Source organism: Canis aureus, chromosome 15 (assembly GCF_053574225.1).
Source record: "Canis aureus isolate CA01 chromosome 15, VMU_Caureus_v.1.0, whole genome shotgun sequence".
Lineage (NCBI taxonomy): Eukaryota > Metazoa > Chordata > Mammalia > Carnivora > Canidae > Canis > Canis aureus.
The window spans coordinates 56,228,109-56,300,197 of record NC_135625.1 but is presented as its reverse complement, the minus strand read 5'-3'; the positions used below and the strand labels follow the sequence as shown (position 1 = coordinate 56,300,197).

General features: G+C 38.4%; 1 long non-coding RNA gene across 1 annotated transcript; it reads right to left on the bottom strand.

Annotated features, from left to right (window-relative positions):
* Nucleotides 1-36,347: 36,347 nt before the first annotated feature.
* Nucleotides 36,348-54,532, bottom strand: LOC144284050 (uncharacterized). Its single transcript, XR_013352520.1, has 3 exons — nucleotides 54,368-54,532; nucleotides 37,922-37,939; nucleotides 36,348-37,122 (listed from the first exon to the last, which is right to left on the bottom strand). It is a non-coding gene; the product is annotated as an uncharacterized LOC144284050 (long non-coding RNA).
* Nucleotides 54,533-72,089: the final 17,557 nt, after the last annotated feature.

The following is a 72,089-nucleotide window of genomic DNA, read 5'->3' as shown; positions in this document are numbered from 1 at the left end:
AAGGGCTGTGTAGGGATGTTTCAATCCAAACCAATATTTATTGAGCCTTTACACATACCAATTACTGTACCAGTTTCTGAATAATAATTTAATGCTCACAGAAAGCACTAGGGAAAGATCTGGATGAGGTGAAGAAGCAGCAGACAGTCTAATGGGGATAAAAGCTCATGATCAAGATGTCTTTTCCGGATCTTTTCTTCTGGATGGTGACAAAGGATGGTGATGATCATAACGTTCCTATCATAAAGGCTGCACTGTAGGATGCAGGGAGGGACGAGTGCAATAATGAATAACAGGTTTGAAAATGCCAAAGTACTGAATCTATAAAGATGGAAATGTCAAGACATAAATATATCCCAACAGTGAGAAGGACAGATTATGTACCCGGCTTTATCATTCTCTAGAGTCTTGCTACTCAGAATGTGGTCCTCGAACCATCAGCACTGGCATCCCCTAGGAGCTTGCTAAAAGTGCAAAATCTTCAACTTCATTCCTGATCTAATTCTTCAAATTAGAATTTGCATTTTAACAAGTTCCCTTGGTGATTCATAATCATGTTAAGGTTTGAGAATTATTGCTCTAGAACATAGATTTCCAACTGCTCAACCATAACAGGTGGAATTAGAGGTAGGGTTACAACCAGGATGCTAGGAATTACAGATAAGCCTATATCCTATTGTGTCTATGCAGCAGTCTGTTGAGCTGCCTACTGGTGGGAGTGTGTAGGGCTAGTGAAACTCATTTCCTCCTTGATTCTTTAGCAAAACAGGGAGGTGGCTGTAAAAGAGGACTGCAGAAAAACAGAACTGCAAGGCTATGACTGTATGCTCCAGGGGACATTAGTGCCTGAGTGGTGAGAGGTTGTTGAGAGAGCCACAAAGTCTTAAGTCCTATTAAAGAGGGAATTCTGTTTTATAGAGAAATCAGTAATATGTTCTTAGACCATATGCATGAGTTTAATGAGGCAGGCTGGCCTCTGCCGCAGCCAGAACCTTTAGGGACCAGCAAGACTAGAGCCATAGGATTAGTAAATGTTTCTAACCCGGGATTAGGAAAGCACTGGAAAAGGAAGGTTTCTGAACTGCCCTATGGTGGACATTACAATTTGGGCAATAAAAGTCCAGTCATTAGGACTCAGGCCAAGACAATTTGTAAGTGTGTTACTAAGTACAATATCAGCCTGGACGATGAGATGAGGGGATAGTGTGGAGAGGGGTACTCAAACTCACCTCAGTTTCCAAGAGGCCCACAAGACTTAGTCAAGGATTCAATCTCAGCCTGCAGGAAGCCACCCTAAGCTCAGGGCAGCCAGCAGGGAGCAGAGAAACCTACCCTTAGGGAGCCAACAAATGATAAGCTCTCTGTCATGTGCGGTGGAGTAGGTGATATTCCCATAGCTGAAGAGAGAAGTATTGCCCCAAACCATTGAAAAGCAAGCTCCAACTTTCCAACTTCTACTAAGCCATGCCCTTCTCAGAGAAATGTTTGGGAGAATCTACCTTGTGGGACACTGAGCATTCATAGCTGAGAGCAAGTACATAACTTCTTTGCTTCCTTTTGGAGAATTTCCTGGAGTGCACTGTATGGACAGTCATTCCATTTCTATCACTGAGCTTGCCTGTACCTCTTTCTCTACCCCTCCTTACCTTGCCCACCTCTACCTCCCCACCAGATTAGAAATAAAATCAGTTTGGGCATTTTTTCCCTGGATATGAATATGGAAAAGTTAGAAGACAATATAACATGGCAGTTTAACCAGGGAACTGGGGGGTGGGAGGGGAGAGAGGTGGTTAGGGGTAGGTATCAGTTAAACTGGTAGGGGTATTATTTTGCTGTTTGCCATTTACCTCTTTGGGGACTCCTCCCCTCCAAGAGACATGTCTACATATGTGTAGCTATATTACTTTAAATGGATTTATTAAAAATCACGGATTTATTGAAGATCCTGCTGGGCAACTTTGTTTGAGATAACTTCATCTTTCTCATCTTTAAGTCAATATTTATTACAGAAGATCACAATTAGAAAATAGAAGAGTAGAAAAGAAAAATATCCTTAGATTATCAGTTTTTCATTACCTATTTCAAAGGGGAATGGTAACTTGACTATTCTATATATCAGTTGGCAGTCCATTTGTGGGAAAAATGTCCTTGTGCAGTAACCAAAAAGGCTCCACAGGGACAAGTTTGCTTGAGAGCTCTGAATGCCGGAAGCCCTGAGTTGGGGACCTGAATGAGACAGCCTTCAGAGACCTTCTAATTCTATTACACTTCCTTGGCATTCACTTGGATTTCATCCTTCAAAATGGACAGACACCTTAATATTGTCTAAAATTCCCAGAATCCTTGGAGAAGCAGAGTAAAAATCACTACCTTGTGTGTCCAGTAGAGGGCTAAGTGGCATCCGGATGAAAGTAATTGAAGCTGCATTGGATCTTTTCCTGAATCTTCTACACTCTGAGTCTTAATTACACTTGTCTTTTCTTTTATTTCATGACAACCCATGGAAGGACAACTAAATTATGCTAGACTGATAGGTAGAGAGTGACAGCACTGCGTCATAGTCAATTCATTTTCTTAACTGAAACAATCACCGATCCCTGCGACACCAGTTGGATTGAAATATGGAAGATTTGATTTGTTCTTGGAAGGTACTGAAATAGCTAAGCCTGACATATCTGAGAGAATTATTCCTGTCATTGTAAAAACAGATTCAGATAAACTGGGTAGTGATCTGCTTCATTATTTGGCCACTGTTTATCATGATAGCAGAACAGTTGATTTAGATGTGCTATAAAAACAAAACAAAGCCTGGATATATCTGCCATGGAGATGTGTTATTTCTACAAGTTTATAAATAATGGATTGACTTCCTGGCAAAAGTCTCTATAGGCCAACTATTTCACCAGTTTACAAACCATTCCACCACAGAGAAAGAGAGAGAGATGTTTTCCCAAGCAATGTTGACATGCATATATATAAATGAATAAACAACTACCTAAATAAATAAATGTGTGTTTTATTTTGCAAGATCCCATGGAAAAATATAAAGTGTATATTATGCTATTTTGACAGAAAGTATTGGCAAGTGTCTAGCCACTTAAGTTCATTTCCCACTAGTTTTTCAACGCATTTTACACCTACCTAGCATTCTGGGCTCTATACATAAATAAGAACAACAGTCAGAACAGAACATGCTGTCTACCCAACAAGTGCACTGACTGGTAACTGTAACTTGCAATCATCCTTTTAATGCTTCTATCCGGAAAAATATGTGTAGTCAGGGTCACCTACAGGGCAACAATGAATTATTAGCCCCCAACCAGAAACAAAATCAGGATGTGCTGTCCAGTGTAAACATTTACAATGATATAAAACTCATCTTAAATCTACTTTATCAATTCTATTATTTTAATTATAACTGTTAATTCATCAAATGCAAGCACTTATATTTCAGTTTTATTATAAAATTATCAGTAGTATAAAAGAACTTGAAGGTGCAAGTAGTGAAATAAAAGGAAGTCATTTAGAGGCATCTAAAGGTTCAATTAGACTGTCATATTTATACCCCCTTATTCTCTCTTTTTTATTTTGCTGAGAAAGCATTAGTAAAGCCAATTTGCATTTGTATGAGACTATGGTTTTTGAAGTGCTTTAAATACATTAAATTGCTAATATTTTAAATATACATAAAAGCAAACATCTATACAATGCCCTATTTTCAGCAAAAAAGTAAGAAACCAGATAAAAAATTTTAAAACTCATGTAGATCTACTCATAAGTGTCAATGGCCAAGGAGGTGGAATAAAGGGCAAAAGTTTTCCAACATCTAGAAAGACAGTAGAAGTCTTGCTAGCCAATTCATACACCAAATAACAAAACTGCATGATTTACTGATAGATGATAGATCAGCAGATTGATAAATCAATCAATTGATTGATCAGTAGATAGAATGACCTCAACAAGAATCAGCACAAGGCATTTCACAGCCCATCAAAGATTGATCTGATAATGACTGACATCATTATAAAATTGTCCTATGGCATGCATTTTTGGGCTGCTCTAAGACAAGGATCCTGCGTACCTATTTAGAGTCTATCAGATTTTAAGAGTGATCTGATATAAAGTACAAATGTGTAAATAGGGCCGGTGTTTCCCAATAAGTACAATGCATGCTCTTGGAGGTTCCCCAAATGGCTTACATAACGTAGAGGCATTAAATAGCATCACTCCACACAGCCAAAATTAGTTCCACTTTGATCAGTATGATTAGGTCAAGGAGCAAATCTCATTGTAGTGCTGTTGTGTCATCCAAAACTCATAGCATGAGGCAAACTACCTTTAGTAAACAAACAAATAAAAAGCAAAACAAAACAACAACAAAACAGTATGGAGACTTGTGTTTAACAGGCATCTGAAAACACTTGTACTTCTTCCCGGGTTGCAAACAGAGAGGTCTAGGTCATGCGAATTCACCAAGGGTTCTCCAAAAGTGTACGTTTTCCTCTGCTTGGACTTAAAATAAACCGCTATCCAGGTGGCTCAGTCAGCTAGGCATCCGACTTTTGATTTGGGCTCAAGTCACAATCTCAGGGCTGTGAGATTGAGCCTTGCATTGGGCTCAGAGCTGGGAGTGGCATCTCCTTAAGATTCTCTCTCTCCTTCTCCCTTTGCCCCTCCTCAGCTCTAAAAAATAAATTAAAATAAAATAAATAAAATAAAATAAAATAAAATAAAATAAAATAAAATAAAATAAAATAAAATAAAGTACCATCTCTAGGAGGCTTCCACACTGACATACATTCAGAATTGTGTGATATAAGGAATATTCTTTGCTTTCAGGTACTCATACTTCTCTGGTCAGGTTGCTTATCACACCAGAAACACTCTCGTTTTGCTGTGCCATCACAGCTGATGGTGAAAATAAATTCAAAGAATATTTAAGTTTCATGGGGCTTTCTTTTCTTTCAGATTTCTACCTTCAACCAGGCCTGATATCACAGAGGGAGATATCCAGCATACCGCAAAGGTAGGTTTCCTCTCATTTCTGTCAACTAGAAATTGATCTGGATGCCATCACATAGATGTGACAATGACATATCACCTAACCAGAGAGAATGGTATCCCCTGCACTTTAGACTTATTTATAATTTATAATTAAAATGAAATATGATACTAATAATATATTTATTAATTAAAAGAGGCTAATAAATATTTTTCAAAGGACATATGACAAAGACAATTACCGGGTGAATTTTGTACACCTGCCTGGTCAACTTCCTGAAGTGCGTCAGTGGTTCCTGGCTAACCTCGCCTGGGAAACCTTGGCCCACCAGAACCCTGCCCCTCCGTGTGTCCACCTGCTGAGGTGCCAGATTGAAAGAAGCCCAGTAGTCTCATCCATGCTGCCCTCTTCCTGAATAATTACTGAATGACTTTCCTAATATGCTGTGACTTCCTGTCCTGTGGGAAAAAAATCAGAAAAATCCCCTCATCTTTTATACATGCCGGGAGGTAGGGGGTAGGTCTGGTTGCAGGTTCAAAAATATAACTGAAAGCATCTCCACGGTGTATTCACGAGGGATCCAGGACAAAATGAAGCCCCGGCTTCTTAGGCTTTAAAAATCCTCGTTATGGACTACCTCCTATTTTAAATGTTTAGCTGAGAAGGCTATACTATTTTCAGGAAACTTGCTTGTACTAACAGCCTTGCATTTGTCATTTAAATAGGACCCTCCATCATTTTCCCTTAGTTTGTTAGTGGCTGTCACATATAAAATTACTACAAATAAAAGAAAGAGGTGGAATATAAATGTTCAGAGGCAACACGGCATGGCAAGCAGAGGAGAGAAAGGAGGTTACCCAACACTTAGGTGGTTCCCCAGGGGACAAGGAATGTAGGGCAAGTCACACCAGGAGCCTAGTGACTCTTCAGCCCAGACATCTATGTCTATATGTATGTATATTTTTTTTTCTTGGAGGTGTAATCTTTTAGAATCTTTTTGATTCACTATGTGGTACAGGCCTCTGCTGCGAGTAACTTGAAATACCTCTTTTTTTGCTGCATGAAGCTAAGGCTACCTTCATTCCTGAGAAATCTTCCTCAGCTTCCAGCCTCTTTCACCACAGGGAAATTGAACTTCAGCAAAGTGGGGAGGACAAGCCAGGGGGTAGGGGGAGTGTCCCAGGGGAAGAGGGAAAGAACACACTCTAGTTCCATAAATACATTCGTTCCTCTCAGAATTGCACTTAAACAGCTGTCAGTAAAGACAGTGGAGAAAGAGTAAAGAATTTTAATCAGAGGAGCGGTATGATCTCATTTGCTTTGGGGAGGGTCCAGCTCTCTGCATCAGTATTTGGGTGATGAACTGGAAGGTGCTAAGCATACAAGTGAAAAAGGCATAAGACAGAGAGATAGAGAGGACAAAGTACAAGGGGAATATACTGGGGAGGTATTTAGACAGTACTTAGAAATTTGAGAAAGATTAGAAGAAAAAAGTGTCCTGGTGACTCTCAGGCTTCAGAAACCACTTATATTGCAGAGTCATTACTTCTAATTTTTGACTGCAAGTCTAATGAGGTGTCTGTTGCTTTATGTAATGCCTGTTCTGACATCTAATTTCAAGGCCTTGGATGAATCACATAGCCCTTCTTGGTCATCAGATAAAAACAGCAGGAATCTTAAATTATTTCCCCTACTCCAGACCCGATTTCCCAAGCCATCCTCTCTCTCCCAACTAAAGCAAGGTAGGATTACTTTACTCATTCCAGAGGGATTAGATAATCCCGTAACTGCGAGCTCTCTGCTTCTGGAGATGAGAATGAGAAGAATGCATTTTTGGGACAGTCTTAGGAGTGTAGGCATGGGATGCAATGTAGCCATAAGATAATGGGCATGTGGATGCAAAAATCTCTCTCATTTTTAATTTTTAAAAATATTTTGTTTATTTATTTGTGAGAGAGACAGAGAGAGAGGCAGAGACACAGGCAGAGGGAGAAGCAGGCTCCCTGCAGGGAGCCTGACGTGGGATTCAATCCCAGGACCCCGGGATCACGCCCTGAGCCAAAGGCAGATGCTCAACCACTGAGCCACTGAGGTGCCCCAAATCTCTCTAGTTTTAACTCGCTATGAACCAACTGATTTCACACAACGTGGAAATTAAAATGTATGTGTACAATATACATTATCAAGAATCTTTTATCAGATTTTCTAACATGACAGAGTCAGGCTGCTGAAGGATTATGTGACCAGTGTCACTATAACACTTGTGCACAAGTTAGTGGATAGGAGGGGACCATAGGAACCTAAACCTGGGCTCTGAGTCAGCCTCAGTTCTGATTAGCTGGGTAACCAAGGTCAAGTCATTTCCCCTCCAAGATGTAGTTTTATTATTTATGAAATAAAGAATTTGGACTCCAAAGTCCTTTCTAGGTTGGATATTCTGTACCTCAGGGAGTTTCTATAAAATGTGTCTCGTGCTTAAATTTTCATCAACTCTAGCCAATGGGAACCACTGACTCATTCAACGGATAGTGATTTACTTAACATTTGTTAGGTCAACAGAAATAATGTGGTTTAAGAATGGAACTTACATTTATTTTCCTTCTTCTTGCCAATCTAGCAAACATCAGAGACAAGGAAAAGCTTTGCTTCATAGTGAAACAGCATGTTTTAACAGATGCCACGATTCACAACACACATCATAGGGAAAGCCTTGCCAAGCAGGGAAAAGTAAAACCCTTATTTTTTCCCATTTGGAATTAAGAGTGTTTTCCATTGCATTCTATGCCCACGGCTTTAGACTTTCAACCAGGTGTTGGAAAGCTGATGAAAGAGAGCACACAGCATTTGATGACACTACACTATCCCTCTGGAGCTACTGCAGAAGGAGAGTTCAGAGTAGAGCCCTCTAGTGGACAAACGCTCTGATTGCAGGTTTCTTTTACCAGGAGAGAGCCAGATCTAACCCCTTTGGGGATTTTGAGAGAGAGCTACCGTTTCAAATGATTGTATCTTTCATATAGGACAATAAAGAGAGGAGAATAAAGTGATGGAGAGTTCCATCTTGGATGTTGGCTTTGGGATTTCTCATCTGTGATACAACATAAAGAGCACATGACTTGGAGTTGAAGAGCCTCAAATCTGAGTCCTAGCCCATCACGTCGTTCTGTAAGTTTAGGAACTCTCTGAGAGTCCCACGTTTCCATCAATTATGTGACGGTCACCTTCCATGCTGGGTTGTTGTGTTAATTAAATGAGGTCGCACATCCATGCGTGCTTTATAAAATGTAAAGTATTGACTTCTATTATTAGTAAAATTTTACAAAAATGTATGGTCTCTTGAATGCCTAAATCACTATTAATACGAAAATACATCTCTGAATAATAGGTAAATCTGTGTATATTTGAATTTTTACAAAGCCTCTTTCATGTTTAACCCTTCATCAATCAACTCTCACGCTTAGGAGGCATGAATTGAAGAGTGAGAAGTCTGCCCAGTTCCTGGGCTTCTGTAGAAACAAAAATTACAATAGTTAACAAAATCAAATAGCTTAAGAAAGGAAATAACCACCTCTAGGAAACCCACTTTAAATATGAAGGTATAAAGTAAATTGAAAGTATGGGAAAATAGGCCCTTTTAGCATTAGCACCATTGGAGATGGAATTCCTTCTCAAAGAGCTTATCTACAAATTAGTCAACTTCTCTGCCGCAAAAGTCCTTAACATATCAGTGACTATTTAGGGATGATTGAATTATGCATCACTTTATTTTCTTCTTTTTATTATTCTATATTAAAGATATATCACAAACGGATCTCTATCAAGACAGAGCATTATCTCAAATCACTTAAAAAGTAATAGGTAGTTATACTCTATGTTGGCAAATTGAATTTAAATTAAAAAATGTAAAAAAATTAATTAATTTCTAAAAAAGTAATGGACAATTTTGTGAGAAGTGAGGAAATGGGGTGGAAATCGACAGAGATGTTTATCATTGTATTTATTCTTTTCAAAAGATTATTTACTTGAGAGAGAGTGAGTGGGGGGAGGAGCAGAGAGAGGGAGAGAGAGAATCTTAAGCAGTTTCTGTGCTGAGCGGGGGACCCCCATGTGGGGCTCAACCCCAGTACCCTGACATCATAATCTGAGCCAAAACCAAGAGTCGGTCAATTAACCGACTGAGCCACCCAAGTGCCCCAAGATGTTGGTCATTTTAACAACCTCACTTAAGGTATAAACCTGCCCTCCATTCCCCCATTACTCCCTGCAAGAAGCACGAGTACCCTGCTGCATGCAGACAGTAGCCAACTATACGTGCAAAGCAGTCCTCTGTTTCCTGAGATGTGTTCATATATCACCTCTGTCTACACAGGACATCTGGCCCTCCCCACCTCTCCCTATCACATGTTTTTGAGATTAAGAACTTTTGCAATGAAAAGAATAGTCAGTAATTAGTAAATCGGGTATTTTTTTCTGTTTGAAACTGGTCTATTAATATTCCACTGTAACCAAACACAGTAATTGATCCTTCCTGGTCAGCACTACCGAGTCAGAGAAGAAGACCATGTGCTAGATTAGCAAGGGAAAAGACTGAGGAGGGATGCCAAAAGCAAAGTGCATTTGGGTAGGAGGAGCTGAGGAAACTGGTCAGCCAGGTCCCTCCAGAGCCTGTGTCTTTGCTTCAAGGTTCTGACAGTCACTGAAGCCTCGAAACCTTGGGAAACTAGAGAGACCATAGAATGGCTTCACTTTGAGCCACAGGAGAGTTCTAACTTCCCAGAGACATTGGACTGTTGAAGCCCCTTCCGGAAGGGGCCAAATCCTGGCCCTTCCTCTACTCTCTTACAACACCCTGCATCTTTCCTTCACAGGACTGACTACAGTTTAAGTATAAATTTATTTGGTTATTCATTTAATACAGGTGTCCCCATTAGACAATAAACACTGTTCAGGGAAAGTTTTTTTTGTGTGTTTGCAACTATATAGCTAACTGCTAAATACTAAGTAAATGCTCAATTACTGTTTGTTGAATGAATAAATGAAGGATCCAAATAATAAGACCATCCTTGTACTTCTCCAGGGGAACCCTTCTGCATGGCTTTGCTATTTCTCTCCTGTGCTGCTGGCTTCCTATGTGACTAGGGAGCCGAGTAATAATCAAGAGTTCACTGAAAGAGGAATTAAAATGTACCAAATTTATACATGATCATGCAAAATTCAGAAGCACTCCATGGGCACACCCTAAAAACTGCTAGCCTGGTTAGTGTTTCCAAACCCTTCCATAAAGGCAGTCCCAGACCAGGCAAGTATGCACAAAACCTCACAAGTTTGAGTTATAAACATTCAGGTTCAGATTTATTGTAAATTATCTCACTCGATTGCTTACTCTGTTATGTTTTATAATTGGTTTCCTGAATTTTGTGAATTACAAGAGACAATGTAGAGAAGAAGAGAGAAGGCATTTGTATTTCTTTTTATTGGATATCCTTAATTATGGATCTAAAGCCACTCTGTAAATAAAAAGATGAAATTACTTGCAGGAGTGAATTTGCACTGCTCTACTCACAGTTTTGTTGGCTCCCTTAAAAGCACAGAACAGGATAGAACAGTTGTAAAAGCATACTCTGTGAACTTGAAGGTAGTTGTGTCACTAGAGAGAGGTCTGCTTTAACCATTCTTTATAGCACTAACCAACTAACCTGCTCAGCACACACAAACCTCACTCACAATGAGAACCATAAAGCAACAAGACTTGTAAAACTGGATGCTCCCTCTTAATTTGCTCCCTGCCTCCCCAAACATGTAAGCTTCTCTCTTGATTGTCCCTCCAAGTGTGGCTTTGGCAATCAAAGCAGTAGCAGGCCTGGGGACCACTGTACTTAGGAGATAAAGGGAAAGATAAAGAATGGAGAGATGATTGTAAAAAATTCATTTAACCTCTTGGAAGGCTAGAAAATATGATTTCTCTCGGAAGATATCAAAATGAATCTTTGAAATTTGCTAATCCATTCCAAAGAGTGAATTTTGATGGTGTTCTTATCAGAGAACTGTGGCCATAAGCAATCGCTCTTTTGGTTTAGTTGGTTTTCATAGCCCTCTCCTGTTTTTTTCAAGAATGATTTCCCTTGTCAAGGGTTTTTGGTCTTAGAAACCAACAGAGGCAATGCTTAGAAGAAAATTGAAGTCGCGGATATACCTACCACCTGTCTTTTAGAAAGAACCCAAGGAAGAGAGTTTCACTTTGGAAGACAGTTTGGTGGTTTCTTACAAAACTAAATGTACTTTTGTCACACGATGCAGCAATCATTTACCCAATCATTTACCCAATAAAGTCAACAACTTAGGTCCATACGAAAACCTGCACATAGCTGTTTATAGCAGCTCTCTCCATTGGTACCAAAACTTAGAAACAACTAAGATGTCCTTTGGTCAGTGAATGGATAAAGAAACTGGGGTTCTGCCACATAATGGAATATTATTCAGCACTAAAAAGAAATGAGCCATCAAGCCATGAGAAAGCATGCAGGACCTTTAAATCCGTATTACTCAGTGAAAGAGACCAATCTGAAAAGGCTGCATGCTGTATGATTCTAACTATATGACATTCTTGAAATGGCAAAACTATGGAGACAGTAAGAAAATCAGTGGCTGCCCAAGGTTGGGAAGGAGGAAAGGGGGGATAAATAGGTGAACACAGAATTTTGAGGACAGTAAAACTAATCTGTGTGATATTATAAGCAGTGGATACATATGCTTATATGTACATTTGTCCAAACCCATAGAATATACAATACCAAGAGTTAACTGTAGTGTAATCTATGGACTTTGGGTGATTATGATGTGTTGACCTAGGCTTATCAGTGGAAACTATGGTGGGGAATGCAGATAGTAGGGGAGTCCATGCATGCAATGGGACAGAGAGTATATGGAAAATCTCTGTGTCTCCCTCTCAATTTTTCTACAAAACTAAAAATGTTTTTAAAAATGTAAAGGCTTTTTAAAAATAATTTAAAAAAAAGAAAATGTTTACCCTCAAATAGTTTCTTTATCCAGAATGCTTATCACAGGTCATTGCTTTATTCCCTCCCCCACACCCCATCATGGTCAGCAGAGCAATCTGCAGCAGGGAAAGTGAGCTTGGGTTCTCTCTGAAGAAATTGAGGTGGGCCTTGGGCAGAGCTCCTGGTTCACTCTGCTTACTTCCTAAGGAAGCACTGTAATCTCTGTTTCTTTGAAACATTTTATTTCCTCTCTCACTTCTTGTCTTTATACCCACTGCCAAGAACTAAAGGGATCAATACTATTCAGTAGGTCATAAGGTTGAAATATTATGATGACAAGTTTCTTTATGATGAGAATCCCCTTCTCACTAAAATCTTTATATCTTGGGGTGGGGGAGAAATGACCCCTTCTTATTAGTGACAAAGAAAACTGAGACTAAATGTTGTACTGTATACATGTTAGGCACTTGTCACTGAGTATCAGAGTGCTATGATGTGGCTGGAACTGGTTGGTCAGCAGTAGATATCTGAACCAAGCTGGACCAATTAAGTGCTCATCCTCAGAAATTTGGAATGGGTAATGAGAGATACCCAGTTGGTCTCTGGGATGTGATGGATGGTGAGGATAGAACTTTTTTAATGGTAGCACTCTAGAAGGGAGGACCCCAAACTTCTGTGGAGGCCCAAGGAGCACCCCTTGTTCCCACCCGTCCTGAAGAACAGCTCTTCATTTCTTCTTGGGATCCATGAGATACCACAAATTCTTGATTTTATCTATAGGCTACTGCACTTCATTTCTGTAATAAATAATAACTTACTTGATGTGCCCTCTTCTAAAAACTTATTAGGGTGGCACAAGGAGAAGAAATTACTTAGTTTTCTTTCTGACTTACTAACCACTGTTGCTGGTGTTGTTGAAGAGTTTAGGGATGTTCAATGCTCCTCACAGTTCACTCTAAAGAACACTTCCTGCTCTCTGTCCAATCTCATTCACCTTTTCCCCAAGATAGGAAGTGTTTCCTCATCTGATGTAGAATCTGAGACCATAACTGAGTTTTGTTTTTTGTTTTTTTTTTAATAATGGGCTGGGGTGTTACATCTTAAGAGACATGGAACTTTGTATGTTCTCTCAATTACTAGGCCCATTAACATTGGGTTTCTCATGCCCCCTTTTGGTCTGTCTACATGCTTGCCTTGGCCAGAACCAGACATGGTCTTTTCTCTCTCTGATCCTGCATTTCTGCTCTTGTTTAGATTGGCAAAGCAAGCTGTAAAGATCATGACCACAACACTGGCTGGGTACTTGGGTTAGCATTTTGCTATTCAGATCAGCCATTTTTATTTTTTAAATTTATTTTATTTTTAAAGATTTATTTATTTATGAGAGGAGGTGGGAGGAGTAGAGGAAAAGAATCTTCAAGCAGCCTCCCCAGTGAGCACAGAACCCAATGTAGGGCTCAATCCTACAACCCTGAGATCATAACCAGAGCTGAAATCAAACCTGACCTGATCAGTCATTTTAAATATGGAGAAGCTAAGAGGAACTCCTTCTTAGGTTTCCATACCAACCCACTTAAAGAATGTTCCAGCATCTTCTAACAGAGAAGTGATGCATTGAGTTAGGATACTGGGCATTTGGTCATTTATTTAAAAACAAAAAAAGTGGTGCTTTTGACCTGATTTGTACCTACGTCAGAACTTCTTAATTCAAAACTAAATAGAAATTGTGGTAGGAAGTCGAATATTAGGCACTAAAACTCATCTTAACCACCTTTGGATCATAATTCAATCTTGGAGAGCTGTATACAGGTTTTCAATTTGGGCTACTAACCAGCTCCTCCTGGGAAGTCTTTAAAGGTCCCAGCACTCTCAGTAAGCACCCATGTCAAATGAAATCAGAGTATCTCTGAGTATGAATCAGACATCAGTAAATGTGGAGTGAAGTTGGAGAACCACTGCTATGTCTCCTATCTTGTGAATGACCGCTAGGCCTCTCCTTTTCTTCTTGTTGACAGCACAGATCTCCTGATCAAGTAGTGGCACAAAGCCCATCAGAAGCAAGGAAGTTCAAGAGAATGGAGAGAAAAAACGTTGGGCTAGTGGGTGGTAGCAATATGGGCAGAAGTCTTGTACAAGATAATTTATTATAAAAGAGTAGAACAGACTGCTTGATTGAAATTGCACTGATCTTACAAGACATGTACCAGGAAAAAAGGTAAGTCATGAAATTAGGTGAAAAAGCTAACTGACACATATAGGATGAGAGAGAGGTGACTAATCCTGAATAATCAAGAAAATTGAGAAAATTGAGGTATCTGCTCAGGCTGTGATAAAATAGCATAGACTGGGCAGCTCAAACAACAGAAATGTGTTTTCTTACAGTTCTACAGACTGGAAGTCCAACATTATGATGCCAACGTGGTCATGGTCAGCTTCTGGCAAGAGCTCTTGATATGTGCTCAAATGGCCTTTCTTCCCTGTGTGTGTGCACAGGAGGGAACTCTAGTCTCTTCCTCTTCTTATAAGGAAGCCACCTGCCCAATGGGACTAGGGCCCCGCCCCTGTGCTCTCACTTAACATTTACCAACTCCTCACAGGCCCCATCTACAACCTATGGATGGAGACTGGGCGGCGGCAGGGGGAGGAAGGGACAAAATTCCTTCCAAAACAAGGGGTTGTGGTGGAATCTAGGCAAGCTATAAGTCAATGATGATTACTAAAATCTGATTGTATCTCAAAGTACATAAAAACAATACTGATTACTTATCAAAGTCTACCAGGTGGCAGGGGTTGCACACCTAACACAAGACCCTTATTATAGCTTGTATCATTAAGTGAACAGATAGAGACAAGCAGAACAGTACAGAGAAAGATTCTGGAAGCTCATAATAACTGAGAAAAGGGGTTTCCCATTCCCGGTAAGAGCTGCTTGTATCCAAATCAACTTACCACAGTATCAGCATCCCACACCCCCCATGTCCTGAACTCAGTTTCTCAGAAAGTCACCAGGTACCTGCAGCTGGATCTCAGATACTTCCTTGCAGCTATTGTTCAAACCCTAATATCTATTTGAAACCTAAGCTCATATTTGCACTATTAAAAGGTAGCCAAGGAGGCAGGATGTCTCCCCTGGAACAAGCCCATCTATATAGCCTGCAGCTTCTCCCAGCTGCCTGTAGGCATCTCTGTGATAGGGGACAGTTCCTCTTACTAAACTTTGGCTGGTCAGCTTCTCAAGAACAACATTTTCCATGTAAAGCCAGTTTCCTAACTCAGTGCTTCTCAAATTTGTATAGGCATACAGAACACTTGGAAGATTTTGTTAAAAGGCAGATACTGAGTCATTTGCATTGGGGAGGATCTGAGTTTCTACATTTCTACCAAGCTCCAGGTGATGACAATGCTGCTGAAAGAGGAACCATATTGGAGTGATGAGTTTGTTTTGAGCAACATACTTTGAGGTGTGATGGTATTCCCATTTCCCATCTCTCCATGTTGATATTGCTGATCCTGACATCGATCTCCCTTCTGAAGTTTTCCTGTGTGTACTTGTGTTCATCATTTTGTGTATTAGAAAAGTAAGGCTCAAAGAAGCCATGGAATCACAGAGAAGGATCCTGGGGGCAGTTAAGGTTTAGGTTGGTTGTGCTTTTTTTTAAAAGTAACAATGTCTCTCTTCTCTCTTTACAAATTCTTTGATTTTATTCTGAAGGATTATAACTCTGTATGATCATGCAAGCTAACTCTGGGAAAATATTTAGAGGGATCCTGGATTTTGCTAAGAATCACAACTCACCAGTCAATACCCTGTGTTTCCTATACCCAAGTAGCTATAATTTAGGGGGGTGGCAACTAGTGCCAACTTCAGAAGCAGCTTGGAAGGCACCAGCCTGGCACTGTTCTAACTTGTAATGCTCTTCTTTCTTCTTATTTTCATAAATCCCTTGGCACCCAGTGTATAAAACAATGGATAGAAAGAAATTAATAAATGGACAGATAATATATGAGATTGCCATATGTTAGATCTAAAGTTGAATAACATAGTTTTCCTCTACGAAAACCAGGGGAAAGATGGATTGGATAGAGAGAGAGGTAGGTAGGCAGGCAGATAGATAGGTAAATAAATGGACAAATAGATAATACAAATATATATGCATACATATGCATCTATATATACATAGATGCAAATATGTTTGCTTTTCAGTATTACATATATAGTTAAATATCAATTAACATAAAATGGACATTAAAAAGTATATGTGTATATATATATATCTATATATACACATAGAGATATATACACATATTATATATATATATATTTATATATCTCACAGGCAATAAGCATAAAGAAGCATTTTCATCCCTCATGCATGTCCTTAGAATGCACTAATCAGAAGCACTTCGGGATGCCTGGGTAGCTCAGCGGTAGAGCATCTGCCTTTGGCTCAGGGTATGATCCCGGGGTCCTGGGATCGAGTCTCACATCGGGCTCCCTGTGAGGAGTTTGCTTCTCCCTCTATGTCTCTGCCTCTTCTCCATGTCTCTCATGAATAAATAAATAAAATATTAAAAAAAAGAAGCTCTTCAAAATGATACCAAAATCACATGATTCCAAAAAAAAAAAAAAAGAGAAACTCCTGAACTGGTCTGAATCCTACCCATTAAAATAATTTAACCTGGGTTTCCAAGTGATACTAGAACCAGGTTCACTTCACTGAACTTATTTGCATATTCATCTGAATGCAAAGCACAAGATTAAAGTGAATTACTGTTTAGCTTTCTTTCCTGAGTTCACTGCAGGACCCACCTCTCACTGACAAGCATGCTGAAGCCCCTGGGGAAGCATTTACAAAATGAGCTTACAAATTTGTTTATGTGTGGAAGCCTCGTCACCCAAACAATAAAAGTCACCATGATCATGCCACTAAAGCAACTCCTTCCATTAATCAGGCCCTTCCACTCATTTCCCCCACTACCATGTGTCGTACAGTTTTAATTTCAAACTGTATCATTATCCTATTTAACATTTTAGAAGTTATTTCACATGCAGAGCAAGATATCAAATATTCATTAAGTACCTCTTATCCGCCTAGCTCTATGTCAGGCACTGGATAGACATAGATAAAAGTTTCCATGGTTTGCTTTATTATTATAAGAATAAAACATTGCACATATTAAAATTTCAAATAATATAGAAGAATATTAAGTTGACTCAGTTCACTCCATTTTCAGTATCCCTTCTACTTTAACCACTTTTAATTATTTCTTCCGTTTTCTCCCAGAAAGTGTATGTTTGTATGTGTGTGGCTGAGCATATGCAGTACACGCTTAAGCTATATACACAGCTTTCTATATTTCCCGAGTAAATTTAATCCTTCCAAAACGAAAAATATAACTTCTCCTTTCGTGGTGTTATCCTCAAAATAGAATATAACATTGACTCTTGAGTATACTAAGTGTCTGGTACTGTACTTGGTAACTGGCCAGCCTGTGATATTATATTCCCACTAATCCACTCTAGCTTGGAAAGTTAACCTTGTGTATGACCCTTCTCCCCTACGCCTACTACATTACACAGCATCTGGTCAAATTCCAATAAAAACATATTGAATCAACTTCTTTCTGAGACATTAGGCCCCTCTTGAAAAGGATCATTCTGTAATTTGTTTTATACTTTGTTGTTTTACTAGGTTTGTTTAAAGGAAAAGCAATTGTTCTTGCCATTTGCAATGACATGGATGGAACTAGAGGGCATTATGCTAACCAAATTTCATATGGAAAGACAGATTTCATATGATTTCACTGCAGAATTTAAGAAGCAAAGACAAATTTCATGTGATTTTACTCATATGCAGAATTTAAGAAGCAAAACAGATGGACATAGTGGAAGAGAAGGAAAAATAAGAGGAAATCAGAGAGGGAAACAAACCACAAGAGACTGAACTATAGGAAGCAAACTGAGGGTTGCAAGAGGGGAGAGGGGTAAGGGATGGGGGGACTGGGTGATGGGATGCCCTTAAGGAGGGAATGTGCTGTAATGAGCACTGGGTGTTACATGCAACTGATGAATCACTAAATTCTACCTCTGAAACTAATAATATGCTTTATGTTAATTAAATTGAATTTGAATTTTTTTAAAAAATTTTAGGAATTAAAGGAAAGGCTAATAATAAATAAAATAAATAAAGGAAAGGCCATTGTTAGAACTAGACTAGGTCTAACCACTGATTTTAATATTGGACCTGAAATGCGAGTAATATTTCTAAAATCCCATTTATACCTCATATATTCCTCAATTTATTTATTGGAAAATAGCTGCAGAATATGCTCCATACCCAGAGAGCCATGATCATGGAATAATGCTTGCTTTAAGAAAGCAAACAAAGGAAAGGAGGGCCAGAGCTTGGAGCAGAGTTCTTGAAGCAGGGCTGGGCAGGAAGCAGACACACTTAGAAAACTTGGAAAGTGAGAGCATGAGCACAGAAAGCAAGGGGCGAGAAAACCCAGAGGCAGCCACTTGGGAATCAAGGGCCACCTGGCAGGTCACTTAAGTGCACCCAGGAGAGAGGCTGCTGCTTGAGTGGGATTCAGATGTGAAGAGAAAGAAGGCTATTTGGAAGTTACTTTAGAGAATGTGTATCTCTTTTCTATGGTTGATGGTATTAAAATTATTGCACCCTGACATTATCCCATAGTAGATGCAGAAGAGTTTTAAGATCATAACACTCATGTTATTGCTAACAATCAGAGGACAGAATAAACCTGGAAAATGTTTGTAACTAACTCTATTTGTCCCTAGTGTATATTGCACTAAATAGATGTTTCTAAAGCCACTTAAAATAATTCATTCTCTCTGTGGTTACCACCACCGACTTGCTATATATTTAACTGCATTCATTTTGGTTTTTTAATTTGTAGGGCTTACTCTAGTGTATGCTTTCGATTTGATTTAATTTCAAAAATGTAAATTATTTCTAAGTTTCAAAAGTCAACATTATTTAACAAGGTATTTTCAGAAAGATTTTGCTTTTATATCTGTTCCCCTTTTTGAGTGTAATGTTTTATTATATACATGCACAGATGCATATGCACATGGCTGTGTAGTAAATATAATCTTCTCAACCTTGGTTTTTTCACTTAAGAAGACATCATGGAGATCATTCCCTATCAGCTGATAGAAAGTGTCCTCATTCCTTTTTATGGTAGCACAATATTCCACTGCGTGACTGGACTATTTGATTTCAGCCAGAACTCTATTAATCTATATCTACAATGTCTCTAAATTTTTTGGTTAAATCATCATTTTTAGTGGGTAAATCATATGGATGTAACACAGGCAGTTTAGCTAACACTGTATTTTCAAACATTATTTCCAATATTTTGCCATTACAAAAAAAAAATACTCTGGCAATAGTCTGTTGGCACAATCTAGAAACAAGATCTTAATTATTTTCTTAGAACAAACTTCTAGAAGTGGAATTTCTGGGGAAAAATCTTGGCACTTATTTAATATTTTACCTCCATTGATTTGAGTCCTATTGACTAGTGACCACTATCGAAAAAACAGCACTGGGTTTTGTACCTGTAATATGGAGTTCAGTTCAGTCTATCAAACTTACTGAACAAATAAAAGCTTTGATTGAAGGTATCATATAAATGAATTTTATCCTCATAAATCCCTTCTATTTAAGTAGGTACTAGAGTATAAGCTGAATATTTACTTTGGGTTTTATGGATAAGTCTTTTTTTTATTTTATAAACTCCCTATTGCACATGGCACAAAGGTAGAAAACCTTGAAACTATTGCCAGGTTCCTTAGAAACCTGAAGTTTGACTTTGCTGAAAAAAAGGAACGTGTTCTACACTATTCTCATTAAGAAGCCACCAATAGGGATAAAGTTAAATGACTCTGAGTCAAGAATAAATTTAAGAAGATAAGAGAGCTGGGATTGCCTTCTTTCCTCTAAACAGTTGTAGACCTTGAATAACTTCCTCTGGACTGGTATCTCCAGAAAACTACATAGCATAGAGGAATTAACTCTGGAGGATTCCATGGAAGTCCATTTGTACAGAAAGCCATGGAGAAAATAGAAATGACAAGCCAATGCTTTGATTCTGAACAGGGAAGCAAATAATGAACCTAGCATATATCTAGAGAGCTACATACCCAGTGACAGATTATGAACATATCAACCAGTGCCAGTAAGGACAGCTGGTAAAAAGATAAAAGAGCTACTCGTTACCGAAAACAGATTCAACAAAATAGTTTCCTGACCAACAGAAATGACTGGTCCTCGGGATCCCAGAAAATGACCTAAGGAACCATCATACAGAAGGTTAAGATAAGGAAATGATGGTACTAGGGATCCCATCTGAGCTTTATAGCATGTGGAATTTAAAAGATAAGAGATGGGAGGGGTCCAGAAGACAGACACCCTAAGAAAACAGGCTGTGTTGAGCTTCACTGAGTGGAGAGGGTAATTCTGGTAGATGGAGACTCTGGAGTTAAAGATTCTATGCAATAAGTACGTTCAGTTATGTTACAGGACCTGACGCATAATGTCAATGACTTGAGGCTAACTAGAGGATAGGGAGCAAGGGGTAAGACGGGCACAACAAAGTGCTCTCCCGCTTCCAGACAGCTGTGGCCACTCTGGCTCATCTATGGTTGCCACTAAGGAATCTGGGCCCAGTATCACCATATCATCTGATTTTTCAAGAAAAGTTGGAAAAATTTTTGTGTGAAAAAGATCAGATTATTCTGTTGGCAACAATTTTTTTTTAATTTTTAAAATTGTATATAGGCCAATCAAAACATGTCCGCAGGCTCCCGGTTTGTTATCTTTACAATTTGTCCTCAGGCTCCTGGGCCTGAGGAAGCTGCTTACTCCTACTGGGTCTTACCATCCCCTTCTCCCTAGAGGAATGAAAGATGTGACCATGAGAGAGCAGTGACCATCACAAGGCAAAGCAATCTATTTTTTAGGGGTAAAAAATTCATTTACCTTGAATTGCACAAGCCTTGCCACCTCCTAAGTTAATGATGTTAGCTCAAAATATACTTCAAGTTTCTTTTACTTTTTAAAAAATGTAAAGCTAAAATAGGACTATAATTTGCCAAATTTCAAACCGGTTCATAATGGCGCAATTCAAGCTTTTTGCATCATGCTAATGAAAATGGCATACTGACTGGGCATTTCACGCATTCAAAGATGCTGATGCAGCCGTCTAAAAATAAATGAAAAGGAAAGACCCAACCCCCCCCCAATAATCAGTTGATTAATCTTCCCACTGAGATGACCAGATATTTTGGTGCCTTGTAGATAGAGACAAGACACCACTTGCAAGGTCAGTCCAGTGAGTTTTGAGAGCGCAGATTGGAGTTGATATTTTATAGCTCCCAGTGTAGTGTTAAATGCATTTCTATCTCTTTTCGGAGGCAATAGTTGCTTTTAATCTGAGAAAACTTTTTCTTCTATAGGAAAAATCACTCTGCCTCTTACCACCCTATTTCCACAAATGCAGTTGTTTGTTTTTTTCTTACAGTTAGGGAATTTCTAGCTGGAAAACACATTGGAGGTCGTCCTGGTCAAATCTCTCATTCGGTAGGAAATTCATGCTACAGAGCCCTCCAAAAAATGAGCAGCTGGTCTCTGCTGAAACAACTGGTGAATTCTAACCAATCCCCAAGAATTGTGGCTAGGATGGAGAATGGTAAACACGTGACTTGGAATCCTTCCCTCATCCTTCCCCCATCTCAGGTCTGCACATAAGACAAGGAAAAATCTTTGCTGTTAAATCTCACTTATCGTGCTCTGCTCTCTCCTTAGTAATCCTCAGCACCAACAAACACCCAACAGGCTGGCGTCCCAAGCACCATTCGTGACTCACAAGTATCTGATTATTTAAAGCAGTGAAATATCACATTTGGCAGCTCTCCTGAGAGGCAGCTGCTGTGTTTAGCTAGTGTGTGAGCAGTTGGTGGGTCCTGCCCACTGGCAGGCCAAGTCAAAAATAGTTAGTGCCCACGTCAACAGTCAAAACTGCAAGGTTTAACTGAAATCCCAGAATTTGTGGGGCTAACTTGGCCAAAATTAGGAGTAGAAACCTGTATGAAATTCAGGCACATAACCTTCCTAGTTTGGTGGCCTTTCTGTCCTCTGAAGGAAGAACAAATCACTGTTTTTACAGAATTGGTCTGAATTGTTTGAATCTGTGACGATGATACAATCCCATAATAAATCAGGTGAATTTATTAGGGACAAATAGTTTCAAAGTCAAAGTCATAAATTATTTCAATATTTTCATAGAAAAAATAGATTTGCTGTGGAAATTAGGTGCATTTTTAAATATTTAATTAAATGTGGTATGGGATCTCAAATAGTAAGGGTGCCTGTGGCTTCTATAGCTCTTTAAGTAATGTTCTGGAAGCTAGCTATCCTTATTTTCCCTGTATGGGTCCATAACACAGCTCTTAATCCTTGGCCAGTTACATATTATTAAAATATCTTCCAATTAATGTCAACTTTTCACTTTCTTTCCTGGTAAATTTACATCAAAAAGAAGTGCTTAATTTGGGATGCCTGGGTGGCTCAGTGGTTGAGCATTTGTCATTGGCTCAGGGTGTGATCCTGGGGTCCTGGGATCGAGTCCTGCCTTGCACTCTCTGCAAGGGGCCTGCTTCTTCCTCCAACTATGTCTCTGCCTCTCTCTTTGTGTCTCTCATGAATAAATAAATAAAATCTTTTTTAAAAGTATTTAATTTGATGCAGTTTCATTAATCTTTCCTTGTACATTTTGCTTATATGTATTTTAAGAAATATTTCCCATCAAAAAGTTTTAAAAAAATCATCTATATTTTTTCCTACAAGGTTTACAGGGTTTTTTTTTTCCTTTGAGAAATAAGTCAAAATAGTTTTATGTGTATGGTGTGAGGTAAGATTCAAATTTTATCTTTTCTCAACATGATAAATTGTTAGCGTTTATTTTCCACTGATTTAGAATGCTACCTCTATTGCAAATCAAACTGTCACAAATGTAGGTTCTGTTTCTAGGATCTTGAGCCTTTATTCATGAGTCATATGTGTTACCAAGCATAAACACCACTGCAAACGCTGCAATTACAGAGTAAGTTAACACATACTGAGCAGATTTCCACACCAGGTTCTTCTTAGGAAAGTTCTGGCCATTGAACTTCCCCTTAAACATTTGGAAACAGTATGTCAAGTTTCTCAAAATTATCTGCTGGTATTTTTACTAAATTTGCATTGAATCTCTAGCTTAACTTGCAGAGAATAGGTATCTCATGATGTGAAATTTTCTGATTAATTAATTGGATTCATTCATTTATTCATTTATTCAGTTCTTCCTTAATGTCTTTCAAAAAGTGTTATAGTTTTCTGTATAAAAGTCTTATGCAATATTTGTTAGATTTAATCTTATGCACCCATACAATTTTGTGCTATTATGAAGACGGCCATTTTCGGATTACATTTTTGTTTGTAGGTGGTGTACAGAAATTCAGTTAACTTTTGTATGGCATATAGCCAGGCATGTTGTTAAAATCACTTATTAATTATAATAAATTTGAAGACATTTTGGATGTGTCTATCTGGGCAACTAGCTTCTGCATATAATGGCAATTTTTTCTTCCTTCTTTATATCTTTTATTATTTTTCTTTTGTATTATTTTGGTTATACTTAATACACATAAAATAGAAAATAATATTGAATAGAGGCAGTTTTGTTGGTCATTCTTGTCTTCTTAATTTTAGAGAGAGTGCTTCTCTACTAATAATGATGTTTTAAAAAATTTTAATACATGGCTTTTTTCAGGTTAAGAAAGTTTTCTTCTATTCCTAATTTGAGAAATATTTATAATAAATGAGTGTTGAATTTTATCAATTTTTTCCAGCTTTTGAAAAAATCATATACTTGTTGAATTTTATCAATTTTTTCCAGTTTTTGGAAAAATCATATACTTGTTTCTCTTTTGATCTGTTGGTGTAGTGAATTTAATTTATAGAATGTATAAGAAAATAAAATACTCCTATTTCTGGGGAAATAACACTAGTTATTAAGGATATATGATCTTGTTATACATAGTTTGATTTAGTGTGCCAATGTTTTGCTGAAGATTTATATACACCCATATTCCTAAGTAAGAGGGCCTATTATTTTCTCTTCTCATGATGTTCTTGTGTGGTTTTAGAAACAAGATTATTTTAGCTTCCTAAAGTGTGTTGAGAGAATATTCTTTTATTTTTTCTATTATTTGGCAGGGTTTTTTTTTTTTTTTTTTTTTTTGTCAAGTATTAGAACTATCCCTTGAAAGTTTAGTAGAATTCTTTTGTGATATACTCTGCAACTAGTTTTTTTCTTTGTGGGAAAATTAAGATTACTCGGTTTATTTAATAGTTATAGAAATTTTCATGCTTTCTATTTCTTCTATAGTCAGTTTAGGTAAAATATATGTTTCTAAGAATTTGTATATTTCATTAGCTTTTAAACCTATTCACATAAGCCAAAACTTGGGATTTTCTTATTACTTTTTGATACAGATATTTTCTATATCTGTAATTATAACACTTTCCTATATTTAATATTAGATATTTTTGTCTTCTTTAATTTTGATTGGTCTCATAAGATATATCTTCTAGTAATTTTTTCAAAAAACAACTTTTGGTTTTGTCATTCTCACTTCTTTATCTTTGATTTCTTTTTTATTAATTATGTTTCTAATGTTTCTAATGTAATTTTAGTCTTTTTCATATATTCTCTTGAATATATTATGCTTTTATATTCTCTTCTTAAGATGAATAATTATCTCACTAATTTTAATTTCTTTCACAGTAGTAAAAAAAGCTAAAAGCATTTGCAACAAATATTTTCATATTATATTTCTATAGTTTCAGAATCTCAAAATTTATAAGTACTTTAAAAGGATAGTTATTAGGACCACCACTAGATATTATTATTTAACAAATGAATAAGGGAGCACATATATTACTAAATCACAGATTTTTAAAAAATACTTTGATAATTTTATTTTTAGGCAATTGGTTTTCTTCATACTTTTATGTGTTTTATTTTATGCATTACAAGTCACTATTATATGAAGAAAACTATGGGTCTGATCAGATTTCCATAAAGAAAAAAAAGTTAAAAAAAATTTTTTTAAAGCTCTTTGGTGAAGCTTAATGCAGGATTCTCAGGTTTAGCTTCCTCACCTTGCCAGGGGCTGACTTCTAATGCCTTTATAGGTGTTTCCCTTCGTGTAACCACACTTTACCTCCCTGCTTGCTTTCTTTTTTACAAATTACTTCCCTTTTCAGCTCACTGGATTTTATTTTTGTTAGTTTAATTTTTCTTTTAGATTTTTTTCTTAATTTGTAGCAAATTTCATAATGAATTAAATATTATACTTTGGGAAGTTTATCAAATATCTCACTATATTTTAGTAAACGGATCCCTCAGACTATGTAGCCCAGGATCCTACTAAAAATGGGAGTCTTATCCAAGATTTCCTAACTCTTACCTAACCTAACTTGGGAAAAAGATCTATCATCATTCATTAAAAATTCTGACCTTCACGTTTATGTTCAAGAAGGATTGTATCCTTTGAAGAACAGTTTTCCTCAGAGAGACATCATACCTCTTACACATATAGCCCTGAAGCATTCTTTCCTAATTGCAAAATTCAACATTTCATGTGGAAAACTAGTCCTTGGGTTTTAAACATCCACTGCTGCCACCTGTTTTGATAGGGACATACATTCTTCTCTTTGGTAATATGCAGTGTGCATGAGCATCACAGACAATTCTGGAGGAGGGCTCCACCCTCCATCAGGGTTCAGGGGCCATCATCCTTCCATGCACCTGCAGCCCTCATAGTCAAAGCTTCAGCCCTCACAAAGCTTCCTAGTGTCAGCTCCCAGGCTGAAACTGCCATCTCTCAATCCCAATTTTCCCTTAGAATTCATCCAATGACCAGGAATCAGAATTCCCTCTTTTTTTTCCCATAAATCCTATAGTAGTCATACTAATTAATTATGCTTACTGTATCTTTTTTTTTTTTTTTTTTTTGGATGCTTACTGTATCTTTTAAGTTTCTGAATCTCAGTGTAATTTTGTTTAGACTCCTACCTAAAAGTGTAAACGCAAGAAAGCTAGGTACTAGTAGAGGCATAAGTCTCTTAAACTATATCATCTCATATATATTTGTGTGTGTGTGTGTGTGTGTATACACACATACATACACACATGGACAATGGATTCTACATACATATGTGAAGGCCACCACCTCTTTCATTGATTTATACCAAGGCTGTTCTCTGAATACTATTGAGGCTAATGAGGATGGCAATACTTGAGCCACTATTTTTCTTTGCTTCCAAGTAATTCTGCATTTGGCTGCTCTAACTTGTATTTCATCACTCACTAAACCTTTCTCAGCATTTGCTATTATGTGCTACTTAGGCTTTCCAAATCTCATAAGCAAAACATTTTCTTGTTTTAACTTACATTTCCATGACTGGTGATATTGAGTACTTTATCTTGACTGAGTTATTTTAATATGAACTTGTTCTCCTTTCAAAATATACCTTATTTTTCCAATTTAGGCCAGATTATGCTCCTGCAATAATTATGTTTTCATAGTCTTTTTGGATGAACTCTAGGAAGTGATAAATTTCCAAGGTGATCAGATCTAATTCCTTTTTTTTTTAAATTTATTTATGATAGAGAGAGAGAGAGAGAGGCAGAGACATAGGCAGAGGGAGAAGCAGGCTCCATGCACCGGGAGCCCGATGTGGGATTCGAATCCGGGTCCCCAGGATCGCGCCCTGGGCCAAAGGCAAGCACCAAACCACTGCGCCACCCAGGGATCCCCAGATCTAATTCCTATTGCCTCACTGCTCAAATTCTTTTATTGTTTCTGACTCACTTGTTTTAATTATCTAGGGATTAAACTAAATAAACTGAATGATTTGAAGTACCTAAATAATGGCATCAGCTCTTTCAGGGGTTGACTGCAGCCTTAGGATATTTTTATAAGACTTCAAAACAATCATTTGATTTGGTTGTAGCGTCAAACATTTATAGATATTTGGAGGAAAGGTCCTTGAGGAGAGTCAATTTTAGCCCTATTATTTTGTAAATCTGGCAACTCATATCCAGAAATGTAGGCTGATTTACCAATATTACAGAGGAAGTTACTGGTAAATCTTGGTTTACAACCCAGATGTCCCAGATCTTTTTCTACTTTTAATGACCATTTTGCCACCGTACATATTTTTCCAAGTTGGAAAAAAAAATTATGACAAATAATACATTTCATATATTCAGATAGATATTGATATATTGACTCCAGGAAATATCAATTTTTCTCTGATCAAGGATATCAGCCTTTGAGGTGGGAAGAATCTATTTAATACACATTCAGGGATCCCTGGGTGGCGCAGCGGTTTGGCACCTGCCTTTGGCCCAGGGCGCGATCCTGGAGACCCGGAATCGAATCCCACGTCGGGCTCCCAGTGCATGGAGCCTGCTTCTCTCTCTCTCTGCCTGTGTCTCTGCCTCTCTCTCTCTCTGTGACTATCATAAATAAATAAAAATTTAAAAAAATACACATTCACCTTGGTTTTTGCTTGATAATTTTAAACTGTTAAAAACAAGTAGACTATCACCGGTTTAGGAAGTGTGTCAGATAGGCAGCTATGGATTGGGCTTGATATAATGATGTTTCTAGTATCTTTTTTAAATAAACACATTTCAGGGCTGGTTCAAGGAAAAAATAGCTTGACTGCAGTTAGTGACTTAATGAGTGAGTTTTTCCTGCACAGCATCACACTAAATATGGAACTTTGCTACTATATCACATGCCCCAAACCCAACCCACACAAATAATTTGGGAATATAGATCAAAAAACAAAAAAACAAAACAAAAAACCAAGTCTATTGCAGCTTCAAATTTCTACATAGGAGGAGATTATAAACAGCAATCCAGTTGGAAGAAGAGGTGGGTTGGGGACATAGTTTGAAGATGTTTTTGTGTACAAGTTCACTGTTTTGGCTTAGCTTGTGGGATTTTTTTTTTGTTTGCTTTTGCTTTTGTTTTGTTTTGTTTTGCAGGACCAGGAAGACATTTGAGTCTAAGAAATTTCTTTACCCAAAAGAACTTTCTGGTCAACCTGATAGCAAATGTGTCTGCTGGTCCTTTTTGAGACACAGCATCCAGTACACATCACACTATGCCTTTATTTCTCTTCCATCTTTCTCTTCTCTCTGCCCCCTCACCTTTCTTCTCACTGCATGAAGAGAAAAAAATCTTTTCCACTCACATATATGGCCTTCTTTCTGATGCCTTGGCACCAAAATGCCCTCTGCAAAAATTTAAATAAAATTCCAGCCAAGGACAGTTCCCTCTATAAGAGTAGTTCTAATGCCAGCTGTTGAAGTAAATAATATCTCTTGACCATATTATACAATAAGCAAAGAGTCAGCTACGAGGGTTTAATGGAGATGTAGAGTTTACCATAGTACTTAACAACCACTAACCTCTGAATAGTCTCTAAACCAAAGCACTAAACGATCTTTAAACTCTGCTTATCTTTCTCTACTTGCCTAAATTCATTCCATTCCTGATCAAGTACTTCTCTCTCTATGAATAAAGTGAACATTCTCTTGCTAGTTCTACCAGATTCTTATCTTGTTCTCATTTTTGAAAATTTAAATTCTATTAGCCAACATACAGTGCATCCTTAGTTTCAGATGTAGTGTTCGATAATTTATCGGTTGCGTATAACATCCAGGGCTCATCACATCTCATCTTGTTCTTAGGCAAAGTTTTTCTCAGCCTTCCTCTGCACTAAAGAGACTCTTTTTGCCAGTTTCCCATCTGGCCCCAAATGGCTGTCACCCCTTATCTAGTTTTCTATATAAAAGAATAATGAATAATCCCCAACTTTTACAGAATTCTGAAAACATATTCTTCTCTTCCTTTATTCGTTGTTTGCAATTTTCAACCCAAGCAAATATCCATTATTGTTCTGTTCTAGAGCCTTACAGTGAGAATGGTGGATGCCCATTCACATGCTTCCATTAGCACATACTGGCAATAATTTAAAACTCTTACACTGATAACACTCCTGGTGAAACTTTTTTCACCAAAAAGATGCCAAGCAATGAGAATACAGAATTTTCTTCAAAAATGTCCATGTCTTTGTAATGGTTCTATACAGTTATTTCTAAAATCAAGGTAAAAGATTTCTTTACCCTTTCAGATTTATTTATTTATTTATTTATTTATTTATTTATTTATTTATTTCACAGAGAGCTAGATAATGTGCACAGAAAGAGAATGTGAGCAGGGGAAGGGAGAATCTCAAGCAGACTCTGCAATGAGTTCAGAGCCTGTGGGGAGAGGGGAGCCTCAATTCCATGACCCTGAGATCATGACCTGAGCTGAAATCAAGAATTGGATGCTTAACCAACAGAGCCACACAGGTGCTCCCAGATCCTCATCTTTAAAAAGAAATATTTAATATTCATTTTACATATGACATCAGATTCAAATCTCATTCCCCCTGGCTTTCAGCCTCTGACAGAAGAATCCATATGTAAAACCATGTTGTGCCAAGAGAATTTAACATCACCAGGAGAATGATCTCTATTGGGTTCAGTTGCATAGCGTGGTAAGCAAGGCCACATCTGTATAGCTCTTACAGGGTTGAAGGGTTCCTGCTTCAGTATTCCCAAATAAATTGCTTCAGGACTCTTGAGATCCATAATTTGATTGTGACCCTCAGTTCCAAAATAAGTTTCAATAGCAGATATCTTAAAGCAGACAGTGTTCTCACAAAATATTCTTTCTCTGTTTTCTGTTTCTTCTCTCTGCCTTTTAATACAAACATTTGGCTAGCCAAAGAAGTAATTTAGTTCAAAGGAAAGGGGAAGGCAGGCAGCCAGGAGAGAGGATGGACAATAGATCAGAAGTGCATAGACTTAATTCTGCAAGCATCGTACAGGAGGCAACATTATGCTTGATAGATGGGCGTTTTCTAGGAAATACCACTTCGGTTTTGATAAGGCTTCAACTACCAGCTGGTGGAGACAGGCACAATATAGATGGTCAGTGACTCCTAAGGTATGGCTGGGTGCAAAAGAACTTTACGTATTGGCCATCTCATGGGATTCTCTAGGTAAGAGTTTTCTTTCTTCTCTAGGCCTCAAATTATTGAAAATAACATTGGCCCTCTCCTTCTAAAGAAAAGATGTGATTTCTTACTAAGAAAATACTGGGAAACACTTTTTGGCCATTTAATTATTTTTCATAGCTGACCTCAATTTCTTCAGAATAACCTATAACTTCAAACTTCAAATAAACACCTAATACCTCGTCCTTGCAAGCTGCAGTGTTTTAGCTCAATATAGGCTTAATATGACTAAGTTTGCCGCTACAGATAATTTTTGTTGTTTTTTAGTTTTAGGATCACTTATTAGCCAGCGGCTAAGAAGGAAAAAAACAGATGCATTATCTTGAAAAGACAAGAACATGATTGACAAGCAAGAAGTGGCCCCCAAGCTAGTTCCAGTCAATTTTCTGAACAAAAGATTCATTCTCAATCTCTCTTCCTGCATGAAACAGGCCTAACTGAGGGATTCTTACATAATCCAAAATCTGTAGGATAATTATAAAGAGGAACTGAGTTTCACTCCATCAGGTAAGAGATGAGGCTAAAAGTTTTCCATTTGGGTTATAGAAGAAACTACTGATTTATTTTCTTTAAAGATTTTATTTATTTATTCATGAGAGACACAGAGAGAGAGAGAGGCAGAGACACAGGCAGAGGGAGAAGCAGGCTCCATGCAGGGAACCTGACGTGGGACTTGATCCCGGGTCTCCAGGATCACCCCGCAGGCTGCAGGTGGCGCTAAACCGCTGCGCCACCGGGGCTGCCCAAAACTACTGATTTAAAAGAAAATCTTGAAGGTACCAATTCTGACATTTTATCATTCTTAGTTAATTAGTGTGTTAACAGTTCCTAAGCTTCTTTAGGTCTTTAGGAATTCTTACTTTGGGGTGGGGGTGGGGCCTTTATTATCAATATTCCTTTTCCACCCTTTAGTGTATGTATAGATATATGTATGGTATACATGATAGATAGTATATGTAGCATGTGTGCATATGACCTTAAAATAAAATCTTTTTTATTAAGGATTTTATTTATTTATTCGTGAGAGACACACACAGAGAGAGGCAGAGACACAGGCAGAGGGAGAAGCAGATTCCAAGCAGGGAGCCTGAGGCAGCACTCAATTCTGGGACCCCAGGATCATGCCCCGAGCTGAAGGAAGGCACTAAATCACTGAGCCACCCAGGCGTCCCCTTAAATTAAAATCTTAATGTGCATGATATTTCAATCTTATCAAGTAACTAGAAACAACCATATCAATCTTCAGACATTGAAAAAATCTGTAGGTTAAATAATCCCCATCCCAAAAGTCTTTTCACATAAAATATTACTTTCAAACTAAATCCTTGGTTAGTTTCTTAGAGAATCTTAAAAAATATCTATACATATCTAAGCTACTAGAATCCAAAATAAGATTCTAACCAGTCTCTGACTAATAGTGAATATTAATGTAAGTCATGCAACTTACTCTCCTAAACATTTGGATGTAGAATGTGCAGTTGGAAGAGTCTTCTCTCCAAGTGATTCCCTTAGTACACTACAAGTACAAAAGTAGGCTGGTAGCAACCCTACTGTGAATTTCAACCATGTGGGGAAGAAACCATAACCTCCCACAACTACCACCCTCCATCTCTGTGGGAACAAAGCTCACAAGCCCGTCCTGTTCCCCATTCCATGAGTTACCAAGGCAACTGTGTGTCACATAAATATACTTGGTATATGAGAGGTATTCCCTGAATACCTACTCTTCCATTTGTTTTTAACTATGTCTTTTTACTAACACACAGCTAAGGAACACAGAAAACTCTAATCAATGGTTCCCTGAATTTATATGATCCATTTAGTCCCAGAATGTACAATGTAAACAACATGGGAAAATCTGGTACAAACAGTGGTCTCTTCTAGCAGGTAACTTAGTGTTCAGAAATACCTGAGACTGTCCAGGAGTTAGGTCATGTCTATATGCAGAAAATCTTAGAAGGTTCCTAAGAGTTAAATCATCCTGAGAAAAATGGAGCCAGGGAAACAGTCATCCTCCAATAACAAATATTCTGTGTTCTCCTCTACCCTCATGGGCCTTCTCCCCTCCTCTCCTCACTCTCCTCTATTTCCTCTCATGCCAAAGTCCCAACTCCTTTGAAGCACATCCTTCTATATGGAGTATCCACCATTCATGCTTCCATTTGCTTCCACACTGTACAGAGGGAGGGGGAGTTTTAGATCCTGAAATCTGAGTAGAGAACAGATAGAAGAAAGTCTCATGGCTGTCTGCGCTTCAAGTTGGTTATCTGAAGACCAGTATGAGTTTATATACTGCAAAGGTGAATCTACTACCAATGCATCTCCTATATCTTACATTAAAACAGTATCTGTATCTTTCCTAGCTTAAATCTCATTTAAAAAACACCTCTACAGGCAAATGGTAGACAATGGAGGTAGAGGTGGGCATGGAGAAAACTGTTACAGCTTAAGTTAAAAAGTAAATTTATAATATTCATTTATCTATATCCAAAAACATTTTTATTTTATTGTAGTCAATTTTAACATATATAAAAGTTGAGAAAATAGTACAATAATCCCCACATACCAACATCAAGCTTCAACGATCATCAAGCTCAAATTGTTTTGAAGCAAATTCCAATTGTCATATCATTTTGTCCATAAATCTGTCAGTATGAACCTCTAAGAGCATCATCACCCTTTCTTTATAAAACATAGTGATAATGAGATCATCCAAAAAATTAGCAATAATTTTTCAGTACCATCAAATATCCAATTAGCCTTCAAATTTCCCCAATTGTCTCATAATTTTGGTAATATATGCACTCAAATCAGGATCAAATGTACTGTACTTGGTTGATAAATCTCTTATGTCTTCTCTCCATCTTTTTTTTTCATGATAGTTTATTTCTTGAAAAAAATGAGACTATTTGTCCTGTGTACTTGAACCAGTCTAGATTTTGCTGATTTCAGCCTCGTCTGCTGTCCTATATATATATTGATAGTCTAGCTGGAGGCTTGATTAGATTTGGGGTCTTTTTTTTCTCCTTTGGCAAGATTACCACAGAGGTGGTCCGTGTTCCTTTATTAGAAGGAGCCTACAGACTGAATGTCTCTATTTTATGATTTATAACCCATTAAATAATTGCCTAAATTCATTTATCAGGAGAAATTCAAAAAGATTTTGGCAAGTCATGTGTATACACTAGAAATAAGAACTGAGGACTCAAAGATGAGTAAGAATAACACACGGTCTTGCTCAGAAACATCTTATAGCTTAAGATGTAGGAAACAAGAAACAGGCACAGAAACAACTGTCTTGATGCCAGGCTGACTGTCAATATCATGTAAGTCCATAGTGAGCTGTCTTATAGAACAAAAGAGATAAGCTAAGCAGCAAAAGAAGGCATTCCGGTAAAATAAACATCAGGAAGAAGCACTTGTATAGATTACTAGGTTTATATGGGGAAGCCCAGCAACTAAGACCATCAATTTTCTTTTTCAGCTATACAATAAGAAGGATGATCTGAACATTCTATAAATCCCTTTTGCTCCTAAAGTTCTAGATATCCATATACTTAGGCCTTATTATAAGACAGTCAAAATTCCTGCATATTCTTAAAAAATATTATTAGCAAATCAAATGATAACCAAATTCAATATGAAGTAGTTTCTTACTCCCTCTTGAATTCAGCTTCTTCAATAAAAGTTTTAATCTGGGAGGATAAATCAGCAGTTAAGATATTTGAGACACTTCCACAAAAGATATCTGTCTCATTCAGAGGACTTCAGAGTGTGATCACTCCAGTTCTTCACTGAGTTCAGTTTAATGTCAAAACATGATTTTGCAGGCATTCAGTAGATTGTGGGCAGGAGTACAAATTAGAATAATAACCTTTTGAGGGGAAATTTGGAAATAACTGGTAACTGGTAAATTTAAATACCTTTTGACCTAGCAATATGCTTTAAGTAATAAATTCTATACAAATACATAAATATGCAAAAATGGTGATTATAGCCTTGCTTTTAATAGTGGTAAGCTGAAAACAATTATACCCATCAACAGAGGATTGATTTTACAAATAATAATTTGTCACCAAAAATAATGATTTGTCACCAAAAAGAATGAGCTATAGCTCTAAGAACTTATATGAACATCACCCCACAATTTCAGGTCAAATTAAATTAACATACCGAATGCTTGTTAAATAAAAGCTTGTCACCTGTATGTTTGTATGTGTATTCATAATCACAATAGAAAAATGTCTGAAGTATAAAAGCCAAACAAAAATGTTAACAGTATTCACTTCTAGAAAGCATAGTTCTAGATTTCCACATACTACATTATTATTGTATTATTTGAATGCTTTATCTACAAAGATTACTTTTCAAAGTAGGGCAATAACATTTTTTTAAAGATTTTATTTATTTATTCATGAGAGACACAGAGAGAGAGAGAGGCAGAGACACAGGCAGAGGGAGAAGCAGGCTCCCTGTGGGGAGCCCAATGGGGGCTCAATCTCAGGATCCTGGGATCACGCCCTGAGCTGAAGGCAGATCCTCAACCACTGAGCCACCCAGGGGTCCCAGGGCAATAACATTTTCAACAAAGGCTTTTCTTTTCTTTGATACATTTCCCTGTCCCTTCTCTCCCTCTCTTCTGATTGGATTCCCCTAACACATCAGCTTGCTCGGTCTTCGAGCACACTCTGAGTAAGTAAATAATAAAATCTTTGCTTGATCTTTCATGGTCTCCTGGCCTCTCCCCTGTCTCCCCACTTCTCCTCACAAACACATCCAATTATTTTTAAGATTTTTATTTATTTATTCATGACAAACACACACACACACACACACACAGAGGCAGAGACACAGGCAGAAGGAGAAGCAGGCTTCATGCAGGGAGCCCGAAATGGGAGTCCAACCTGGATCCCAGGATCACACCCTGAGCCGAAGGCAGGCGCTCAACCCCTGAGCCACCCAGGCATCCCCAAACACATCCAATTTTGAGGCCACACTCACTGCTCTACTGTTACTCCTCCCTTTCACTTTTCATCATGGGGTTTCTATCCCCAGCACGACACTACAACTTTCTTGATAAAAGTCAGCAATAGCCTTCTGGTCGTCAAATGGTGTGGGTTATGATGAATCTTCACTTTGGACCTCTCAGCAGCACTTAACACTTTTTGGCACTGTATTTCCAAGACTTTCAAGAGTTTCCTCCCTGAAATTCTGTGACACCTCCACCACCACCACAATTTCACATGTGTGAGAACACATTCAGAGTCTCATCTCCCTCCTTGAATCCTCTTAACAGGTCACTCCTAGAATGTTCTTCCTTCTGTCCTCTTGATTCCATCTTCTTATTCTCTTAAGTGTTCTGTCTACCTACTTTCATTCTCTCCTGTGTGTCTCTCACACCCTCTCCATCACCTCAACTGTCAGCAGCACGCCCATGTCACTCCATGAACACACACACACACACACACACACACACACACACACACACTCCTCCTATGCCCTCTGTTCTCCACTTCCACACATTATAATTTTCCAATTTTTCTTCTTTCCTTTAAAGCCAATGTTCTGGAAGAGAGAACTAACACTTGCTGTTTCATCATCACCTTCCCATTCTTCAGCCCAAAGATGAATTTGTTAAAAAGCAAATGAAGCTGTACGTCAGGACTCTTTATTGCAAGACCCCCTACAAGGCTCTGTACATGGGTTTTTTTTTCCAAGCTTTTTTTAAAAAAAAGGTTTTACTTATTTATTTATTTGAAAGAAAGAGTGAGCAAGAGATAGAGAGAGAGCACAGGGAGAGGGAGAAGAGGGAGAATTAGACTTCCCACTGAGCAGAGAGCCTGATGCAGGTCTCAATCCCAGGACCCTGGGATCATGACCTGAGCCAAAGGTAGACACTTGACTGACTGAGCCACCCGGGTGCCCCTCTGTACATGGTTTTAAGTTCATAATTGCATAACTTTTTTGCTATAAAGGAGTCCCCCAAATTGGACAGCTGAAGACCACCCATAATTTGGTTCCACTTATACCTCATTTCATTAAAAACTGGCTTCTAATGTATTAGAACTATTGTGACACAGATCACAACTTCATTCTTTGTTTTAAGATTTTATTTATTCATGAGACACACACACAAAGAGAGAGAGAGAGGGAGAGAGAGAGAGAGAGAGGCAGAGACACAGGCAGAGGGAGAAGCAGGCTCCATGCAGGGAGCCCGACGTGGGACTTGATCCTGGGACTCCAGGATCACTCCCTAGGCTGAAGGCAGTGCTAAGCCACTGAGTCATCGGGGCTGCCCCACAATTTCATTCTTAATCGATAAATCCATATGTAAATCTTAGTCCATTTGACTGCTTTGAGATTTTGTCACAGGGAGTTAATCATCTCTTCTTTCTTAAAGCTGCCCCTCATTTTAACTTCCATCCCTCTCTATATCTTTATATATCAGTTGCATCTCCTCATTATTCTCTCCTCACTTGCCCACCCCCTACACTTAATCAATCATCAGTCCTGTCCAGTGTACCTCTAAAAGCATACCTCTCCTGATTCACTCAACCATCATGCAGACTTGCTCTTGGTTTCTACTCTCATAAGATCCAATCCCTAGAATTATGTCATCTCTCTACTTTCATTTACACCCACCATTAAAATCCTTCAAGGTGGCCCATAGCTTGATGATGAAATCCAAACTTCTCACAATGACATACAAACCCTTCCATAGGATGTTTTCTCCTTTTCTAGCCTCATCTCGAAAAATGGCTCAATAAGTGCTCTAAGCTCCAGCCAGAATATTTGCTGTTCCCAGAAGGCACATCTGTGCTTTGGACCTACTTCTTCCTACATCTAGGAATCATTTCCCATTCTCTTCTGTCCCCCATCCATCATTCAGCTTAAGATGCACAATCTGGAAGGAAAGGAAAAATAAAATAAGATAAAAACAAAGGAGGCAAACCATAAGAGACTCTTAACTCTAGGGAACAAACTAAGGGTTACTAGACAGGAGGTGGGTGGGTGGGGCCAGGTAATTAGGTGATGGGTATTAAAGAGGGCCCATGATATAATGAGCAATGATGAATTATATGCAACTGATGAATCACTAAATTCTATCCTTGAAACTAATAATATACTATATGTTCACTAAATTGAATTTAAACAAAAAATTAAAATAAAAATGAATCATTCCCTGACTACTCTTTTAAATAGAGCTGGTACTACTTATGTATGCTGGAATAACATTCTATTGTCTCTATAACAGTATTTATCAAGGTACATTGTAATTGCTGATTTAGTTGCCTGCTTCCCCTACTAGGAACATTCCTTAAGAACAAGGAATATGCTTAACTTATCCTGTACACTTAGCACCAAATATAATGCTGGGGACTAAGTAGACTCAACAAGTGTTTGTGAAAGAAACAAGTAAATAAATTAATGAATGTTCAATACTCTTTGATGGAATTAGTTTGGGAGTCTTTCTCCTTCTATGTTTTTCTGCCTAAACCTTTTAAGCTTTAATAATAAGTTGAGTATCCCATTCTCTATCTGAAATGAAGTGACTAGTTCGATTCTTTTTGAATATTATATGTTCATGAAATATTTCTTTTCATCAATCTCATCAATATTTATCAGTGCCACATGGTACATGTTTTTAGGGCCTTTGGAGTTCCCAAACTATGAAGAACTAGCCAATGAAAAAATATACCTACCAATCAGGTTCATATCCTCTGTGGTAATCAGCCAAACATCCAAGTTTGAAGAGAATTTAGTCATATGAAAAGAATCAGAGATATCACAAGTGACTGAAATATCCATGGAGGTCTAATTTCAATACCAGTATAAAGATTGGCAATGACTGACAAAGTTAGGGTATTGAAATGAAAACTCTGAAAGCCTGAATTCATGCCCCCACCCTGTTGTTTTTTATCTAGAAATTGAAAAGATAATTCCTTATCCTCCTGCTGTTGACTTCATACCCTCCTACCTTCCACCTAAAGCCTGAAGACTTAAGGCACCCTTAAAAGCATCACATACAGGAGATGTCACAGGGTAAGAAGTGATGGAGGGATGGGGAAAAGAAAAGAAATGACACATTTGATCAGACCAGGATATCAACAAGCATATATATTGTAAATAGGAAAAAATATCTAGGGTAAGGTCTATTTGAATCATCCTCCAAAATGAAGCAGATAGTTGGTGGATATTCTCCTCCTTCTCTACCCCTATGAAGTGAAGTGATCATGACTATGAAGATTCATGGGAGAGAGGATTTAGGAGTTTTTTCCTCTCTAATGTTGACTTTCTCATTCTTTTTTCCTTCAGAGGGTGCCATTAGCTCATGAAGAAACTATTTCTAAATAGCACATATTAGTCCATTTGAATCCAGAGAAAAAAGGAAAAGAAACAAGCAACCATGCACTAGGACTTACTCTACATTCTTCTAGGTCCTGGACTCAAAGGGTAAAATTAAGGGCACTTTAATTTTCTTCCAGCTTAACTCCTCTAATTAACTCGAATAGAAAAAGTAGCCAAGAATTCAGGAGTAGCCCTCTGATCTAGAGTAAATATTATGCATTTTGACAAAATTCTACTAAACAAATAGTTCTGCATATATTCATTCATTCTTTCAACAAATATTTACAGAATGCTTATCATAAACCCAGCTCTGTCCTAGGTACTGAAAATACAGAAATAGGCAAACCATACAAAAATAATGCAGAGAAGGGGATGGAGAGTGCTGAGCAGAGTTGTTGGTTATGGAAGGCCTCAGTGAAAGAATGACATTTGACTAAGACTGGAAGGAGATGTGGGGATGTGTCATGGGAATATTTGGGAAAAGAGGCAATGAGCCATGGTGGCATGTGGGAGATGAACTTGCCAAGGAAAGAGAACAATAAGTGTCAAGCTGAGAAAGAAAAATTTTAGAACAACTGGGGTTTTAGAGGTACAAGGATGTGAGTCAGTTGGCTAGATACCAATGAATGAAGGATGAAATAAGAGAAGTCCAGAGAGCTGAGTTAAGGGTAAATCGTGTAGGGCCTTGCAACCAGAGGCAGGCAGTAGCTCTTGGCTCTGGCAAGATGGAAAAAAGGGTTTCCAGCAGACAAGAGGCATGACTTTACCTGAGTATTAAAGAGTGTGGGTAGGTTTTATGTACACATGCTAAGAGTATATTTTCAGCAATATATGTGTTCCTCTAAGAAATCTGAAGTTACATTAATTAGAGGATAGCTATTTTAATTAAATCATTTCATTATGGAGAAATCATTGTAAAGCTCAGAAAATGGGATACTCCAAGAACAAATGTTCAGGTTTGTTTTTTTTTTAATGACAAATGGGGAATCTACATATTAACTTGAAAAATGTATGAGACAATTGAGATTACTTGAATATTGACTGGATACTGGTGATATTAAAGAATTATTCATTTTTGGCTTAACATTTTTTAAAAGTTTTTAAATGTCCACAGATTAAATGATGAAATAAATAACTTGGATTTTCCTCAAAATAATGAAGGTGGTAGGAGTGGAAGATTGGGTAAGGGAATTAAATGAAATAAGATGAGCGACGGGTTAATTGTAGAAGCTGAGTTAATTGTAGAAGCTGGTACACAGGGGTTAGTTTTGTTATTGTCTTTGCTTTTATACTTGTTTAGAAATTTCCATAGTATAAATTTCAAAGACAGAATTATTGGATCATTTTATATAAAGAAGAATGACCTAGTTCAAAAGAAATACATGTTGGACACTTGAAAATTGATGTAAAAAACAATGGTGTTTAAAGGAAATCTTCATCCATTCATATCCATGATTATCAAATCTTCTTATGTCTATTTTTTTAAGATTTTATTTATTTTAGAGAGAGGCGTGCGGTTGGGGGGAGGAGCAGAGGGAGAGGGACAAGCAGACTCCATGGTGAGCACAGAACCCAATGAGGGACTTGATCCCAGGACCCTGAGATCATGACCTGAACCAAAATTAAGAGTCATAAGATTAACCATCTGAGCCATGCAGGTGCCTCCTTATGCCTATTTTAAGGTGTTCAGTGTGGTATCGTGGACAGAGCATGGGTTGGGAGAAGAGAAGTAGGCGCAGCAGCTTCCTCTTTGCCATTAACTGACTTTGCAGCCCTGATCTAGTGACACAAGGACCATGGAGTTCTGTTTCTCTTCTAAAATAATAATAAAGGACTTAGATTAGATGCTGACAAGGTTTCTTCTGACTCTAAGACATAATCTTTGGGATGGTTGATTTGCATTAATTTCAATTTTAGTGACTGCCTTAGAGCAAACATATGTTACCAAAGAATGAAATCCAACAGAACTGTGCTAGAATCCTGAGAGATCCAAAGTCTGCCTGAGAATTAGGTGGTTCCATTATTTAAATTCCAGATTCTACTTACAACAAAGCCAACTAATTAAATGTAGAGAATAATTCTTTTTTAGTGGGGGAAGGGGGAGTTTCTGAATACTTTTTCTGTAAAGGGCCAGATAGAAAATTGCTTTGGCTTTGCTGCCCATAAGGTCTCTGTTGGAACTTCTTAACTTTGCTGTTATTATGCAAAAGCAGCCATATGGAATGCATAAATGAATCCAAGACACTTTATTTACCAAACAGGCAACAGGCAGCATTTGGGCCACAGGCTATAGTTTGCTGATCCTGGCTATTTAGTATAATCAGATATTAATATATCTTAATATAATCAGATAATAATAAGGAGATAGTAAGTCAGATTCATCTGTTTCATGCTTTCTTAATTCTCATTTTCTCTGTAACCCATTGGTAATGGTGAGTAACAATGTGATCCAGTGCTATCTATTTTTATATCCTAATTCTGGTCTCATCCCATCATCTCCACTGCTTCCACTCTAGTGCAAACCCCAACGTCTTGTGCTTAGATTACAGGCATAACTTCTTTTATTGTGCTTTATTTTATTGCACTTGGCAGATGTTGTGATTTTTACAAATTAAAGGTTTGTTGACAACCCTGCATCAAACAAGTCTACTGGTACTGTTTTTCCAATAGCATTTACTCACTTTGTGTCTTGGTCACATTTTGGTAATTCTTGCAATACTTCAAATGTTTCTATTATTATTACATTTGTCAGGGTGATCAGTAATCAGTGGTTGTGACTCACTGGAAGCTCAGATGACTGTTGGCCTTTTTTAGCAATGAGGTACTTTTAAATTAAGGCTGTACATTGTTTTTCAGACATAATGCTATTGTACACTTAAGAGACAACAGTATAGTATAAATATAACTTTTATATGCACCAGGAAGCCAAAACACTTATTTGACTTGCTCACTTTATGGTGGTGGGCTGGAACGGAGCCCACAATATCTCTGAATCCATGCTGTCTTTGCAATCTCTAGTTATGCCTGTACTACAATATTTTTCTTTCTTTCTTTTTTTTTTTTTGCCCTGTTGTAATCTGCTCTCTGCACACTAGCCTGATGGATCTTTCTTTCTTTCTTTTTTAAAGATTTTACTTATTTATTTTGAAAGAGGAGAGGCAGAGGCAGAGGGAAAGAGAATCTCCAGCAGATTCTACACTGAGTGGGGTTGATCTCATAACCCTGAGATCATGACCTGAGCCGGAATCGAGAGTCAGATGCTTTCTGGATTGAGGCACTTGGTGCCCCTACCAGAGAGATCTTTTAAAAAAGAAATTCAGATCTTATCAATGTCATGCTTAAAACTTTCCTCTGAAACCCTGAAACCTCTGTCCACCTTCAGTTGCCTCTGAAACCACTTCCCGTAGCTTCCAAAGCTCCCATGACTTTCAGAACTACATCCTCCATTACTCCTCCTCTGTGCTCAATGCTGCAAGCATTTTTTCTCTCTTGAGCATGGTAAGCTCATTCCTATCTCAGGATGTCTGTATTTACCATCCTCTCTGCCTGGAATGCCTATTTCACAGATTATCATGAGGCTGCTTCTAACTCAACATTTATGTCTCACTTTAAAGATTCCCTCCTCGGGGCCCCTGGGTGGCTCAGTTGGTTAAGTGTCTGACTTTGACTCAGGTCATGATTCTCAGGTCCTGGGATTGAGCCCCAAATGGGTTCCCTGCTCAGTGAAGAGTCCGCTTCTCCCTGTCCCTCTGCTCCTCCTCCCACTCATGCTCTCTCTCTCTCTCTCAAATAAAGTCTTTTAAAAAAATTCCCTCCACAAAGAGGCCTTCTCTGAGCACTATACCCTCCCCTTCATCATTTCACAAACTATCACACCTTTCTATTTCTTCCTAAAACTTACCACCATTACTTATGTATCTGCCTTCACACTATTAATCTCACTATATTGTGAGTTCTTTAAGCATGGCAATTATATTTTATGCACTCATGTCTCCCCAGCCCTTAAAAAAGTGCTTGTCATACAAGAGACACTCAATAAGTAACTGCTGAATAAATGAATAAATCATCTCTCAATATTTTGCATTTTTAAAGGACCATCTTATTCCTTAAAATGGAATCATTCTACACTTATATTAGTTAGAGTTGCCAAACTATTGTAAAAAAAAAAAATGATACTCAATGGTATGAAGGTTCTCACACAGCAAGAGTATACGTTTGCTCTCATGGCAATACGAGGCAGATGGATAGGTTTGCAGCCCCTTTATCTAGTCATTCAGGAATCCAGGCTAGTAGAGGCTCGGCCGTCTAAAGTAGGTGACTCCCTAGTTTGTCCCAAGGCATTTTTAAGTCTAGCCACATTGAAGATTAAAAAATTATGAAAAAAAATCCAGTTGCTATTTGGGATAATCAACTTTGAGGTACGTATCATCCCAGCTTGCATTTCATTGGCTTACCCTCAGTCACATTGACTGCACCTGGATGCAGGGATTCAGGGAAATACTGAGGTTGCCTGGGCTGACTCTTCTCAGTGACAACTACTCAATTGGACTACGAGATTGGACTAGATCAATTGCACTGGGAGCACATATTTTTGTTAGATAGCTTACCCTCTCTGCCAGAGCACCCATTCCTAAACTACAGCACTGCCACATTCAGCTGCCAGCCAGCTTTAAATGTGGGAGCTATAGAGCTAATGCCACAGAATAAATACACCCATATAAGTGATTTTCAGAAAGTCTACAGCAATTCACACTTAATAAAATCAAAATTGTCTGATATAAATCTTTATCTTAACTACTAAGACTTATATTTTTGCCCTTTTTGTACCTAAACCCAGGACTTCCTACATCGTATCAATCATGCCTCACCGGACTTTTGCCTAAAATCCCTTCACTATTATGTCCCAGACCCCCAATTTTTTTGCCATGTTTCATTTTTTTTCTCTGACCAGCTAAGAAGACATTCATATGATTCAAAAGGTTCCTTCCTCATCCCACTTCCCTGGTGTGCTTTCCTAAAACCTCCCCAAGATTTAATCTGGAAAAGTCACGATTTGTACTTGAGATATTCACAGAATAACTATTATATATGTATATAAATCACCAAGATATTTTTTGAAAGTCTACTTCTGAGTATTGGGAAAAATCTATAATTTCTATGTCATTCCTTTTACTATCTACATTTTTCATCCTCTGCATATATTTTTAAGCAAAAATAAAATAAAAGTAAACTTCCAATCAACTTAAAGTCCTGTGTACTTCCCCTTATGCAATTCCCAATGTCTCATTTGAGTTTGTCCTGTTTTTGCTATATTTTCAAAGAAACTTCATTTCTTGAAAGAGAGGCAAGTAGCTTCTGAAAAACCTGCATATTGCATCCTTTCCTTTAATGATGTAACATGTTTGCCTGGTAAAGAGTTTTAATATAAATATATAGATTTTTATAGCTACAAATCCAACATAGAATGGGATAGTGAACAAGATTTTAGTTTGTCTCATTATGTCACTGCTAAAATTTTATCCACAAACAATTCAGCAACCCTCATGTTAAGTAGCAATTTCTACCTCCTTCCTTTAGTTTTTTCAGAACTGCAAAGAGAAGAAGCAAGACTGAAAAAGTTTAGTTATCTTTTTCCTTTCCCTTCAGTTAAGGGATCATGGCTATTCCCAAACATCAGACAACAGAGAGGAAGAAAAAGCCAAAGAATAAAAAAAAAAAAAAAAAATTCCAACAAATGAACAATGGCCTTCAAATGATGGAAAATTCACATCACGTGGCACTTGATGTCACACAGATCTTCAAGCTGAACAACTAATTAGTGAACCACTAGAAGCTATTTCTCTCTGTCCCTTCCTGGGCCCTATAAACAGTAGGCAAGTGAGTCCCCTAATTCAAAACTGCGTTGATCTTCATTCATCCTCCAAATATAGGCCTTCGGGAGGAGGGGCCAGGTGGCGGAAGAGGAGGGTCCCCAAGTCACCTGTCCCCACCAAATTACCTAGAAATTCGGCCTGAGAATTAAAGAGAGAACACCTGGAATGCTACAGTGAGAAGAGTTTGCGCTTCTATCAAGGTAGGAAGACGGGGAAAAAGAAATAAAGACACAAAAGGCATCCAAGGGGGAGGGGCCCGCGAGGAGCCGGGCTGAGGCCGGGGCGGGTGTCCCCAGGACAGGAGAGCCCGGTCCCGGAGGAGCAGGAGCTGCACCGACCTTCCCGGGCGGAAAGGGGCTCGCGGGGAGGTGGAGCAGGACCCAGGAGGGCGGGGATGCCCTGGGCTCCCGGGGACCCTAACAGACACCTGCGCCCGGGAGAGTGCGCCGAGCTCCCTAAGGGCTGCAGCGCGCACGGCGGGACCCGGAGCAGCTCGGGGGTGCTCGGGGGCGGCTCCGCGAAGGGGGCTGCGGGGCGGGAGCGCGAATCCAACAGAGCAGGCCCGGGAGCCCAGGGCGCCGGGACACAGTCCAGGATCCGGCCTCCCCCGGGACAGGCAGATGCCGGGAGGGCCCAGGACAGCGAGGACGCTCCTGCCCCAGCTGAGCAGATCAGCGGCCCCGCCCCAGAGCCTCCAGGCCCTGCAGACCGAGAGCTCCGGAGTTACTGCGGGGGCTGAATCCAGGGCTCCAGAGCTGCCGCAGCCACTGGGGCTGTTGCTCCTGGGGCCTCACGGGGTAAACAACCCCCACTGAGCCCTGCACCAGGCAGGGGGCAGAGCAGGTCCCCCAAGTGCTAACACCTGAAAATCAGCACAACAGGCCCCACCCCCAGAACACCAGCTAGACGGACAGTTTCAGGGGAAGTCAAGGGACAAAAAGTATACAGAATCAGAAGATACTCCCCCGTGGTTCTTTTTTGTTGTTGTTGTTGTTGTTGTTGTTGTTGTTGTTGTTTTGTTTTGCTTTTGTGATTGCTTTCCTTCCCCCACCCTTTTTTTCCTTTCTTTCTTTTTCTTTCTCTTTTTCTTCTTTTTTTTCTTCCTTTTTTATTTCTCTTTCTCTTTTCTTTCCTTCTTTCTCTCCTCTCTTTTTCTCCTTTTCCCAATACAACTTGCTTTTGGCCACTCTGCACTGAGCAAAATGACTAGAAGGAAAACCTCACCTCAAAAGAAAGAATCAGAAACAGTCCTTTCTTCCACAGAGTTACAAAATCTGGATTACAATTCAATGTCAGAAAGCCAACTCAGAAGCACTATTATACAGCTACTGGTGGCTCTAGAAAAAAGCATAAAGGACTCAAGAGACTTCATGACTGCAGAATTTAGAGTTAATCAGGCAGAAATTAAAAATCAATAGAATGAGATGCAATCCAAACTAGAAGTCCTAACAACGAGGGTTAACAAGGTGGAAGAAAGAGTGAGTGACATAGAAGACAAGTTGATGGCAAAGAGGGAAACTGAGGAAAAAAGACAAACAATTAAAAGACCATGAAGATAGATTAAGGGAAATAAACGACAGCCTGAGGAAGAAAAACCTACGTTTAATTGGGGTTCCCAAGGGTGCCGAAAGGGACAGAGGGCCAGAATATGTATTTGAACAAATTCTAGTTGAAAATTTTCCTAATCTGGAAAGGGAAACAGGCATTCTGATCCAGGAAATAGAGAGATCCCCCCTAAAATCAATAAAAACCGTTCAACACCTCGACATTTAATAGTGAAGCTTGCAAATTCCAAAGATAAAGAGAAGATCCTTAAAGCAGCAAGAGACAAGAAATCCCTGACTTTTATGGGGAGGAGTATTAGGGTAACAGCAGACCTCTCCACAGAGACCTGGCAGGCCAGAAAGGGCTGGCAGGATATATTCAGGGTCCTCAATGAGAAGAACATGCAACCAAGAATACTTTATCCAGCAAGGCTCTCATTCAAAATGAAGGAGAGATAAAGAGCTTCCAAGACAGGCAGCAACTGAAAGAATATGTGACCTCCAAACCAACTCTGCAAGAAATTTTAAGGGGGGACTCTTAAAATTCCCCTTTAAGAAGAAGTTCAGTGGAACAATCCACAAAAACAAGGACTGAATAGATATCATGATGACACTAAACTCATATCTCTCAATAGTAACTCTGAACGTGAACGGGCTTAAAGACCCCATCAAAAGCTGCAGGGTTTCAGACTGGATAAAAAAGCAGGACCCATCTATTTGCTGTCTACAAGAGACTCATTTTAGACAGAAGGACACCTACAGCCTGAAAATAAAAGGTTGGAGAACCATTTACCATTCGAATGGTCCTCAAAAGAAAGCAGGGGTAGCCATCCTTATATCAGATAAACTAAAGACTGTAGTGAGAGATGAAGAGGGACACTATATCATACTTAAAGGATCTATCCAACAAGAGGACTTAACAATTCTCAATATATATGCCCCGAATGTGGGAGCTGCCAAATATATAAATCGATTAATAACCAAAGTGAAGAAATACTTAGATAATAATACACTTATACTTGGTGACTTCAATCTAGATCTTTCTACCCTCAAATAGGTCTTCTATGCACAACATCTCCAAAGAAACGAGAGCTTTAAATGATACACTGGACCAGATGGATTTCACAGATATCTACACAACTTTACATCCAAACTCTACTGAATACACATTCTTCTCAAGTGCACATGGAACTTTCTCCAGAATAGACCACATATTGGGTCACAAATCGGGTCTGAACCGATACCAAAAGATTGGGATCGTTCCCTGCATATTCTCAGACCATAATGCCTTGAAATTAGAACTAAATCACAACAAGAAGTTTGGAAGGACCTCAAACACGTGGAAGTTAAGGACCATCCTGCTAAAGATGAAAGGGTCAACCAGGAAATTAAGGAAGAATTAAAAAGATTCTTGGAAACTAATGAGAATGAAGATACAACCGTTCAAAATCTTTGGGATGCAGCAAAAGCAGTCCTAAGGGGGGAATACATTCAAAAACTGGAAAGAACTCAAATACAAAAGCTAACCTTACACATAAAGGAGCTAGAGACAAAACAGCAAATAGATCCTACACCCAGGAGAAGAAGAGAGTTAATTAAGATTCGAGCAGAACTCAACGAAATCGAGACCAGAAGACCTGTGGAACAGATCAACAGAACCAGGAGTTGGTTCTTTGAAAGAATTAATAAGATAGATAAACCATTAGCCAGCTTTATTAAAAAGAAGAGAGAGAACACTCAAATTAATAAAATCATGAATGAGAAAGGAGAGATCACTACCAACACCAAGGAAATACAAACGATTTTAAAGACATATTATGAACAGCTATACGCCAATAAATTAGGCAATCTAGAAGAAATGGACGCATTCCTGGAAAGCCACAAACTACCAAAACTGGAACAGGAAGAAATAGAAAACCTGAACAGGCCAATAACTAGGGAGGAAATTGAAGCAGTCATCAAAAACCTCCCAAGACACAAGTGTCCAGGGCCAGATGGCTTCCCAGGTGAATTTTATCAATGTTTAAAGAAGAAACCATACCTATTCTCCTAAAGCTGTTTGGAAAGATAGAAAGAGATGGAGTACTTCCAAATTCGTTCTATGAGGCCAGCATCACCTTAATTCCAAAACCAGACAAAGACCCCACCAAAAAGGAGAATTACAGACCAATATCCCTGATGAACATGGATGCAAAAATTCTCAACAAGATACTGGCCAATAGGATCCAAGAGTACATTAAGAAAATTATTCACCATGACCAAGTAGGATTTATCCCCGGGACACAAGGCTGGATCAACACCCGTAAAACAATCAATGTGATTCATCATATCAACAAGAGAAAAACCAAGAACCAGATGATCCTCTCATTAGATGCAGAGAAAGCATTTGACAAAATACAGCATCCATTCCTGATCAAAACTCTTCAGAGTGTAGGGATAGAGGGAACATTCCTCAACATCTTAAAAGCCATCTACGAAAAGCCCACAGCAAATATTCTCAGTGGGGAAGCACTAGGAGCCTTTCCCCTAAGATCAGGAACAAGACAGGGATGTCCACTCTCACCACTGCTATTCAACATAGTACTGGAAGTCCTAGCCTCAGCAATCAGACAACAAAAAGACATTAAAGGCATTCAAATTGGCAAAGAAGAAGTCAAACTCTCCCTCTTCGCTGATGACATGATACTCTACATAGAAAACCCAAAAGTCTCCACCCCAAGATTGCTAGAACTCATACAGCAATTCGGCAATGTGGCAGGATACAAAATCAATGCCCAGAAATCAGTGGCATTTCTATACACTAACAATGAGACTGAAGAAAGAGAAATTAAGTAGTCAATCCCATTTACAATTGCACCCAAATGCATAAGATACCTAGGAATAAACCTCACCAAAGAGGTAAAGGATCTATATCCTAAAAACTATAGAACACTTCTGAAAGACATCGAGGAAGACACAAAGAGATGGAAAAATATTCCATGCTCATGGATTGGCAGAATTAATATTGTGAAAATGTCAATGTTACCCAGGGCAATATACACGTTTAATGCAATCCCTATCAAAATACCATGGACTTTCTTCAGAGAGTTAGAACAAATTATTTTAAGATTTGTGTGGAATCAGAAAAGACCCCGAATAGCCAGGGGAATTTTAAAAAAGAAAACCATATCTGGGGGCATCACAATGCCAGATTTCAGGTTGTACTACAAAGCTGTGGTCATCAAGACAGTGTGGTACTGGCACAAAAACAGACACATAGATCAATGGAACAGAATAGAGAACCCAGAAGTGGACCCTCAACTTTATGGTCAACTAATATTTGATAAAGGAGGAAAGACTATCCACTGGAAGAAAGACAGTCTCTTCAATAAATGGTGCTGGGAAAATTGGACATCCACATGCAGAAGAATGAAACTAGACCACTCTCTTGCACCATACACAAAGATAAACTCAAAATGGATGAAAGATCTAAATGTGAGGCAAGATTCCATCAAAATCCTAGAGAAGAACACAGGCAACACCCTTTTTGAACTCGGCCACAGTAACTTCTTGCAAGATACATCCACGAAGGCAAAAGAAACAAAAGCAAAAATGAACTATTGGGACTTCATCAAGATAAGAAGCTTTTGCACAGCAAAGGGTACAGTCAACAAAACTCAAAGACAACCTACAGAATGGGAGAAGATATTTGCAAATGACGTATCAGATAAAGGGCTAGTTTCCAAGATCTATAAAGAACGTATTAAACTCAACACCAAAGAAACCAACAATCCAATCATGAAATGGGCAAAAGACATGAACAGAAATCTCACAGAGGAAGACATAGACACGGCCAACATGCATATGAGAAAATGCTCTGCATCACTTACCATCAGGGAAATACAAATCAAAACCACAATGAGATACCACCTCACACCAGTGAGAATGGGGCAAATTAACAAGGCAGGAAACAACAAATGTTGGAGAGGATGCGGAGAAAAGGGAACCCTCTTACACCGTTGGTGGGAATGGGCACTGGGGGTTATTCTGTATGTTGGTAAATTGAACACCAATTAAAAAAAAAAGAAGAAGAAGAAAAAAAAACACAATGAGATACCACCTCACACCAGTGAGAATGGGGAAAATTAACAAGGCAGGAAACCACAAATGTTGGAGAGGATGCGGAGAAAAGGGAACCCTCTTACACCGTTGGTGGGAATGTGAACTGGTGCAGCCACTCTGGAAAACTGTGTGGAGGTTCCTCAAACAGTTAAAAATAGACCTGCCCTACGACCCAGCAATTGCACTGTTGGGGATTTACCCCAAAGATACAGATGCAATGAAACGCCGGGACACCTGCACCCCGATGTTTATAGCAGCAATGTCCACAATAGCCACACTGTGGAAGGAGCCTCGGTGTCCATTGAAAGATGAATGGATAAAGAAGATGTGGTCTATGTATACAATGGAATATTCCTCAGCCATTAGAAATGACAAATACCCACCATTTGCTTCAACGTGGATGGAACTGGAGGGTATTATGCTGAGTGAAGTAAGTCAGTAGGAGAAGGACAAACATTATATGTTCTCATTCATTTGGGGAATATAAATAATAGTGAAAGGGAATATAAGGGAAGGGAGAAGAAATGTGTGGGAAATATCAGAAAGGGAGACAGAACATAAAGACTCCTAACTCTGTAAACGAACTAGGGGTGGTAGAAGGGGAGGAGGGCGGGGGTTGGGAGTGAATGGGTGACGGGCACTAGGAGTTATTCTGTATGTTGGTAAATTGAACACCAATAAAAAATAAATTAAAAAAAATATAGGCCTTCGTTGACTTCCAAAAATGAAATCTCAATGTGTAAACAAAAGTGAAATGTCCTTCTGATGTTGCTATAATGACCCACAGGGACTTTGATTCCTTTGAGCAATTCACACCCACATAGTATAGAACCCCTTCCACACTTAAGTGCCATGGAGGCAAAAGTGCTGCTATCGCCCACTCCTTAACCTCCCTACAAACACAGCTCTCCAAACCAAGCCAAAATCCTTCCACCCAGAATTCTTACACACTCACGTGCGCACACACACACATGCATGTCATTTGCGCATTCTATTATGAGCCTGATTTAAGAATTTGATATTTGTTTTTACATTACAGCTTACGTCCCCAGAATTGTTCTACTCTGTATTCGTTCAATCAATTCTAATTTTTCCAGATCATTTAAATCCTTTCTATTGTCTTGCTTTTGATGAATAACAATTGTTCCATATGTACTGCCATAGTTTAGTAACCAAACGTAGAAGTTCTTTACTGTCAAAAACGTTTCAACTTTTTAGCCTTTGGGTGGTGGCATGGCATGGAATGCTCCAGTGCACTGACTGCATTTGGAATTCGCAGTCATATTTAAACATGTCTACCTAAAAGTGACAGGGACAATAATATTTTCTAATGAAATCAGACTTCCTACACTGATTTCTTTGTTTTCTTTTCCCGGCAATGAAACATCATCACTGTGTGGTTACACGAGTGGAACTGTACTTTGAGAATTTCTAGGCAAATTAGAAGAGGTACTAGCTCATGTGCACACATGGGCAGAAACACACCACACAGACTTATAATGAGGTAAGCATGTCATAGGAGCAGATAAGAGGGAGTTAAATGACTGTAGAGAGGAAATATTGATTACAGTTGACTAAGCCAATACAAAGTGTGGGCACTCACCTTAGAACCAAGTTAAACTTCGTTGTAAACAATCATGCCTTCCTGGAGTGCCTTCACTGATATTCCTATTTTCTTTCTCACTTATACCTTATTACATGTACCTACACGTACACATTTCCTTTCATCCATGATCTGCACATCTGTTTGCCCAGTGGTAATTGATTTAACTACTACTAAACTAGGATAGTTGTACATCTAATTTTCAGGTGTTTATTGCAACCACACTATTAGATAGCTATTTTCCTAGTTTAGTGATGACGATAAAGACACAGGACTCCTGTGAATTGGGTGTGGCTCTACCTCTACCTAAGCCACAGCTCCTAGCAACCAGCCCCTCTTGTTTGGCTACAGCTCTCATCATGTTCTAGTGACAATTCCTTCTAGTTGCCCCTGCAAACCTAAAGGAGGTATGGGACCTTCTGAGCTTTGGTAGTCCTAGAAACTTCCTCATTGCTTATCGAATCTCTTAACCCTGCCTGTTCCTCTTTGTTAATAAATAGCCCCTTCATTAAACTCTCTCATTAACCAAGTCAAAGAACCAAAGACTTATTCAACAGCATGAAGGTAAACACTAAGAAAGATGATACAATCAACTAAAAGCTGGGTAGAGAAGATAAGAGAGGAAGGAGGGGAAAAGAGCAAATACCCTAATTTTATCATCGATTCCTGTAAAGGGTTAATGGAGATCATCTAAAACCAAGCATTAAAGCTTTTTTATAAAGTTAGAGTTGCAATTAATGATAATTTCTCAAGCAAAACCAAAAACACACATATACAACACAGTCTGAACAAACAGGCCAGGCAGTGAAACAAGTTTTTAAAACAGAAAGAATAATTTCATAAGACAAAAATGAGACCAAATGTATTTGTCATATGACAATGTACTGAACTTGCCGGCATGAAAAATGTTTACACTGAAGCTCTCTGTTGGCCCCCCAAAATCACCAGCCTGGGTTCAGGGATGAGGAAGGGGACTTTAACCATTAATGAGAAGTGCAAAGTCCCATTGCAAATCAGGTAGAGACAGGGGAAGAGTTAGGACTGCTGCTCCATCAATCCACCACATAACTCATTCACCAAATCACTTTCCAAAAGAAGTAACAATCTACCCTTCCCTCAACAACGGGTCAGAATTGATTTCACTGCAGATGGTGTTTCGTTTTCTTTGGGTTTTGTTTGTTGTCTTTTGCAGGTTTGTTTTTGCAATCTTGTTCATTTTTGTTTTGCACTTTTATTGTAAGGCATATTTCAAAGAATTTTCTGTTTTCATTGATTTCTGAATAGTAATCTATGCCTATCTATACTATTAAGTTCTCTTATTGAGTAGTTTTTCAAAATTGATTTTCTGAGCATATGGTCTATTATCAAAGAATAATTTTACACCTCCTTTCTAATTTTTTAAAATCTCAAGTCCAGTGGTTTATGCTCTAGTCCAATTGTGTAAGTTAATATTCCCCAGAACATCATTATTAATAGTGATGTTAATGGAGATACTTGCTTTATTGCTGACTTTAATGAGAATGTTTCTAATGCATCTTAATTAAGAACTTGCTGGTTTGGGGACAAGAAGGATATATTTTATTATCTTAAGAGCTTTAACAACTTTTCGTACCTTGTAATCCAATTGTTCCTAAGGTATAGGGCTATAACATGTTTTAGAATCATTCATGGATAACTCTTAGGAAAAATAATCTGAAAATAATTCGCTTCTTGAAATCAACCCTCAGAAATTAATCTCAACTGTACAAAAAAATCATATACAAAGATTTTTAGCACTATGTAAGTTGTAGTATGACAACCTAGTGCCATAAGCTGAAAGTATGATTCAGGAAACCAGTGGTTAATGAAGCCACCAACTAGAGGTAATACGGCAGTCATTAAGACATATATTTAAGAAAAATGTAATAGCATTAATAAATTAAAAATATAAGCTACCTGTTAAGCCTAAGTATGCAAAAGTGCATACTTTAAAAAATATTCACAGAAAAATACAACACGAGCAATTTTGTAGTTTTAAACAATAGAACTGTGTTTAATCTTTTTTCTACTTTTCTGTATTTTGAAACTTCAGTGAGAATGTACTGTTTTTATAATAGAAAATAAATAGCAAAATTTATTGAACGGCAGGGAACTTGATATCAACAAGGAGGCCAAGGATGACCTCCACCCCAACATCCTGAAATCACATTGATTTTAAATTAAGCAAAAGAAGTGCAGCCAATTGTTTGACAAATGGTATATTCAGTCAATGCAGTCAGTTAATTAGTTGGACTGATTTTTTTTTTTCAAAATTAGTCGGTACGAAGAGCTGCCATAGAATTAAGCCTACTGACTAGATATTTTGGCTTTTCACATGCTCAGCTGCAGGACAAGACTACAGAGGAGGTGATTCTTTTACATCAGAAACCAGAGCAACAGTTACAGCGAGTGCCTGGTCATGTCCATTTGGTCGTATGGGGAAGAGCGATGTCAGGTGTGTATGTTTACACTTTTCTTCCTCAAATGCATAAATATACTTCTATTTATTCAAATTCTTCTTCCTCTCCCACCCCTTACACTTTAAGTATCTAATGTAAGCTTTGTATTTTTGCCTTTTTACCTAGTTGTATTTATCCTTGATGGGCACTGTACTGTGGTAAGGGAAACTGAGACATCAAGAAGACTTATCTTGAAACTTACCTAAAGAGGATGCTCCAAGTCTCATCCATGGTTACTGTTGCTCTAACTTCAGAGTTCCAGGTAGAGGCAGTGGCAGGATTTTTGTCTGTATCCATCTCTTACATTGCATTTGAGTCCATTCCTTTTTCTTAAATTCTCTCTGGTTTTTATTCCCTTTATAACAGTTGCACCTATACAATGAAGATCATTCCATTTAAAAATGTTTAAAAATAGTTATTCAATCAAGATGGCTTGCTCAATGGTCTGTCACTTATCAGTTTTGTGTCTGTCATTCTTGTTCTTTATACCAAAATCTTCAAAGAATTCTCCTGATACAACTTCTAGGTCTCATGCTCCAATTTTCATTTTAACATTGGCAGCTTGTCTTCCCATTATCTTTCAACTGAATACTTTTATAAATTAGTCAGTGCTTTTTATATTAATAACCTGACAACTCTTTCTGTTTGTAATATCTTGCTGACAGGGATATAACTTTCATTTGATGTTGATGGACAAATCTGTACCATTGGTGGACTTTCAAAGGTACTTCTTTACAGAAACATCACTCAATGATAGCCGTGAAGCTATGGGTGTGATTGATTTTGTGTCAGTAAATCTCAACCATAGACCCAGGCATGACTTTAGGATACTCAATAATTATCAACTATTTAATGAGAATATATAACATTTGCATGCCATTTACAGCAAACTTTCACATTCATATCTTATTCTATCTTTCAAATGACCCTGAGAGTGAAGTATTATTGTTGCTAGTAGCAAAAGAACCCAATGTTGAAAGATGTTGAGTAGATGCTTTCCAAAGTCCATTAACAAATGGCAGAAAAGACATTACTGTTTAATCAAATTCTTATCATCATAGGTGGGCAGTAACACCTGCCCCCATAAAGTGAATCTATTAAATTTTAATAACAACATGATCTTACTACTGTAAGCTTACACTGAAGCAAGGCTGCTGACTGGTCTACCATTAATATTTTTTATTCATTCTTTTAATCTCTCTTGCATATGTGTTGTGTTTGCATAGTTGAGATCAAACTATATGCATATATTATCTATTTCTTTTTCTTTAAAACTCTAATGTGCTCTTTACAAACAGCATTTTAAATGTCTCCATACTTGTTCATCTCATTTCATTTAACCATCTCCTTACCGTTAATCATTTAAGCCCCTTTCATATGCATGCATGGGTGTGTTTCCAGGATCATTTTTATGCATGAGGCATTTCATCTTATTTCCTTAGATAAATTTCTATCAGTGAATGGGAAACTACTAATAATTTTTTAGGTTCTCAATACACTGTGGAATAGTCTGCTTCTCTCTCTGCCCCTCACCCACTCAGGTTCTCTTTCTCTCTCTCTCTCTCTCTCTCTCTCTCTCTCATAAATAAAATATTTAAAAATAAAATAAATAAATTGTAGCTATCATTTAATTTATACTTTCTCAGTTTTGTCATTGACTAATGAATGCTATGCTTATAGCAATATTATTCTTTAGCTTAACTTTCTTTTTTAAAGTAGTATTACAGTTTCATTTTACTTTACCTAATATTATACCATTTCCCAGGTGAGAAGAATATGGTAATAATTCTGCTAAGGTCACATAGCTATGAGTGACAAAACCAGGGAGTGAATCCAGTTTGCTTGACACCTGAGTTTAATCAATAATATCTATTCATGGCCTAAGGCCAAATGTATTTAATTATTCTCACCTTATTACTCTTATTTTTTCTTTTAAAAAGATTTATTTATTTATTTTAGAGATGCAGACATCCCGCTGAGAGCAGAGCCCGACCCTGGGCACCATGTCGCAATCCCCAGATCAGGACCTGAGCAGAAACCAAGAGTCAGATATTCAACTGAGTGAGCCATCCATGGGTCCCACATTACTCTTCTTTTTAAAGAACTTTTCTGACTACTTTCTCAGGATTATTTTTTCAATGCACTTGGAAACAAACTGTCAAATTCCCTCCAACCCCCCACCACACTGCCTCTCTCCAAATTTTGCTATTCAGCATCATCACACTGGATGTATATGTTAATGTACAAGAACTTGAAATTTTTACAATACTCAGTTTTCCTATCTGAGAACATGCCTTTCCATTTATTTTTCTTTTTGGTCCCTCAGTAAAATTTTCTTTATATCACTCCTATAAATTTCTTCATAATTTCAACATGTATTTTTCCCTACTATCATGGAGATATTTGATTTCATTGTTTTCCAGTTGCTATTTATATACTAAAATGTATTCATCTTTAACATCAATTCTTTGTGATTTACCTTACTTCATCCTCTCACTGTTCAAAGTAGTATATCATTACAATCTCTCCACTTTTTCACATAAATTATCATATCATCTGCCAATAATAAGAGTGTTCTCTGTTCTGTTGCAGTGTTTGTATTTCTCATTTCAATCTCCTTTCTTTGGAATGTCCAAAAAATATTAAATATTACATGTTCTAGTGAGCATCATTTTCCTTTTCCTGACTTTATCGAGAATTCTTCAAGTGTTTTATTAACTTAGATTTTTAAGAGCAAGTTTTTCATAGAATCCTGTAAAATTGGGTTTTATTTTTATACATAGATAAACAGAGACACTTCCAAATGTCTTTCCCCAAGAGAGATGTATTTATATATTTCCCCAAGAAAGATAGAGCTATATAATTTTTAAAATATGCATTTAAAACTCAATGCTCTCTCACTTCTAGCAAAAGACTGTATTTTTAGATTGAGATTGTTATAGTTCTGTCATTTTTAATCTAAATTTACTCTAAATTATCATTTTGAGAAATTGATTTTTGTCCCATAGAGTTACTTAGAACTTTAATACTTTTGTGACATCCCTGTATTAAAAAATTTTTTTTAAAGATTTTGTTTATTTATTCTTTAGACACACAGAGTGAGAGAGGCAGAGACCTAGGCAGAGGGAGGAAAAGTAGGCTCTGTGCAGGGAGCCCGATGTGGGACTTGATTCCAGGACTCTGGGATCACACCCTGAGTTGAACGCAGACAACCACTGAACCACCCAGCATCCCCCCATATTAAAAACTAATGAAAGGTAGTTCTGAACAATTGAACTGTGTACTCACTTTGATCTTTTAGCTTATCACCTCTTTGAAAAAGTTTCAATGAAATATTTTTAGAGTAAATAATTAATTTCACACATCATGGACAAGAGTTCTCAAGTTATCCTGGATCTTTCTGTTTTTAAAAAGGGTGAAGTGTAAGAAGCCAGAAGTTATGAATACAGTCTTTGAAAGACACACACATCTGCGGGCAGTTTTTCTTAGTGTTAAAAAAACTTGGTCCTGGCCTTTCAATCACTGTAAGGAGACTGACGAACAAATGAAAGGTTCTTTCCTTCAAAGTTAAATGTTATTCCAGCCTCAGCATGTTATTATGATAGCTTGCATCCAGATACCCAGTGGGCAGGGAGGACACGCAGGCAGTAATAGAAAGGGTGGCTGCCTTCAGCAAAACACAGCAAACTAGTGACTTGTCTTTCTATGAAGTGTTTTCATTAACTTCAGTTTCCAGGGAGAAAAAGGGAAGAACATGGCTGGTTTGAGTTCAATTAGATGATTTCAAAAAGTTGTCTTAGGTGGTTTCAGTGTTTACTGCCTTAACTGGAGCTACCCAACAAAAAGCTGCAGACCACTTGGCATAAACAACGAAAGTTTATTTTCTCTTAGTTCTGAGAGCTAAAAGTCCAATATCAAAGTGCCAACATGATCAGTTTCCAGTAAGGGTTCTCTTCCTGGCTTGTAGACAGCCTGTTCTCTTTCTGGCCTCACATGAGGACAGAGGAAAGAGTGGGACAGTAAGCTCCATGAGGTCTCTTCTAATCAAGGCACTGGTTCTGTCACAAAGACCCTGCCTCACAACATCATCCAAACCTAATTATCTCCCGAAGTCTCCATCTCCAAAAACCATCATACAGATGGGTGGAGGGCACAATTCAGCATTAACATCCCACCCCTGGACGGTGAAAATTCATGTCTTTCTCATGTGTAAAATCTTCATTTCTTCTCAACAAGCCAAAAATCTTAACTTGTTTCTACATCAATTCTAATGTCCAAAATCTCCCCCCAAATCATCTAAATCAAATATGGGTGATGACGAAAGGTACAATTGATCATGAGGCAAAATTCCTGTCTAGCTCCGAACTTCTGAAAGCAGACAAATTAAGTGCTCCCAAAATACAGTCTTTAGACAAGTGTAGGATAGACATTCCCATTCCCCGAGGGAGAAATCAGAAGGAAGAAAGAGGTGACATATCTCAAGCAAGTTCAAAAGCTACCAAAACAAATTCTATTAGATGTTAAGTTTGGAGAATTATCCTCTTTGGCTCCATGTCCTGCCTTCCAGACCCAATAGGGTCTGGCTTCCATGGCTCCTTGCACCAAAATCCATATTAGTTGAGGTTCCCCAGAGAAACATATTATTTATATATATGTAATATATATACATATAAAATACATGTATACATAATATATCTGTATATTATACATATACATAATATATATGTATTTATATAGTATATATATATAAACATATTTATGGTCTGGAAGCCAGACCTTAGAATGTATACATTTATGTATAATATATAAATATGTTTATATATAAAACACATATATATGTATTATTTATATGTATTTTATTTATATATATAAATATTTATATATTATAAATATTATTTAACTTATATATAAATTATATATTTTAATATTATTTATTTATATATTAGATTATATATTAGATTATATATATTAGATTATATATATTAGATTATATATATTATATATATATATATATATATATATATATATAATATATATAATATATATATTAGATTTAGAGAGCTGAAGACCCAGGAGAGCTGATGGGGTCGGAGTCTAAGTCCAAAGAATTTACAACCTGGTGAACCAATGGTGTCCTGTCCAAAAATTACCAGGCTTGACACCCAAGAAGAGCCAATTTTTCAGTTCAATTCTGACGGCAGGACAAGACCATGGCCAGGATCCAAGAGTCACCAGCCTTTAGTCTTTTAGTTCTAATCAGGTCATCAACTGATGGCACAAGGCCCATCCATGTTGGGGAGAGCAATTTGCTTTACCCAGTCTACCCGTGCAGATGTTAATCTCATTCAGAAATACCCTACGACAAACCCAAAATAACGTGTGGCCAACTGTCTGGACCCCCCACGGCCCAGTCAAGTTAACACATAAAATCAACCATCTTCTTCCTGTGAGATTTTCCTTTGACCACGAAGAGGGAATGAAGACAAATATTCCCCACAGCCTTCTGTGTCTATCTACTCGTCTTAGAAATGTCTGTCTCTATCTCAGATTTTCTGTCTTCAAGAACAGCATAATATGCCTGCCAGGGCTAAGATGCTCAACATATGGATGTTTGAAAATCTCTAGATGAAAAGCAAAATGTTTCAATTTTATGTCATGGAGAAACAGCTGTAGTGTGTTAGTTTAGAGCAGTGTTATGGAAAAATGTTACATAAATTGCTATTTCAGGTAAACATTCCAATCTTTTTATTGACCTTTTAAGGGAAAATTTCTCCTCCACCCTTTTGGGGTCTCTGGCTGGGCCTAGGAATTAAACTGACATTGAGCAGAAGAAAACCATACACATTTTATTTAGTAATTTTGATATGTCCATGGGAGCCTTCACAAGAAAAGTGAACACCCTAAAGAAGTAATTAGAGCCAAAGGCTTACATACTGGACCAGGCAAAGAGTAGTAAATTGTAAAAATGTGACAAGACAAAGGGGTTTGGTCAGGGTAGTTAATTATGGGAAAGTAACTAGAAAGATAAGAGTTAAAGCCTGTGCCCACAGATTTCTTGGCCTTGACTCCCTGTCTTGGTGATAAGAATGTTTTCCTTCCCCCTGGTACAGGTTGGGCACCTTTCAGATGGGAGTTTTATCTCCTGCTTTCAGGAAGAAAAAGGAAGGTCAATGTGCCCTTCATGCATCTACTGTTTTTCAAGTGCCTTTAATTCAAAATAATCAATATGCCAGGATGGCATATTTTGGGGTGGCTTGCTCTGAACCCCTACAATCTCTACCAACACCTTCCCACAAAGGAAAATTCTACTATAAAACATCATTAAAATAAAAAAATTGCCATTTTAACATTAAGTCAGCTTTTAAACTGAGAATATTATATTGTCTCATATTAGAAATGATAGCAATTTTATATTCTGGAAAGAGATCTGGCCTAGGAACAGATATTCTGGGTTTAAATTTTGTTATTGAAAAAGTCCCTTACCTTACGTGACTCACCTTCCTGGTCTTGGAAATGGAGATAGGGCTGTTCTGAGTAGTAAGGGAGACAAGGTATGGAAAAGACTTTGGTGTATTCCGTTTTTAAGAATGCATTATTGGGTGCCTGGGTGGCTCAGTGGTTGCACATCTGCCTCTGGATCAGGTTGTGACCCCAGGGTCCTGGGATAGAGTCCTGCACCAGGCTCCTTGCAGCAAGCCTGCTTTTCCCTCTATGTCTCTGCCTCTCTCTTTGTGTCTCTCATGAGTAAATAAATAAAATCTTAAAAAAAAAAAGAATGCATTATTATGTGGCTTTAAGGGTATTTTATTTTAGAGAAGTATTGAAATTATCTTGCAAAGTTATAATCTGTGTTACAAATGTCCATATTTACTGTTGTTCTCCTCACAGGTACAGATTAGATAATTTCCCAATGCAATTGCAAATTTGTGTAATGAGTTTTCATCCATATTAAACACACACTCACACATGCACAGTAAGGGCTATTAGCAAGTATTCTGAATAAAAATAGCTGGAATGTTACTCATCCATTAGAAATGACAAAACCCACTATTTGCTTCGAAGTGGAGGGACCTGGAGGGTATTGTGCTGAGTGAAATAAGTCAATCGGAGGACAAACATTATATGGTCTCATTCATTTGGGGAATATAAAAATTAGTGAAAGGGAATAAAGGGAAAGGAGAGAAAATGAGTGAAAATATCAGTGAGGGTGACAAAACATGAGACACCTAACTCTGGGAAATGAACAAGGGGTAGTGGAAGGGGAAGAGGAGGGGGGGTTGGGGTGACTGGGTGATGGGCACTGAGGGGGGCACTTGGTGGGATGAACACTGGGTGTTATGCTATATGTTGGCAAATTGAACTCCAATAAAAATAAATAAATAAATAAATAAATAAATAAATAAATAAGCAAGCAAATAAATAAATAATTAGCTAGCTATTATTCTCCCCTCTTCCAACCTATGCACACATGTTCTCTCTCAAACAAATAAATAGAATCTTAAAAAAAAAAAAGCGAAAAATAAACAGCTAAGCCTTGCCCTTGAGCCACTTATAGTCTAGTGGAGAAGGAAGATGTCAACCCAATAATCAACTAAATGTAAAATTGCAATGCAGTGATGGCATAAGAAGAGGGTTTCATCAAGTCAGGAAGAATAGGAAGAGCTTCTTTGGAAAAGGACACTTAAGCTAAGATTTGTCTAGCAGCTGAGTAGGAATCAATGGAGGAAAACCTGGAGACAAGAATTGTTTAGTCTCGGGTATAAGCCCAAAGAAGGAGCATGGCCAGTTCACAGGACAGAATGAGGGCCAGGAGGTTTATAATGTTTCAGGAAAGCTTGAATGGGGGATGAAACCAGGTGAGGGAGTCCTAAGGGGCCTGTTTTAAAACTCAGATTGAGAAGTGACAGGACGGGGAAGCGAGAATTCAGATAGTGAATTCACTTGATCATGCAAGCTTTGAAAAGTACTGAATTTATGGGGAAATTCAGGCTTATTTCCAAGAGAACACTGTGCAAAGATACACATTAGGGCTTCTGGGCGTGGAAAAATGAGTAGGAGACAGTCCTGGGGGTCAAGAAGCCCTCAGAAATGCCGGTAAAGTAGTTATCCTAAGGGGCTCACCTGTGTGTTGTCTGGCCTGTTTGCATTGTCAGTGAATACAGGGCTCCCTCTGCCAAAGAGCATCTATTAGAGTCACAGGGAGGTCAGAGAACCACAGAGAAGCCCTGCTGCTGCCCCACTACTGTGCCTCACACCTTGAGCAAGCACATACTGCATCCCACATTTACAGAGCCCCAATCCCCAAGTTTGGGAAACGTCTCATAGGATTCTTAGGCATCTCACCTCCTCCTGAATTATGTTTCTTTCAAGCATCACACGTTTCCTGCTTAGACATTCAGACCACACATTAATTCATTTCTTCAACCTTTACTAGAACACTGTCTCTTAGTGAAGGACTGTTTTTTTTTTTTTCAAAAAGAAACTAGGATTATATAACTTCTAAAAATGATTGCTTTTCCAAATAGCAAAAGCAAAAATCAACAAACAGAACTACATCAAACTCAAAAGCTTCTGCACAGCAAAAGAAACAACAAAATGAAAACGCAGCCTACAGAGCAGGAGAAAATATTTGCTAACCATATATCAGCTAAGGGGTTAATATAAAAAAAATACATAAAGGATGAATACAACCGACACCCAAAAAATCTGATTTAAAAATGGGTGGAAGAGCTACAGTTTTTTTCAAAAGAGGACATCAAATTGGCCAACAGGCACAGAAGATGCTCAACATCTCTCATCACCAGGGAAGAGCAAATCAAAACCAGCATGAGCTATCACCTTGCACCGGTGAGAATGGCCATTATCAAGGAAACAAGAGGCAGCAGGTGATGATGAGGATGTGGAGAAAAGGGAACCATTGTCACTGTTGATAGGAATGTAAATTAGTCCAACCACTATGGAAAACAATATGGAGGTTCCTCAGAAACATAAAAATAGACCTACCATATGACCCAGCAATTCAACATCTGGGAATAAACCAAAAAAAATTGAAAGCAGGAGTTCAACAAGATATCTGCACCCCCACATGGATTGCAGCACCATTCACAAGAGCCAGGATATGGAAACAACTCGAATCCCCACCAACAGATGAATGGATTAAAACTTTGTGCTACATATACACGATGGCCATGAGAAGGAAGGATCTCCTGCCACATACAAAAACATGGGTGGACCTTAGTACATTATGTTAAGCAAGATAAGCCAGACAGAGAAAGACAGGTACTGTGCAATATCACATATATGTGGAATCTAAAAAAAAAAAAAAAAAAAAAAAAAAAAAATTCAAACATACTTTTTTAAAAAAGCAAACAGAGTAAAACAGTGGTTATCAGGGGATAAGAGCCAAGGGGGATAAGACTGATGGTATTTAAGGGTACAAATTTGTAAAAATAAATAAATAAAAAAACAAACAAACAGATAAATGGGTACAAACTTGTAACAAGTACTAAGAGAGCCATAGATACTCAATGTGCACTTAATTGAACATAGACAATAATATTGTACAATAAGTAATGTGATAAATATTGTTACAACAACCACATTACAATATATAATCAGAGTAACACCATATAGACCTGACATTTATACAATGTTACATGTCAAATTATCCAACAAAAAAAAAATCACAAAAATAAATGAAATTGGTTGTTTTGGCAGGAAGAGAACAACAGAGCAGCCCTGAGAGGTAGTTGCTGAGCAATCAGCCATGCTCTCACTAGCTGAGTAGACAGTCTTGGAGCATGAACAAGCCAGACTCGTGTGTCAATCAAATGACTGGTGACTCCCTGATATGCATCTTTAGGGTGCTGAGCAAGGCCAAGGGTGCAGCTTTTGCCCCTTTATGAGAACATGCCAAGGCCAGGGATGCCTGCAAGACTGAGATGTTAATGTCCCTCTATTCTTTCTAGAAACTATCAGAAAAAATTTTAAAGTATCTGAATGTCCAAAAAAAGGTCTTTTTCTACCCATCAAAGAGGTAGTTTTAAATTGTTTACTATTGGTTCTGATTGACCTAGTCTTTAACCTAGAAAATCCTACCTCAGCCAAATGAAATCCTGCAGAATCAAGAAACAGAGCAAAGTAAAGAAGGGAAGGAAGAAAAAATCACACTCATACATGAGAAAAAAAAGAAAGGTTTTTGGATCAGCCTTTGGATCAAAGGCTCAGAGAGTGAGATTTATTTGGGGGCATAAAACGGCTATTTAGAAGATACCACTTCAAGTGGACAAATTAAACTATCTAATATCCAAGTGATGTCACAAGCCAAAATTAACGTCTAAATTAAAATTGCACGAATCAAACCATGTGCTCATTATGACCAATATAGTCATTCTAATCCAGGTAGACAATCTGTGGTTTTTACTTTTAAATTAAAATACAGTATAGCTGGACAGAAAACTCATCAGAAAATATAACATGATAATTATACAGTAACACACTTTCATTTGAAAATAGGATATTGATCACTGGGATGATGCACATTTGTTATGCTCTAATGCATTTCAACATACCAAAGTGAGATGATAGATCTGGGGTAATTATATAGAAATTGACAGCCCATTTATCACTGTTTGTGGTTATTTCACAGCATTGGCATTTCCATGAATTATGGCATGTCATCCCATGTGTATACAAATGTTAAATCATTTATGGCAACAATTGATCATTAACTACAGCATATGCTGAAAGGTGGCACCTATAAGACATTCAATTAAAGGAGTGAATTCGGTGTGTAGGTTTTGCGATTAATTTGACAGGCACGCTGAAAATTTTAAAGGTGACTCATATTTCATTCATTTTGTTGTTTCTATCTATAAAATGTTACTGAAACAAGATGAAGGAGCATGCTGAGAGTACGAAGTATTTTTCAAACCAGAAATAGCCTGTATTGATATACCTCTGTTAGGGAATACGAACTACCTGGTATCTGGGAGGGATAGCTCTATCACCCCAACTTCCAGGAGATTTTGTTATCCAAATTTCTGAGCAGAGAGTAAGATTGGTTACTAATTGTTCTAGAACTGAAGTGAGGAAAAACAGAAAACAGAAAGATGGAAAAAAAAAAAAAAAACAGCAACCCAAGAGACAGAAATTGGAATAGGCAAAGAACAAAGAGAATGAAGAAAGACCTAAGACAGGGTAGGGGAAAAGAGAAAGAACAGAGAATTAAATTTGTGAACAAAAGTTTCATTCAAATTCAATTTAATTCAACACATATTTAAAGAGCATATACTAAGGGCCAATCACCCTGACCTTATTTGCCAAAATTAAGGTCTTAACTAAAAGGTTCTTTGGCTCATTTCTTTCCTTTTATTTATACCATGAGCACTCAACTTCAAGTACTTAATTCCTTGTTCCTGGATTATTTTAAGAGGCTCATAACTATTTACTGGCTACACAAGTCTCTCAATTTTTGCATTTCCTATATATTAATGCCAGATTAATTTCCATATCCATCATACTCTCTTGGAAAATATTATTCCTCTTTTCAAAAGCTCTCAGTTGCCTACAGGAAAAAAATCAACTTGATTCAACTCTTTCTGCTTTGTAATATTAGTTGAGGACAGTAGCATAAATGGGGACAATGTTGTTGGCGCTCCCCCCCCAAAGCCCTAATTTTTACATTCACTGATTTCCTTAAGTGTGACAACTTCCACTATAGTTGATTTCAAACTACCATCTGACATCATTGAACCACTTGATATTCTGGGGCCAAGTAGGGTACAGGGCAGGGCTGCCCACAGGGATAAATTATTCATTTTATCCACCAAACTGGTGTGGTGTCAAATGCTTCCCAAAAAGTTGTTAGGTTCTAAACAATTGCACATAGTAAATGTGGGTCATAAATGAAATGCAAATCATACACCAGAATAAAATAATGTAAAATCCCTTATTCAGAAAAAAAGAGGGTTTATATCTTTTACTTGCCAAGTGCTAATCTAATACTTAAAGAAACAAAAAGTTAGGAAGAACCACCTAGATGCCCAGATGTCTCTGTGGCATCCTAGGTCGCATTCACAGGCCCAAAGTATTTTTGCATAGGCAACCCCTCAGATCTCTCCCAGGTGATTCTGAAAATTGGGAATAGTCTCTGGTTTTCTGTGTGCATCAGCCCTCTTGCCTGCCACACAGTCTAGGCCATTTTATTCCTCCCTTGGGCCCTGCCATCGATGGATCCCCTGTCTCTACCAAGACCCACAGCAGGAAGTCTACCCCCGGCACCCTCCGAAAGCACAGCCACCACACCTGCCCTAGCAGGGCACTGCGAGAGTGCCGGTGCCTGCCAACATCCCCACCAGGCTGCCAGCGCCCCATGTCAAGGGCTGACATTTGAGCAGAGGGCAACTGTGCCTGATGTCATGAGTCTTGTTATCTGTGCTGGATTTCCTGTCTCTTGTTCTAACAAAAGCTGCTGGCATTGTCTTCTGTTGCAATGCGATTGTTTTGGCATGAGTGCTGCTGATGCTTTGCATTCTCAGTGCTCTAAGCCTGTTAACATGTTCTTGGTCTTCCAATGCTGCCCTCTGCGGAGAGGCTTTTGACACAAGTCCATGAAGCTAGCAGGAAGATGTCCAAACAAAGGAAACCATGTTTCCCCAAGTTACCCATACAGCCAAGGAACCTGACCATGACTTTTCATTTGCCCTTGGGTGGAGGTCTGTCCAACCAATGCAAACAGGGGTCAAGATTTTGGTTTGGTCTGAGGATGGGGACTGGCAAGGCTTTCTTATCTGCTAGAGAGCTGGAGGCTGAGATGTACCTGGCATGGAGCCTTTTTGGAAGGGAGGTGCATGCAGATAGGGCACCAGTAGAGCCAAATCATGGCCAGCTCTACCTTATGATTGTTAGTGCAAATTTCTTGGATCAGAAACATAGACTGAGTACAGAAGATTTGGCTGCTCGATGAATTCTGGTATGCTCTTTCCTACGCTAAACAAGTCATAGGCAACTATGTAGCCCAGAAGACACTACAGATAAAGGAAATACTGAATAGAAATATACTGTCTTGACTCCTGCTTCCAACAGTATCATTGGCAAAACGAATCAGGAACCTACAGCATGTTGGCATGTGGTCTCTGCCCACCAGTCAGACCCATGGTCACTGAGATGAGATGCTTTCCAGAGGGAAAGCACCGGCTTCCCAGGCAGAGGTAGAACTGGGATCCAAGGGGCTGAGTTGGTGACTAGCCAGTGGGATAACCAACTGCAGGCCCCAAGCAGCCCCTCAGAGCTGCTGGCTCCATTGTACATACAACCTCCGTATTGGAAGCTATCCTTTAAAATGCATGGCAGAGAGGTGTGCTGCTCACTAAATGCATGTTCCTCCGTTCCCTTAGCCGTTGCAGACAGGGGCCATTGAAGTAATGCTGGCCAATGGACAATGATGGAAAAGACATTAATCCCAACAGAGCCAAAGTATTTAAGATCCGAGGAGCCGCCCTCCGGCCCTCCTTTCCTCTGCCACAGCAACTGCAGCCTGCACACACTGACATGTTCTTGCTCTCCTTGTCTTGGTAAAATTCAGCCTCCCACCAACCACTTGGACTCTACAGAATAAAACATAAACCTTTGTAACGTTAAGTCACAAGATTTGAGGACTCATTGTTTGCAGCGTTCTATCCCGACTAGCACACCTACTTTGTCTCAGCAGAACTTGCCAGTCTCTGCCTAATGAATCCATGTCCTTATCTTGTCTGTTCTTTACTTAGGATCCCATTCCTAGTTTCTAGCTCATCTTTAGGTCTTCCCTTATTTCTTGATCCACTGGTATTCAGAGTATGAACTTGAATGCGGGTGGAGTGTTCTCTGTCCTCACAGGTAGATTTGTGTAGCTGCCACAGCAGTGTAGATAAATGACCGTCCCACCACCACAAGGACCTCCCTCTGGGCACCCTGTTAGAACCACCCCCACCCCTCGGCCCCCATTCCTAATCCCTGGCAACCACTAATCTAAGATTTTGTCATTTCAAGAATGTTGTTAAGTGGGATCATACAGTACGTAACCATTCGGGATTGGCTTTTTTCACTCAGCGTTACACTCTGGAGATACATCCAGGTTGCAGCATGTGTCAATAGCTCATTCCTTTTGATTGCTGCGTAGTATTCCTTGATATACTCACTGTCCTGTTGAAGGACATCTGAGTGGTTTCCAGTTTTTGGCTATTCCAAATAAAGCTGCTATGAACATTAAAAAAAAAAAGGGTGGGGTGGGTAAAAAAAGGTGGACCAGGAGACATTGGGTGCAGAGGCAGAGAACATTTTTAGGGAGTGTGGCTCCTCTTGCATACCTGAACATGCCCAAGTGAACTCTAATCTCAAATCGGGATCTTCATTATATACCTGTGTTAAAACTGCAATCACAATGACCGCTTTTCAGAGGTAAAACCTCCAAGAGAGCATCATGCATTTCTTATCACCGTGTGACCAGCACTAGAATCAACATTATTATAATGTATAGGATCTAGTTGACATTGTTAATGCTACAGTGTTTAGAAACAGAAAGTGGAAATGTTCCCACTTCTACTTAAATGTCATGGACAAATTATACCACACTGAAACCTATGATGAGAAGAAAATAATTATAGATTGAAAAAAATACCCTGTACTATTCTCTCACCATTTGAAAAGCACATAAAATGTATTTATGAGATACATTAAAGAGCTTACTTTGCTAGTGTCCAACTCTAAATGACCATTTCCAGTCTCCTCTAGGGTATATTTTTATAACAATATCAATTTATTATAAAGGTCAATATTTTCTCTCTTTCAAACTCTTTCAAGTGGGTTTCTAAAGTCCATTTTCTAAAGTATTTAAAATTCTAATAAACCGCTGCAAAATTACCAGGAAAGTCCCACGGGATTTTCTCTTTTTTAAACATACTATTTGATGGAACATCAACCTGGGTAACAGTAAAATATCATTAAGTAAAGGTCAGCTCTGAAAAACAAAGAACAAAGGCAAAAAATAACATCAGGCATCTTGGAGACACTGGAGTCAATGGAGTTGTTCGATGAGGTCTTTCAGGGTTTGGAGCGTGAAGTTCTTAAGGGTTGGTTTTCCAAGGAAATCAGGATACCCATCCTGCAGGAAGGCTCAGTTGGCTTTCTCTCTTTCTCCCATTGTTTGGATCAAGTCAATCCATTGATACCTTACTCAGACACTGTGCCCCTTGGAGGTGAAAGGAGCTTTACACACTCAAGACTTTCTCTTAGTAATCTTTGCAACCACAAATGCTATTTTAGCAGGTGGTGCTCAATGCAGAGATTTGCTGGATGAAGAAATTAGTATTTTCTGTGTCCTAAGACATGTCTACAAGTAAAAAATTCAATCGGTTAAGTTACTTGTCTGCAGGGCAACTCTCTTTGGTTTGATACTTTCCCCACTGAGTTTTCTGGACCCACCAGCTACTGTGTCAATCAGCAGGCATGAGCAGAGTTTTCACCTCACACCCCATCCTCAGCATTCTACCAAGAATGGGTCGGGGTGAAGGGAAAGAAGGTTTTCTTGGTCGGCTGTGCCTGAGTGTAGAGCTCTCACTGCAATGACCCTGGCTGAAAGGTGTTCTTCCTTCTTGGCAAGATTTCTTTGATGCCACACTTGCTAGATGGTTCCTTTAGAGGGGCAGCCTGCCCAAACCAGCAGAAGTCTGGATTTTGAGGTCATTGCTTTCTTACTTATTCCTCACTGGCTTGCTTGCTTTCCCACCAAGGGATGAGATTCCTGGGTGTCTTTAGGGGGAAGGGGCCATGCTCACATGTTTGGAGAACGAGATCTATTTCAAGCCTGGATTAAAGTTGCCTCACCTGCAATACAGCCAAGATCACCACTCATAGTGCAGTTTGGGCCCAAAGCCCAGCTAATAACCCACTAGTCCTTGTCCTTCATGCATATCTTCTTTTCTTCCCTCAGAAGCTTCACAGAAGCAGTAGATATTGCACCTCTGGGGTTCTGTTATCTATATAGAAAAGTCTCTTACCACAACACTTCCCTTGATATAGCTCAGGACTGTTTCACTTCTGATAGTTTAGCAGCATTGCTTCATATTGACACAAACCAATAAAAATGGACTCATAAAGAAGCACAATTAAAAATCACCATTTTGACTGAGGCCATCACATCCTGTTCTATCTCCTTGTTAGAAAGAAAGGGGAAGGGGCTCCTGGTGAAGCGTCTGCCTTTAGCTCATGATCTCAGGGTCCTGGGATTTAACCCTGTGTTGGGCTCCTTGCTCAATGGGGAGCCTGCTTCTCCCTCTGCTCCTCCCCTACTTGTGCTTTCTGTCAAATAATTAAATAAAATCTGAAAGAAAGGAAGAAAGAAAGAAAGAAAGGAAGAAAGAAAGAAAGAAAGAAAGAAAGAAAGAAAGAAAGAAAGAAAGAAAGAAAGAAAAAATAGAAATTTTAAAAAAATGATGACTTTAGTATTCATTCATTGTTAAGTCTTACAAATGAATGGATAGTAAGACAACCTTGAAATTGTCATCTGGTTTAAAACTATAAGAAATTCTGTTCTTCGTACTTTTTAAAAATACGTATGCAGGTCAACTCTGTCCATGTTGAAAGGTCAGCTTGTGAGAGGTGCCTGTCACCCTTATCTCTGAAAGAGGACATGGAGGGATTTTTTTTTCCCTCTGCTTAAGGTACCTTCTAAACAGGCATGGTAGGAATTCAATATACTGTTTCTGAATTGATACCACCTGGACATCTACCAATTAGGAGTACATAGAGGGCAATTACTAAGTCACCATGGCCATATAAACCTATGCAGAAAGGTCCTTTTGGGCTTTTTATGCTGCCAACACCCTCTCAGCAACGGAAAACAGATTTGCGTAGAAAGGCCCCTGAGCCCACTTTTGCCCGGTGTGAGGTCGTATGAAACACACCCAGGCAGCAGATGCAAAATCCTGTCTTTTCTCTCTATCTGCAGAAGACAACGGTAATTGTGCCTTCCATCTCTAGTCTACCCGGCTAGTCTAAAATCCATCTCTGTGCTGCCACTGTGTAGAAATACTATACATGGAACCATCCCTAACCTTTACAAGGAGAATTGGGATATTGAAGTTGGTCTAGTACTTGGGGTTTTGATCAGAACACAGATTCTAATCCAGAGTCTGTCACTAACCATGGGCAAATTGTCTAATCCCCTAAACTTCAGTTCTTCCGTACATAAAATGGGTACATTATAAACTTCCTTGACAGGCCTCCATAGCTGCTATAAGGATGAAAGCAGTGATGCTCAACTTTAAGCATGCCTTAGAATCACCTGGAGGGCTTGTTAAACCACAGATGGTTAGGCTCCAGTGCCTAATTTTATAGGACTGGGTAAGGGTGGCTGAAATTAGCATCCCCAGGAAATTTCTAGATGTAGCTGATACTACTGGTCCAAAAACCACAGGCTGGAAACCACTGAATTAAAGGAGAAGAGATAGACCTCCTTCAACACAAGGGAAACCCCAGCATCTCTGGCTCAAACCTCACCTTGCCCTGTCTTCCCAAATTTCTATTACCCTCCCCCCAAAAAATCCTGTTTCTTTTCTGGCTACCCTCCCCACCATCATGATGAATGTGCGATTCATTTCTGTATCCTCAGAGCCTAGGGTAAGACTGACTCTACCTTAGCCATTTAATTTTTAAAAATCCGTAGAATTAATTAATATATTTAAAAGTGTTTAGAAAGAGTAAAACACTATATATATACAGGAGGGACTTACATTGATCATAGAATATTGTGCTATGTATAAAGATATCCCAAAATAGATTGAGCCATCTAGGGCTAGAGGGCAACTGTGTTCCACGATGCCATTCAGGAATCCACGTGTTGGGACACCTCAGTGGCTCAGTGGTTGAGTGTCTGCCTTTGGCTC